The 70,452-nt window shown below is 44.3% G+C and overlaps 4 protein-coding genes and 2 non-coding genes across 11 annotated transcripts in view; 5 read left to right on the top strand and 1 right to left on the bottom strand.

Annotated features, from left to right (window-relative positions):
• spock1 (SPARC (osteonectin), cwcv and kazal like domains proteoglycan 1) overlaps positions 1–3,028 on the top strand; it is a 204,303-nt gene extending 201,275 nt beyond the window's left edge. For all 3 annotated transcript variants that reach the window (XM_031587173.2, XM_031587174.2, XM_031587172.2), the window contains one exon: positions 1–3,028. This exon is cut by the window's left edge and continues 1,246 nt beyond it. The gene's annotated coding sequence lies outside the window, so the exon portion shown is untranslated.
• Positions 3,029–19,368: 16,340 nt separating this feature from the next.
• On the top strand, positions 19,369–28,648 carry LOC105893093 (eukaryotic peptide chain release factor subunit 1-like). 3 transcript variants are annotated; one of them, XM_012819439.3, is made up of 11 exons: positions 19,369–19,530; positions 19,919–20,021; positions 22,363–22,538; positions 22,877–23,016; positions 23,200–23,338; positions 24,841–25,031; positions 25,588–25,717; positions 25,975–26,148; positions 27,496–27,560; positions 27,675–27,822; positions 27,926–28,648. In XM_012819439.3, exons 2-11 carry the CDS (start codon positions 19,936–19,938, stop codon positions 28,006–28,008), a joined length of 1,332 nt encoding a protein of 443 aa, XP_012674893.1. In that variant the 5' UTR covers positions 19,369–19,530; positions 19,919–19,935; the 3' UTR covers positions 28,009–28,648. The 3 variants fall into 3 exon arrangements, with proteins under 3 accessions (XP_012674893.1, XP_012674894.1, XP_012674895.1); XM_012819440.3 differs by lacking the exon at positions 19,369–19,530 and adding an exon at positions 19,671–19,755; XM_012819441.3 differs by lacking the exon at positions 19,369–19,530 and adding an exon at positions 19,710–19,782.
• On the top strand, positions 24,259–24,380 carry LOC116218028. Its single transcript, XR_004162644.1, has one exon. It is a non-coding gene; the product is annotated as a small nucleolar RNA SNORA71 (small nucleolar RNA).
• On the top strand, positions 26,538–26,659 carry LOC116218027. Its single transcript, XR_004162643.1, has one exon. It is a non-coding gene; the product is annotated as a small nucleolar RNA SNORA71 (small nucleolar RNA).
• Positions 28,649–29,535: 887 nt separating the features above from the next.
• fbxw11a (F-box and WD repeat domain containing 11a) lies at positions 29,536–45,807 on the top strand. Of its 2 annotated transcripts, XM_031586825.2 has the most exons (14): positions 29,536–29,672; positions 31,823–31,927; positions 34,376–34,444; positions 34,630–34,849; positions 35,517–35,703; positions 36,168–36,258; positions 37,175–37,312; positions 37,463–37,581; positions 39,541–39,790; positions 40,778–40,896; positions 41,003–41,113; positions 41,264–41,342; positions 41,706–41,870; positions 44,367–45,807. In XM_031586825.2, the coding sequence occupies exons 1-13, from the start codon at positions 29,634–29,636 to the stop codon at positions 41,865–41,867; spliced, it is 1,689 nt and encodes a 562-aa protein (XP_031442685.1). In that variant the 5' UTR covers positions 29,536–29,633; the 3' UTR covers positions 41,868–41,870; positions 44,367–45,807. The 2 variants fall into 2 exon arrangements, with proteins under 2 accessions (XP_031442685.1, XP_012674880.2); XM_012819426.3 differs by lacking the exon at positions 31,823–31,927 and having other exon boundaries at positions 29,537–29,672.
• Positions 45,808–46,463: 656 nt separating this feature from the next.
• On the bottom strand, positions 46,464–59,411 carry fgf18a (fibroblast growth factor 18a). The gene is made up of 5 exons (XM_031557893.2): positions 57,605–59,411; positions 52,835–52,874; positions 52,116–52,296; positions 50,235–50,341; positions 46,464–49,270 (listed from the first exon to the last, which is right to left on the bottom strand). The coding sequence occupies exons 1-5, from the start codon at positions 57,634–57,636 to the stop codon at positions 49,001–49,003; spliced, it is 630 nt and encodes a 209-aa protein (XP_031413753.1). The 5' UTR covers positions 57,637–59,411; the 3' UTR covers positions 46,464–49,000.
• Positions 59,412–70,452: the final 11,041 nt, after the last annotated feature.

Below are 70,452 nucleotides of genomic sequence, written 5' to 3'. Positions count from 1 at the left end.
CAGTTTCTGACAAACTCGGATCAAAAACTCATTCAGTCGCTGATTTTTTTTCCCTTTTGTTGTTGTTGAAGAGTGTTTACTTTGGGGAGAAACTATTTTACCTCTGCCGCTTATAAAGGTTGTTTGCTGTTGTCCTCCTTGACACCTGGTTTGGCACCTCTGCCCTTTTTGCTTGTGGATGTTCTTTTTGCTTTTTGTGTGTTTCGCAGCGTTCTCCTTTTTCCCGTGGATGATCCGACAAAGTATAGCGGACATTTTCAGTGAGAATGGCACAAATCATCTCTGACCATTCGTCTTGACCTTTTAAAAGCTCCACAAAGAGCTTTTAGAAATGAATTGTAAGGTAAAAGGAGCAGGAGTGAATGAGAGAGAAAATGTTCCACTGCTATTGGCCATAGAAGAAGAAAAAGCTATATTGTATTGTGCTCTTTTGTAGACCCCTGTCATTGCCAAGAGAGGGGAAATGTCCTGCTCCAGTTTAAATGTCAGAGAAAAGTTACAGAGGAATGACAGAACTTTCTAGAGTGCATTTAGGGTCTATACCTTCAAGTCATTTTCACAGAGTATGTTTCAAGATAACATCCGCGCAGCTTGTTGGAGAGTCAATCACAGATCACAAACGAATGCCAAACCACGTTAGTGCATCCATAGTGGTAGCTATACGTGCAGCCATTCAACTTTTAAAATGGCTGCCCAAGATGACTTGAGGTATTGATGTCTGTGAGTTTCTCAATGTCTCTCTCTCTCTCTCTCTCTCTCTCTCTCTCTCTTCCTCCACCCTCTGTGTGTGTGTGTCACAGGCTGGTATTTGTGTCATCTCATAAATCGCTTTATGACTATTCATTACCAGGCTCATATCGCCATGGCAGCAGGTAATCGATGCGTTGCATTAGCCCTGTGTGGCGTGAAGCCTGTTAAGCAGCGCTCGCTGATTTAGTGAGGGGCGTTCAGGCACAGGCGACACTAAGTCCGGGCAGCAGACCTGAAATCAAAACTCTGCTTTAATTACCAAGGTTTCGAGGCCTTTGGAGGAAATGTAGACTTTGATGTCAATCTGAGCTGTGAATGGTTGCCGTCGAGTTAACTTAGGTCAACATCTGCAGAGTCATGGACCTATCTGCCGTGGATAAAATTAGTATTTCACGTCCACCAGCTTTATCTCTCAGCCTCGGTTCACTACTCTGCTTTCCACGGGTTTCTTGAGCTTCTCTGACTCTTATCTCCATCTTTATTTTTTTCCAACTCTTCACTTTCTAGGTTTTTGGCCCCATTCTCTTCCCTCATTTTGTCATTTCTCTCTCTTTTTTCCCATGCGTATGTTAGAGTGCATTAGCACTGGGACTACTCGGCCCCAGGTGATTTACGCTTTACTGCTGTGTGTGTGTGTGTGTGTGTGTGTGTGTGTGTGTGTGTGGGTGTGTGTGTGGGTGAGTGTGTATCTGACTGTGGTCATCAGCGTTTTAAGTGTGCGAGTCAAAGAGAAGCCCCCACGGGGTTGTGTCGCATTTCCCGTTCTGTCTCCACGGAGCAGGATGATATGGCTGGTGATCAGGGGAGCACATGGGGTTGATGGGTAATAGGAGGCCATTAGACGCCCGGGGAAGGAGGCTTTCATCTTGCCCAACCTCCCACAGGACCCTGTGAAGTGAAAGGAAGTCCTAAAGAGGGATATTATGTTGGCTTCAGCAATTTTACTCTCTCCCTTTCACTCTCGCTCTCTCTCTCTCTATATTCCTTCTCTCTCATGTATTCCTTATTTTCCCTTTCTTCACCTTTTGTTACTCTTGCTGTCACAGTATTGCTCTCTCCCTCTTCCCTGTCAAAATCCTTCATTTCCCCTGTTATCTCTCCTCTTTGACCTCTGCATGCATAAACACTCTCTCTCTCCCTCTCTGTCTTTCTCTCTCTCTATCTCTCTCTCTCTCTCTCTCTCTCTCACACACACACACACACACACACACACACACACACACACACAGTCAGTCAGAGTCAGAGCCTACTCATCGTACACATTTGAATGTTGTCACGTGTGAAGCCTCTGAAACTTTAACAGCTAGCATAATGAGAACCATCTGTCTTGCGGTTTCTGCTACCCCCATCAGTCGTGTGCTAATGTTAAATCACACTATGGACTTTTTTGTGATTGATCCCCTCTCTCCAAAATGAACTCGCTGGTTATTTATGAATGCTGTGTAGCTGTTACAGCCGACACAATCACACATTCATATGGGTTCTGTTCCCTCTCTCTCTATCTCTCTCTCTTTCTCACACACACACACACACACACACACATCTGATCTTTCTCTCCCTTCACACTAACAGTGTGATAACAGATGTATTGTCGTCGGCCCTATATTGTGCTTGTAGCCTGCACGACATCAATGAAAGCTGAGTATCTTTATCCTGTCCTAATGTGCCCTGACTCATATCATTGCTTCGTTCTTTTATTTATTTGTATTTATGGTGTGGTCATGACCTTAGTTCAGAGGTCATCTATACAGACAAGTACAAATCATATACATACCCTACAGATGCACTACTAATGTTACCACCACTCTCTTGACAGGCACATGTAAACAGTAAATGGCCATATTTGCAAGAGTTTTCTTTGTTTATTCTATATATTTTTTACTTTGTAAAGAATAAGAAAAAAAGTACCTACCTGACCGTGAGATGTAATATAATATGCAGTAGTGTGGCTTTGTCCATTTGCATCGCAGAGACTGAGTGTGTATAAATCTGTAGTCCTGATTGTAGTTATAGACCCCTCCTCCCCCCCCTCCCTCGCTCCTCTTCCCTGCTTTTTCTGTAGTGTAGTGAGGGTTTTTTTTTTTTTTTCAAAAATTGTCTTTCTCTCCTGTCCCCCCCTCTCCCACCTCCTCCGTCCTCTCGAGTCCAAACGGAATGTTGATGTGCTGGGCTGATTACTTTTTGTTCTGATTTTAACTGTAAAGAAAAAACAAATTCCATAACGAGATATGAAAATGATGTTTGTCTGAAATAAAACTCGAGTCTGTCCTGTCCTGTTCTCCTTTGTGTCTTGTGTTTTTTTTCTCCTGTTAAAGATATATATGGAAATTCAGTGCAAGTGTAAGGTAGCCATAGAGCTTTGCAGTGAGTAACCTGACACCTTAAGAGATGCTAGCAACAGATGCTAACACCCATGAGTTTTAGCTTCCTTGATAGCATGCACGCTTAACATGTCTGAGGTTGCGAGTTTGAGTCTGGTGCAGGACTGTTCTTGTCCCCAAAACACAGGTTACATTAGTGCCATGACCCGGATTAGGAGTGGGATTTTGTGGGTGGTGTAACGGTAGGACAGAGCTATGTAGTGAGTTAACCGCACTCCCTCAAACCTTAAGAGACGTGCTAGCGACAGATGCTACCACCCTTTGGTTTTAGCCTCCATGCTAGCGAGCCCGCCTATCATGTCTGAACTTGATATGTTTGACTCTGGAGAGCGTCTGCACTTTCTACACTACACAGGTTACGCATTTATCTATTTGTTCAACAGCTTCAAAAGGGAGCTGGTCACATGGTAAAAGCACAACCAAACCTTGGAGCCTAGCCTGCTCAGCAAAGTGGCACTGGAGAAGGCCGAGGTACACAGCAGACACAGTGACACTGGCTATTCGGTCTAGTCTTTGATGCCAACACAAACTTCTTACTAATTCTAACTCCTTTTACTCCTGGCAAAGTATTGTAATGCCAATATACACTGTCAGTGAAGCTGAACATAATCGTGGATGGCCATTGTCTTGATGGCTGTCAAGAAAGGAGCACTTCACAGTAGTGTTGTACATGGTTTAGGTAATTAAACATGACACGGCTCACTGATGTCATTTGATCTAATAGCAGTCACTCACAGATGATGTGATGGGAACATCTTCATCACTTCCCTCCCTCCATCTTCATCACTCCCCTCCCTACATCTTCATCACTCCCCTCCCTCTATCTTCATCACTCCATCTTTATCACTCCCCTCCCTCCATCTTCATCACTCCCCTCCCTCTATCTTCATCACTCCATCTTCATCACTCCCCTCCCTCCATCTTCATCACTCCATCTTCATCACTCCCCTCCATTTATTACCCAGATTCACTTGTGTAACTTACCTACTAGCAGGTATGTCAGAATCACTTTACCTGAACCCTGCTTCATAAACACTTTACCTGAACCCTGCTTCATAAACACTTTACCTGAACCCTGCTTCATAAGACTAACATAACCATGTCATAATCTCACGGCTGATGTCATATCCTGTCATAAGTAGTTCACAATCAGTGTCCAGTATTGTAACAGTGTCATGTCACCATAAACGGTATTTATGTAACCATAACTGGCCATGCCCGTATGATGCTACAACAGCTTAATAACATGTGACATTAACCTGCTAATGTCTTGAGCTGTCATGACAACCACTGATAATGATAACTTCTTATAAGGCAGGCTCCAGTTAGAGTAAAATTATGCAAAAATCATTTTGGTGGTACATTGACTTGTAATGAGAATGGCGTACGTGCCATTGCCCCAGCACGCCTGGTGTGCCTGGTATTGCACTATATAACTTTGGGGTACAGGGCAGGAGATCTCTCGCAAGAACTACGTAATGTTTATGGCACCACCTCAGACACAACAAAGAAACCGAGGAAGACGCTGTCAGAGGATAGGAAGAGAAAAAGAGAGAGTAACTGAGCAAGAGACCGAACAAGATACCGAGCAAGTCAGATGCCGAGCTGGCCTTCTTTCTGTGGGACTAGTCAGTAATAACTTATTAGCTATCTTGCTATGTCTTGTGTTGCGCTTGCTTGATGGTTGGCGGTTTTAGGAGAGTTGTCGATTCACTACTTTTTATCATAAACACCCCTGCCAATGTTATTTATGAAAGAATTCAACATAGGCTGTAACCTTATTGGTGTCATCCCTGTCTCATGGGAAAAAGTCATCGGCCTGTCCTGTCTCTCTAGCATCCAAATAAATTCATCAAACGTCAAAAAGTTTGATCAGTCTTCATCAATCTCACGCCTGTAAGCCATGGAAGTTTGCAACCTTGAAAACCCTAACTCAGCTAGCTTGTAATAAATAACACTGTCCAATGTTTATTAAGTATGTTGCCAAGAACATTTTATTAGATTACGCATACTCTACATTCAAATGCTTAGAAAACAATGTATATGGGCTGAAAATGCGAGCAGTATTTCATCAAAATTAAAATTTGTCATTCTTTTTTTTTTGTTATTCTTTGGTTATGTTAGCGTTCATCTCCAATGTCACATTAAATAAACCACGCATATTTGTGTAAAATCTTCTGATATTACTCTAAGTTGTCATTGTGATTTGTATTTATTACAGTGGTGTAAAATTGAGCTACACTCATGAAACTTTAAGGGGAGCTCAGTAGCAGAAAATCTAAAATGGGGCTTTAAGTGTCACCAACATGTCTTGGGTCCCAGCCGCCTTCCCTAAATGAACAACACCTGATGGATGACCATAAATATAGCCAGTGTTAACACAACTATATTTGTGTGTGTGTGTGTGTGTGTGTGTGTGTGTGTGTGTGTGTGTGTGTGTGTGTGTGTGTGTGTGTGTGTGTGTGTGTGTGTGTGTGTGTGTTTGAGTGATTCTGGAGCCATGCGGTCAGGTAAGTTACCTCTGTTAACACCCCATCAGAGAGTACGTGAGTGACACTGTTTGAACAGCTGACACCACCTACACACACCCTTTCCACACACTGCCAGCTGTGTGCCATAAAAGATCACCTCATAATGGCACGTATTGATGTTCTCCAGGGGCCACGTGTACGCTAGGTGCCTTTAATTTGCCTCTAACCTTTTCCCCGATGAGAGGTCACCCTGCAAATTTATAGCCCTCGTTGATGTCTCCCATCACTTGCTATTTAGCCTGTTCTCAGCCATCGGTCTACATTAACTCCCTCGAACAGACGCCAGCGACATTATCCTTTTGTCTTCGTTTAATATGCTTTATTCAGCCATCGATTTCATAAGACCTGCTTTATTCTGTATGATTCACGAGGCCCAGGGGGAGAAATCAATTATTTTTTTCTTGTCATTTTCTGTTGCTCTGCTCCTGCAAGGCTGTTTGTCCATCACTCTTCCTCTCTCTCTCTCATTACTTCTCATCCTCCTCTTCTCTACTCCCTACCCCCAGGATATTACCAATGTTCTCTTTTTTTCCCTTTTCTTTCCTTTTTCCTTTTCATTTTCTCAGACCTCCTGGCTCTCACTATATAGCCTCATGTCTTGTGTTTGTCTCAGAAGATCTTTTTTACACTCTATAGCTTACAGTTTGTTTTTCCCACCATGTCAAACGTGATGAAAGAGGGTTGCCATGGGAATTTTTTGCCTTGTCACATGAAATATGCATAAGTCAGCGGCCAGCTTCCAAATGCAGATATTACCAGTTGTGAGTCTGTTTGCAGCAGGTCTCCAAGAGATATTATCCATCTGGACGGTTTGAAATGGCTGACTGCAACATGTCATATTTCCTCCATGACTCTGCCAAGAAGAGAGATGTCCTAGTGTCCTGTGGGGAATCGCGTGGATGGATTTGACATATGCTAACACTTGTGTTTTCCCCAGAGGATGTACACAACAATTAGTGTCCGTCTGGAGTGAAGTGGTATTATTAGTCACTGCAACACAGCAAGGCTTCAAGAGTACAAAAACAGCTGAGGTTTTTTAGGCAAATATCTTTCACAAAAACAAATCGTATTATTTCTTTCGGCTTTATTCAATTGCCAAGCTAAAGACTGTACATGTACTGATGTGTGACCTGGCCCAACTTGGGAGGTTTTCAAGATGCCTGACATTTTCGTATGATCTAATATTGCTTGTTACTAAATACTAAGCAGAAAGGTTTTCCCTGAAATATTCCAAGGCAACCTCTCAGGGATATTTAGGTGCACAGTCAGATGTATTGTGGTATATCTGGCGCATGAACAGCTAACTGTGGGTGTTGATATTGCCCTTGAAATGTACACCATCCAGTACAGCACAGACTCTTTTCAACAATTAAAATTTAAAAAAGACTCTGTGATCTGGCATACGTCCCTGAGCTCTTTTGATCTTCCACGTTTTTCTGACAGAGCGAAACTTTGTACTCCAAGAGGCTTTTCCTGCCGTGTGTGACCTCCATAGCATGAATCATTCAGATGGATAGGGACTTCCACCTCTTTTAAATAGTGGCAATTTAGTCTAATCCCGTGTGTTAATAAACTCTGAATAGGTACATACTCCGGACAGGATGGAGACTCGACCCCTGCCTCCAAGACTCTAATTTATATTTATGACACTGCGGCTCTTAAATTCTTCATTAATCCACTTAATATTTCAGGGCAGGAGCATAAATCTTCGCTGTGACTCACCGAGGGAGAAGGGATGAGAGAGAGACGAGAAGGGGGAGAGATGTGACAGGAATGCCGCCGTGGAGATTAAGCAGAGAACAAACTGAAAGGAAGGAACGGATTGACCGTAGACATTCACCAAACTTCAGCTCCAGCACTTCTCGGGGGTGGGAGTAACACGCACATTTGTCGCCATCCTGTTCACACTCACACACCCTCACACTCACACTCACACACACAGACACACACACACACACCCACACACACCTCTTTACTGGAGCGAGAGTTTGGGGAGATTTATGTTCAGTTAGATTCTCTTTGCTGAGACAAAAAAAGATGGCAAGATTACTGTCTCCCCAAAGAGCTGATAGCAGAAACTGACTGGCTTAACGATGTCACCTACTTCTGTGCTTTAATTCAAGGATACGGCAAAAATAGCTGCCACCCATTCCAGGAAGAGTCTGCTGTACTGGGGATAAGTGCACACGTGTTTGATCTCTTTCCACTGGTCCACTGTCATCTGGCACATAACTGCAACCTGCCTGGACAGCACAGGGTGAATGGTGCAGGGAGCAGACTATGGGAAAAGGGGATGGAGAGATCCAAATGGGAAGGAGTCCCGCACTGTGTGTGTGTGTGTGTGTGTGTGTGTGTGTGTGTGTGTGTGTGTGTGTGTGTGTGTGTGTGTGTGTGTGTGTGTGTGTGTGTATGCTTGCATATGTGACAGTGTGTCCTTTTTAAAAATGGCATTGAGGTAGTCTCTGATGAATAAAAAACGCAGAGGTATATCCTGTAGCAGTATTTAACAAAAGTAATACACACACACACACACACACACACACACACACACACACACACACACACACACACACACACACACACACACACACACACACACACACACACACAGCTTTTCTGATGATGGTCAGTGATGGTGAAGGCAGGGCTGCCCTTGAAAACATGAAAGCCCAGCCCCACCATACCACCAGCTCAGCAGATGGCCACAGATGGAGAATGGAGGAGAGTGGACCTGATGGCATCTGTGTGTGTGTGAGTGTGTGTGTGTGTGTGTGTGTGTGTGTGCGCGTGCGTGCGTGCGTGCGTGCGTGCGTGCGTGCGTGCGTGCGTGCGTGCGTGCGTGCGTGCGTGCGTGCGTGTGTGCGTGTGTGTGTGTGTGTGTGTGTGTGTGTGTGTGTTTATGGTCGTCTGATGGGGTGAGGGTGGGAGTGTATGATGGCTTCTGCAATTACCGCCTTGTGAGCTGCACCCTAGCAGATGTCAGATTCCACACTGCATTTCTCCCACGGCATCCCTCCCCATTCTGCAGACTTCACTGCCATTACACCCAACATGACATCCGGATAACTGAGCAAGAAATAAGCCAGTAACTGCACCACTCTCAGAACCTCAGAACCTTTGAAGAGAAGTTTATTATTGCCCTGGACTCACCTGTCTTTACCTGCCACTCTGGGTAAATAGAGACTCTGACAGGCAGGTCTGACTTGATCAGGACCTTAAGTGTTCTCCGATGGAGAAGCTGATCAGCTTCGGACAGGGGAATAGACACCACTCTTCGAGTCAGATAAGGGCTGTTATCACCACCACAGAATGATGGATTGCCGTGTGTATTGGAGACGATCTTTCAGAAAGACAGGACTGTCACAAAAAAGTGCTGTGTCATTTCTTCTCTTTGCACAGCAAATAGTGCATATTTGAAGGGAAATTGACTCTTTTTCTATCTGTCTGCTGTTTGTTCATCTGTCTGTCTGTCTGTCTGTCTGTCTGTCTGTCTGTCTGCTGTTTTTTCACCTGTCTCTTGCACACTGTTTGTCTATTCATATACCTGTATGTAATGCTTGAATGTGTGTGTGTGTGTGTGTGTGTGTGTGTGTGTGTGTGTGTCTGCGACTGTGTGTGTTTTGCATATTTGTGTGCACACCTGTGTAGTCAGTGCAGTCGCTGAGAGACGGCAGTCATAAGGAAAAACACAGCCGCCCCTCTGTTTGCCCGAAACTGACGATCCAGGAGCTGTTCCAGCCTCCCACCTCAATGCAGGCCCTCACACCTGCCAAGCTGGGCTGGCATGGGCTGAAAGTAGAACACCTCCAAGACAGTCACAGTGTAGCTTCTCCCTTTACCATTCCAGCCACACTATCAGTAGTGCAAACTGCTGCAGCCTTACATTAAACAGATTTCTGTGCTTTATCGTGCCCCCCCTACAGTCACATTATATCTCGCATCTGTCTGGACGGACACCAACAACTGTTCTGCTGAGCCAACTGAGTATCACTTTCTGTTCCGAATTTGTGAATTAGAACTCAATAATACTGATGCACTGACAGTTTTATTACTGCAATGCCAATGCAATAATATACAACAGTTGTCTGACACATCATCTGAACACAATCGGTGTAGCTTTGTTGTGTTGACCAAAGAAGGTTTATAAGTGACTGCTTATACCTCTGGGCTGTTAATTTTGAGCTGAGACAAGACTAAATAGACTGGGTGGGAAAGGATAAACACTATCTCTGTCACTCTTACCTTTTAAATTGGGTCCAAGACCGAAGGTTGGAATGGCCAATTCAATACACTCACTCTTTCAACTGCGTATTATAATGGTGCCACCTAGTGGAGAAATGCTCTGAGGATTTTGCTTTTTTTAAGGTGTCTATTTGTTCTCTCATTTATCAGTTGTCTAAAATGGTGGAGAATGCAATTCCTCTACATAAGAGCTATCTATAGTTCTGAAATATGCAACATAAATAACAGCAAGCCAATTTTAAAAATAAGTCACATGCAATTTCAATCAGTGCACCTTAGTTTGCACCAAATGCATTCAAAATGAGCTCAGTTTTTCTCTATGCTTTTTATCCACGATATGCAAAAAAAGATACAGGCAGTCTCATTACTCTAAGCAAAATGGTGTAAAGATATTTAAATGTTATAAATGTTTATCATCTAACATTTTACTGCTCAATCCCATCTTTTCTCACAACCAATGTCCACAATATTTTAGAAACTATATTTTGAAACTGCTTTACTTTAAACACAAACACACACATGGTCAAAGGATAGACCTTGCCTAAGGCTATGCATGATATCATACGTCATGTATTGAGTGTGATCAAAATAACTCCCTTACGCCCACGGCTGTCTCACTTTTTCTTTGGTCTTTATAGAATTAGTTGTTGTGAATTCTGTAGAATTCAGGCTTTTTTAAATTATTCAGATTGTTCTACTATTGAGATATCAAATCTTTTCAGGTACCTGTAGAATGGGAGTTCATGAGTTCAGAAACCCTGTTGAAATAACATCAGCCTCGTTTGAGAGGTAAGTGATGTTACCATTAGGCTTGGAGTTTTAGAATAAGGACAAGCTGATTGGTTTAGTCAGCACTGTTTGACCTTTGTCTCTCATCAAGCAAGCAAACAAATAGTCTTCAGATTGACCATGGATTTTATGTTTGTCTCATCTGATTTGCTGTTTTTCTACACTTGACTTGACATCTTGGACACAAGATAAAACTACTGATCACTATTGATCATCTCAGCTTTAAAGCACTTGCATGTCCAGTCTAACCTTTAAGGTGTTTGTGTTTTGGCAGTCTCGTTCAACACCTTGGGACAGACTAAGAGCCAATCTTTTAGATGCATTTTCTTTGTACTGAGAATGACACTTGAATGACACCAAGCGGACCTAATTGGATATGGAGGGTTTTCTCAGCATTCTATCATCTTTTTTCCATTAATTCCATCCATATCTTTCTGTCAGTTTCCTTAGTATAATATTTGTGTCAATGAGGGAAGACGAGAACAAGCGTGTCTCCACGGGCGTGTGTAATTAGTTTTCAGTTTTATCATTAGACTTCAACATTTTGTCATTTCAGAACTAATGGAAATTGTTTCATTAAAATTTGGATATTGGTTCTGTTCCTTGACATGAAATTGTCTTGATTTGGAGTGAAGCAGGGTTTAGGCGAGACTGATATCCCTGGCTCAGAGCCATGGGCTGAGAAGCAGAGAGAGGATTTAGACGACACATGTCCCCTCTCAACTTCAGCGCAGCACAACACCCGGTTTTATTTACTGCTGAGAGTTTGATCTGCTCACATTTAAATACATACGCACAATTTTGTCAATTTTGAAATAGCACAACATCGCAAACAATATCACCAAAAGACACCAGTCAGCAAGTTAGCAGTTTTTTTGCTAGTTTTAGACCAAAACTCCATAATGCTTCTGTAAGGGGTGCTAGCCATACATTTATTTTGATACATTCTGCCACCTCCAATGTAATGTCAGAGTATGGTTCACCAGAGATATATAGTACATGCTGTTCATTTTGGTGAGAAGTTCCTTAGAATAACTGCAACATGAGAAAGTGAGACAGGAATGCATTGAAGAATATCTGCAGCTATCTGAAACCTATTTCCAAGTACAATCCACAACAATGAGAACAAGTTTGTGAGTTCATTGCTTCAGAATTTCTAACACACAGAACATGGTTGCTTAAGATTAGTTCTAGTCACATTATTATATGTGTGTGGTTAAGTTCATCCAGACACAAGAGTTGAGGCTAAAAAAAGGTGGTTTCAAGTACTGAAGCACTCTATTGCATATCTGAGGCTGCTTTTGAATGAATTTGTGTCAAACAATGCATTCACAATAGAGCGCACAGTTAAAACGTGCTTTTGAAATGTGCTCGTCATTCCATTTCACGGAGGGTGACAGAGGAATGGGGTCCTTGTAATTTGAAGAAAGGAGAGATTGTTTCTGTGCAGGTTGTGTAAAAAGCATAAAGAAGAGACTGCAGACCATTCACAGGATCAGGACTGTAGAGAGACACTGTACCAGCTGACCAGTCTAGAAATACCCCTAATCTTTAGAACGGGGGAAGGTCGATCTCGCTTTTTGGGGATCCATGATGCCGAAGTACTGTGCATAGAAACTAGTGCCGATCGCAGTGCTCTTAAGACTCCTGTGCTTCTTCTCTATTCCCCCGTCGCCTGCAGCCATCAGTCCCACAGAGATTTCTGACCGAGCGTTGCCAACCAACTCAATTTCCCACTGGCATCGATCTGTCAGTCCTTCCCCACAGAGGGCAGTGCAATGTTTCTGCCAAGAGTGAGATGATGGATGGTCTTTTGACCTTTTAGTGGCTTAGGACTCCCCATGAGACAGAGAGATGCTGTGGTCAGTGTAGTCTGGGTCAAAAATGAGCATCACAGCATCTAGAATAACAGTGCACTGAAATTAATACTACTACTGACGACAACAGCAATAATAATGTTAACAAAACAATGTTAGAAAACAGATAGAACTCAGGATCAATGACAGTCTTTCACATGATCCGCCCATGGTGGCTGAAATGCTAAATGAGTATTTTGTGGATTCTGTGGCTGCTGTTGCCAACAGTTTCCCTTCACACCAGCAGTGTGGTGGCATTTCTCATAATCCAACTGTGCCCATATTTAACCTTGAAAGGGTATCTGAAAAACAAGTAGAGAACATCATTGAATCATTTAAACCCAAAGAGTCAAAGGACATCTTTGAAATGGACTCTGCCATGGTTAAAGACATTTGCTTGTTGTTAAAAAAGCCTACTACCCATATTGCTAACCTGTCATTCTCTCAAGAACATGGGTGTTTTCCAGATCATTGGAAACCTGCAGTTGTAGTTCCTATCTTTAAAAATGGTCCTCACTCAGCAGCCAATTACAGACCTATTAGTATACTTCCCATAATGTCCAAAGTTATTTTTGGAAAAATTAGCAGTAGAGCAACTAATTTATCATCTTAACTCTAATCAGCTTTTACACCCCATGCAGCATGGTTTTAGATCAAATCACTCCACCGAGACTGCAACGGTCTATTTTATTGAAAGGGTCAAGTCCCTTATGGATAGAGGAGGAGTTGTGGATGCAGTATTTCTAGATCTTCGGAAAGCGTTTGACACGGTCAACCACAACATACTTCAGTCTAAGTTTGATCAGTTTAACTTCTCTTCTTCTGCATCCAGCTGGTTCAAATCATACTTATCAACTCGAACTCAGTGTGTTAAAATAAACAATGTATTATCCGACTTCAAAAATCTGTCTACAGGTGTTCCCCAAGGTTCAATCCTGGGTCCACTTCTTTTCAGTCTTTAAATTAACGATTTACCATCCGTATGCCAAGACTGTGAGGTTCTGATGTACGCAGACGACACTGTGATCTTTGGGTGGGGTAAAAATAATGTAGAGGTCGCTGCTAGGCTTACAAAGGTCATGGTTGATGTGTCTGACTGGTTAAACAAATGTTGTCTTCAGCTCAGCAATTCCAAAACCGTTGCTATGTTTTTTTCTAAAACCAGCAAGTCTCACACTGAACCCGATGTGTTTATTTCTGATCAAAGAATCAAGATTGTGAAGGAATACAAATATCTTGGTATCTTGATTGATAATCAACTTACTTTTAAAAAACATGTTCTCTTTACAAACAGGCTCTCAAAATACTTGACAAAAAACCTAAATCACACCACAATCACACCATGCTGTTTAATGTTCAAAATCCGGTTTAACCTGGCCCCCCCACCACTATGCAGCCTAGTCACGTTTAGAACAGCAGCAACCAGTGCTACTCGAGGGGCAGCAAGAGGAGACTGTGATATTCCTTTAAAAAAAAAGTGTATTTGGACAGTCGGTTTTCTCAGTTAGGTCAGCCCGGGAATGGAACCATCTCCCTCAGAACATTAGAAAATCAACCTCATTTAACTGTTTTAAAAGTAATCTCAAAACATGGTTGATAAATAACCAAAAATGTGATCACTAGTGGGTAAGCAGTAGAACTTGTATAGCAGTAGAACTTGTATAATAGGATTGTATTGTTTATTTTATTGTATCTTATTTTATTTTAATTTTTTTTATTTATTGTCAATGTTATGTTTTATATACGTTAATGCCTTTTTTAGGTTGTATAGCCTTTTTCACTCTGGCAGGGGGACTGCCAATGGAAACTAGCCTTTTGGCTATAATTGGGTGCATTTACATTTTAATGTTCATGAATGTACACTGTCCCTCTTGATCAAATAAACAAATTGATTGATTGATTGATTGATTGATAATGATGATGATTATAATGGTATCAATAAGGCAATAACAAGTAAGCAAAAAAAAAATTAGATTCTGGTTAAACAAAACAATAAGCTCTTATAAATGTAATTATAGATATGATTCTATTCATATGAATAACTCTGATCACGCCATTGACTTGTACATAGAAGTACAAGGTGTTTACAATGTGTTTACATCATTTACACACCATTTAACCATTCCTCAGTCCAGATTTGTCTCTGTTCTGGTCGCCACAATCCAAACTAAAAGAAAAGAAGGTGAAAAGTAAAGATAAGAGCCAAAAACCCTGTAAACATAAAATGATTTACGTCTCCTGTGAGGGTCATCACTGACCTTAGAGTTTGTAAATTGTTGTTAGGATCCTCAAGTAAAGCAAAGAGGAGATAAATCCCTAGAGATTGGAGAGTTGCTGTGTTTTTACAGCGTTTTGCAGAGTTGCAGTGTTTTTAGAGCCTTAGCTAGACCGGCACAAACCTCTTTTGTGACTCCACAACCTGTCAAGAAGTTTCCTACCCAAGTTTTTCCAGTTTACAGTGTGGCTGTGGCAGTGCACTGGAGAGTATTTCCACTCTCCAATTCTGGAGATCATTGTTATCCAGAACAAGCTGTCATATTTTGAAGTGAGGTGACTCAAGGACAGACCTCAGGTATGTACAACTGCTCCAATGGGATTGCAGACACCATGCCTGTTGAACAGAGTACACAAGATAACATATGCAAGGCAGCATTTTCCAATACGACCCACTGCCAAGTCTTGTTATTAAAACATTTGTATATTAAATTAATCAATTTTATGGTACAAATATATATTTTTTCTATTTTGGAGTGTTGACTCAGAATTACAATGCAGAGCTGCTGAATACTTCCATTCTGCAAAAACATTTCCACCCAAATCCCGTTCTAGTAGGTGAGAGTGTGGACACTGAATGACACCCTCAAACTGAAAAGGAATAGCATGCAGTTGAAGTATAAACCGGAAGCTTTGTTGGTTTACTGAGTTTACCTTTGAACTACATTATTCCTATCAATGAAATCGTTCACGGATACTCATACACCCACATTAGTTTTTTTCAGTGTACAGTTTTCGCTTTTGAGCCCAGAATATAAAAGCCTTAGTCAAATCCTGTAAATCATTGTAGCTCAGATCCAATTGAACCAGGTGTGAGTTGGCAGTTTGCAGAGCTAACACTATGATCTCACAAGATGGTTCACTGAGATTACAAGCATCAAGTCTGCGTTGACACATGAAAGAATACAATTCCAATTTCCCATGGGTATTATGTAATTGAGAAAGATTTTGTCTGTAGTCCTAGCCTACTTTTGTGGCAAGACTTGACCACAGCTATCAGCCGCTGAATACCCATTTCTGTTGTGTTGTATGTTTCATATCAGACATGTCCTACATCTTATTTTTCTTCTAGAGTGCCTGGGCTGATTCCTGTCCTGGAGAAATGGCTGCCCAGGATCTTCTGACTAGACTCTAACGAGAGACCAAGCAGGAAACGAAGAAACAGGCCTAATTCTAATTCTCCATTCTCTTTCTCCAATGCTTTGCCCACTGCTGCCCCACACAAAGAAAACCAAAGATATTTGTCTAAAGACTTGGATTCTTTTCTGTTGCAGACATGCATGCATTAGTCGTGTGGCTTTGTGATTCATCAGTTGTCAGATAATTGACTTTCTCTCTTGTGCACGATAACAGTGTATAGAGCCACAAAGTACTCCTGAATGCTGAGGTAAACAAGTAGTAGACCTTTACTTCAAAGATCCCAGACTCTTGCCTGAACATCTGCGCAAAGAGTCTATTGTGTGCATCAAAGTCAATGCCACACTGTCAACTTTTCCTCATAGAAAACCAGCTGTCTCTTCTCCAGGTTCTGGAAAGACAATTTTCCTCCTGCTCCGTGATGACTTCATGTGCTTAATAACTCTTTCAGCATGAGTTCTGTCAGGGATCCTTTTGTGCATCGTAAAACCCTCTAATTTCTGTGACCCTTTGTACACATTCAGGTGGCAAATGATTGATGACTGCAGGTCGAGATGTTATCCACAGTGATATTTGTTAGCAGGATTTCCACTGATGTTGGCATGTTTATGTCTGCAAATCTTGGATAGTTGAGGAAATCCAGTGTCGACACTCATCCAGGCCATCAAAGATGAATATGACCTTGACCTCATCGATCTTAATATCTTTTGTTTCAGGTAAGTAGCAGTGAATCAGTTCCGCCAAACTAAATTCTTTGCCTCTCTTTAAAAAAAAAAAGAAAAAAAGAAAACAGCAGAATGAACTCAATGTCTTGATTGACATTCCCTTCTTCCCAGTCGAGAATTAACTTCTTCACAGAGAATTGTTTTTCCGGCACCAGCAATTCATTTTCTGAGAGCCATTTTCAGATTAATCTGTTGTGTGAGAGTGGGTTTGAAGATATTGTATTTGATGGAAATCTCCCCTGTTGTGTTGAGCCTGGACACCCTCTCAAGTTGCCAGACCTTATGTTCAGTGTTGAACTTACCAGTGCCTCCAACTGTGATCTAAAGCTCTGTGTAGATATTGTTCAGAAGAGTGGGAGCGCCCTGATTTTCCACAACTTCAAAGGCAGACTCAAACTGCTCTTTATATCTCTGTTTCAGCTTCTGTTGGGCCTCCCTGATGATTTTGTCTAAAGAGTAAATTTAACTAAACTAATCATAATTCAATGTTTCAAAACTTTACAGCATGAATTCACACACTCATATTTTACACTTATAATGTGATATATTACAGTAGGAACAATTTATTTACAAAATATGTATTAACTATCATTTCCTTCTGGTGGATCAAAATCCTGCTCGACATTATTGCTGCAATGACGATAATGTTTAAAATGTTAGAGAGCTCGACATCAACATGTCAATGCCACTACTTAGACAACTGATAACTGCAAAGAAACAATCCAGATTGAAGATTGTATATTAAATAACTAAAGGCCAAACCAGTATTACATGGAATTACATGAAGAGACATAAAGAATCAAGACAGTCTAAATCCACTGAAGAACTGAGGCAAGTTCTCTGAAATGCGTGTAACAACCTACCTGCCAAGTACCTTTAAAAACTGTACAAGTGTACCTATAGGCACATTGGTGCTGTTTTGAAGACAAATGGAGGTTGCACCAAATATTGATTTGCTTTTGGTTTGCTGCACTTTGTATGTTGTTATTTGATGATAACTATTCATGTCATTATATTTGAAACGCATCCTCACATTACTGCATTTTTTCCCAAGTGCCTTAACCTTTTGCACAGTACTGTATACTGTTACTGGCACCATGCAACTCACAGAGGCTATGTTTACAAACATTTGCTGCTGAAGTTGCCATCGTGACATTTGTAACTCTCTAGGGAGAAAGTACCAGAAACAGGTTTGCTTAGGTGCCTGGGCAGGTTTAATGCCATGTGCAAAAACCGAATGAAACATAACCCTTATTGTTGTAAGCAAACTAAATTCACAGGTCATCACTCCTAATTACTCAGTTGTTATTTTCCCAGTAATGCATGTCCAAACCTGGCCAAACCAATATAAATAATAGTATATTTCATCCCACTAGACACCTGATCTATTTCCTAATTGTTGATCTGAAATTTGGTTTATGTTGGTCTTTCTGAAGTCAACCATGACATGAATTTACGAATGACATGAAAAAAAATGAATTTTGGGTAGTTTCATCTTTGAAAGCAACACAGGCTTACTGAGGCTGATATAATGAGATTTCTTTCCCTTGTGAAGACATTTTTCTTTTTGTTCTCATTGTTTTTATAATTTTCACTCATATCTGTCACAATTGCAATATACAGGCGCTTGTGTTTCAGTCACTGTCCTATTGAAGATACATAATGATTCCGCTATTTACATGTTATAATTAATTCATAATGCATTCATAATTCCTTGCATGTCATCCAAGACAAAATGGCAGTACATATAGAAGACAACAAAAATGTGGAATGGTAGTTATCATGCTATGTTTGTCATCATGACAGAAAGTCACAAAAGTTACATCAGGAACCATTTTCTAACACAAAGTTACTGTTATATGAAGCAATCAGTCAATACAAATGAAATCAGTTCAATTTCATTGTTTTTGTGGAATCTAGTATCATTTGCATTTGCCTGGAGTATTTTACAGTTATGTCTCATTTTTGGATAGCACTGCATGTTGAATGGCACATGTCAAACGTCATCATACAAGCGTAGCCTTGGCTACATGCAATATTAAATTACTTAGCATCAGCCTATGTTGAATTGATTTTGGTTCCATTTCCACTAGAAGACATTCTAGTTTCTGCACTCAAACCTGTTTCAACTGTTGTGAGGCATGACCTTTAACTGTCTCGGATAGTCTAGGCCTACTTTGATTCTGGAGTCACATCTCATTAACCATCTCCCCGCTTTCGATGAAATGCATTCATTCACAGCAGTCTCCTCAAATGCTTATACATGTCAAGTGTCAAAGGCCATAATGAATCATGGTTTTATTAATTAGCCTGCTCTATTGTAGATGCATAGAGATAATTGCCAACCCAAAATATCTAGTGATGAAAGGAACATTTAGGCAAAGTAGGCTTACTAAGGTTTTCTCCAATAGGCCAGGCTACTCTGCTTGTGGCCCCTATTGATTTTCGATCATGAATCAAGTAAGCATCCATAATGTTTCACATCCTACACAGACGCAATAACTAGATTATGTAAAAAAATTTTTTTAAAAAAGACTAACGTTTTAAAGACTGTGGCTCAGTTTCGAAGCACTACAACTCCCATGAGGCGTTATGGTTATTGTCCCCTGACAAGCTTACAGCCTGGCCAATTACAGTAGTCTATCGTAGCGTTTCTATGCGGGTTTCTAGGAAGTAGAAAATCTGAGATCCACCTCCCGCATGTGAACCTCTTTTGCACCACGCGTAGCTCGTGGAAGACGGAACCGGCGAGGAGAGGCAACGTCACATAGCAGACGAACGAAACAAAAATCGCGGCGGTCGTAGCGCAGAAAGACCCCGAGTGGTGCGGCGGAGCCCGAGGCAGGTAAAATAAAATGATTTCTTCGTCTGACAAATGGATTCATCATTTCAATAATACGTTTCGGTAATAGAGGGTACAACGAAAACTATTGTGAGACAACGTATGTGGGTAGGTAACAGGGTGGACTCTAGGGCCTGGGGAGAAAGAGGGCCTAGTTTTGCCCGCGCACTTTACTGACACCGTCAGCCGGTGTAGGGTCTTTCCTTCTCGGGTGGTTGCCTACGCCAGGTGAGACCTGAGCGGAAATACATAACGGTATTGGGGCAACACCGCGGCCTGTTGTTATACACTGTAAAATCGACGTTATAGTCACTATAGGTGTTACTCTTGTTACATAATAAGCGGGGGTGTCTTTGCTGTTTTTACATCCAGTTTTTTGCTCTTTCCTAAGCGATTACAACAGGAAAGATGGCGGACGACCCGAGCGCGGCGGACAGGAACGTGGAAATATGGAAAATCAAGAAGCTGATTAAAAGTTTGGAAGCAGCAAGAGGGTATGTAAACAACATTTGTATATACTTAAGTTGGTTTCGTTGTGTCAACGTGGGCACAAGGTTAAAGCCCAAGTATGTGTAGACCGCTGGAAGCCAGCTGTTGTAGAGAAGGCCGGGGATTTGGGAGGAGCAGGCAACCGGCGAGTGCGGTGCAGCCACGAGACTTCGTGCCATAGATTTCGGTTTAGGATGGTGTTGTTTTTTCTATAGAAATTAGGTATTTGCAGTGTTTACTTTGATCTCTGTTGTGCGATTGTTTTGTTGAATGGAAGATTCTTAAGTATTAGAGGCCGCAATGCAAGCCTTTCTCATGATTCATGGCACGCTGTGGCGTTTTAATTAATAGGTTCCGTCCCGTCAGCGCGAAAAGTACATTTTAAGAGTTGCGAGTTGTAGTTTTAGTCACTTATCACTGGGAAAGCAGGACATGGCTCTGGTGGACGATGAATTGCACCATGTTAGCGTAGCTAACGTTAGCTTATAGACAGAACTGGCTTCAGAACCTGATGACAATATTGTCGCATGTTTCACGCTTCACTATATCAGACCGGCCGAAACCGGTCGTATGGTGGCCTTGGCTCACTCCATAATTGTATACCAGGCACACATTTATAGCAATTGGATGGAGGTTGTTTTTTTAATCAATGTTTCTTTGATTTGTGCCAAGTTATTTCCAGCTCAGTACTTCAGGGCCTATAGACACAGTATATTTCACAGTAGCCCCGTGCCCAGACAAAATTAAACCCTCTCAAACGCCGTAACTGATTCATTGGTAACGTTAATGTATAGTTGAACAGTGTGACTTTCGACCGTCAGTGTGGTACCTTAGGCAAAGATAACTTACAGTACCCATGCATAGCTGTTATGGTGAGTTTCACTCGTAGACCACCGCTTTCGGCAATTCTATGAATAAAACCGGTTTCACAGAACAAAATGATTTTGTTGAGCTATGTTTAGGGCGTCAGTCGGTACACTGAATATAGACTGTGTTCTTTGTACCCATTCGGTAGTCTACCAGTGGTAATGTGTCAACTGATGTCAAACATGGTAACGGTACCTGGGAATATTTTGCCGTTGCTGTTATCTTGACTTTGATGGCACATTATGTGGATAACTTTTCTATCCCGACTAGTTTGTCAGAAAGTTTTGTTTTGTTCTACTTACGTTATACAAGTGAGACACAAGCCCATAGTTTATAATGGTGGTAGTGACTGCAAGTTTGACGAAAGCTCTTTGTCCCCGACATGGTCCAGATTTGGGTATCACGACTATATTATTATAAACATGAAAGCTTGGCCCTCTTAATCAAAACGGTTAAACCAAACCTGGTGATCTTATTGTTTTATAATAGTTCTGTTCCATTGTACATTTTGACCAGGGCTCTAGGTGATGGAATTACTGGCACGCTCGCCACATTACATACAGTCCCTGCTGCCTGACATTGACTGGTTAGGTTTCCCTGCTGCGTAAATGCAACGTCAGCGCGACCAGCATTTCACCTTCTTTTTTGACAGTCGCATGTGTGAAAGAACACACAATGTGTCATTATGGTTAAGTCCTTCATGCAAGAGCGCCTCCTGGTATGGTGCGTGCACAGGTTTTGTAGTAGTGTGTAGTTGTTTTGGTGTGGATAGGTTAACTTACCATGAGGTATCTTTTATATATGTTTTGAAGTAAGCTTGTCCAAAGTCATACTTTAAAATAATAATAAATAAACCAGTGCAGTGTAAATAGGCTCATATAGTACCTTGTAACACTGCCAGCTTCTCAATACAAACATTAGTGCATATGTGTAAATGTGTCATTGGATCAGGCTGAGTTTCTATTTTTATTTTTTTCAGAAGTAATAACTGAAGTTGTAGCTCTTGCATAACTGCTCTCACAACCTAACACTTCAAGTTGGTATTATGATTGTCATGATTTATGATTGTTAATGTCTGTTCATGGTTTAAATATGTATTTGTTCTCAATGTAAGAACTCCATCGTAATGGCACGAGTATCCACTTTTGAGTACTTGAACAGACCGTCATATTATGTTTGTCATGTCGTTTCTAAAATTCCAGTCACCCAACAATCTTACACATCACTTAATTGATATAGGGTCAGTGTGTGTGAAAAGAACAGATTGTTACCCTTGACCACTTCCTGCTTTTCTCTGTTTACTAGTCATTATGGATTCTCAGTACTACATACTAGCATACCTACTGTAAGACCAAGAAAGTATGGTTTTCAGTAGTAAATAGCATGTTTCTTGACAGTCAAACCATTTACCCTAATTACTAGATTAGTAGTTTTAAAGTTGTAGGTGTAAAGTCTTGTGTTTTTCCTCTTATTCTTCAGGAATGGAACCAGTATGATCTCCCTCATCATCCCTCCCAAGGATCAGATTTCCAGAGTGTCCAAGATGTTGGCTGATGAATTCGGCACCGCCTCCAACATCAAGAGCAGAGTCAACAGGCTGTCTGTGCTTGGCGCCATCACCTCCGTACAGCAGAGACTCAAGCTCTACAACAAAGGTGACTGCCCAGCTGGGAAGGTGTCTTGCTGTTGGTTTTGTCCTGGGGTGTCTCATGTTAACTTGGCAGATTGAAATCCAGCAGTGTTTTTGTAATTATTTTGATTTTAATCAGTTTTTTTTAGTTTTTATAAGGAACACACACAAACAAGTGCCAAGCAGACACAATTCACTTGCATAAAGAAAACAGAATAATACTAATAATTATCATTGAAGCAAACAGTAATGACATGTACTTATTTCGAAATCCAGCAATGTGCTAATAGTCAGAAAGTCCTTGACCTGGTCATTTATGGTTGACTCATGCAATTGACAGCCTTCCTCTTCCTTGTTTTGCAGTCCCCCCTAATGGCTTAGTGGTCTACTGTGGCACTATCGTCACCGAGGAGGGCAAGGAGAAGAAAGTCAACATTGACTTTGAGCCTTTTAAACCCATCAACACCTCTCTCTATCTCTGCGACAACAAGTTCCACACCGAGGTGCGAAAGGCTGTGTGTGTGTGTGTGTGTGTGTGTGTGTGTGTGTGTGTGTGTGTGTGTGTGTGTGTGTGTGTCTGCCTGCTGTAGCAGCTGTTGACATTCCTCCTTGAGTTCATCTTCCTGTCCGTTATTAAAAGCAAAGCTTTGTTAATCTTGCCATCTCTCGTGTCTCTCATCCCTCAGGCGCTGACAGCCTTGCTGTCCGATGACAGTAAGTTTGGTTTTATTGTGATTGACGGGAGTGGCGCTTTGTTCGGGACTCTGCAAGGGAACACCAGGGAAGTTCTACACAAATTCACCGTGGATCTCCCCAAGAAGCATGGTAAACTGTTACGTCCATCGTCATCATCACCACTTCCATGGGAACACACACCATTAGTGACCAAGTACCCTAGTCAAAATGTTGTATATTTATACATATACGAAATTTTGTAGAATATATATGTTGAAATAAAATCTGGACAGTAGGTGTCTTGGCCTGAGTGCCTTAGGGCCCTAGTTTGAGAGCGGAAACGGCAGCACATGTGCACCATTGCACAAAAAATGTATGCTTTAGAGCGTGAGGTCAAAGTGTGGTCAAAGGCTCTAAGTAGGCAGAGCCAGGACGAAGTTAATTTGTGAAAGGTTTGGTTAAAGCTGTCCAATAGCATCGCTAGACAATCCCTTTACCCTGAATGCATCAGACGAGATTACAACGCGTTCTGGACAGTTTCAAATGCCCAACCCACATCCCTACGAACAACTTTTTTCACATTGATTCCATGACAAGCTAAGGTTATTTTTGTAGATATCAATATAGCCCATCTCATAAATGCTTCCATTCTGGAGTATTTATTTTGCTCCCTTTCTAATACCAAAATATGTAGACATAATGCGCCATTTTCAATAAAGAGAACATGATATTTTTTGATAGCTAAATCAGGCTCGGGCAGTGATGGTTTATGATTGACGAAATTCAACTGTTCTAAGTTAGAGAAGATATGTTGCCATGCCAATATTCAAAATCCATACCTCAGTGGAATTTTTTTATTTATCGCTAGAGTTTAAGACAACTTGCTCAGAAAGAACAGGCCATTTTTCGTCTGAGGTTCCACCGCCAAACTAGGCCTCTTGAATTAAGTAGCTATACTGAACACTATCACTTGCTATTATCCTTTATGGCTTTCTCACACATTCATTATCACTTTTAAACATTAAAGATCTGTCTTTGTCAGACTCTACATACCTTTTAAGTGTCTGATACCCTGTATCGAAAGTGATTGTGGCATGATTGTTGCCTGGTCATTGATACGCAGGAAGAGTGAGTTGAAAGTCCCGTGTTTGCTGGAGTATCAGTTCCTGCCAAACCCTGTATCTTTCAGACAATTTTACACTTTGTAATTTCGGCCAGGCGTTGGTGTGATGAGTTTCAGTGTTGGTTGGAGCACACACTGTTCAAAGCTAGAATTTAATCCATAAAATTTGTAGACTCAAACGTAAATTGAGATGCAGTGGTCTGTATGCTTGAGGGAAAAGTGTTGCGACAGCTGTAGCTTCATCCAGTGAATGAGCTGTGTTCTGGTCTGCAGATCGGTATGTTTAATCAGGTGTGTTTTTCAGGAATACCACAATGTCTTTATAACCAGGTTGGGCATTTGTTCCGTCCTGGCATGGTTCTTAAAGCAGCAACCAGTAACCCTGAATACCAGGGTCTAAACACTTGTGGTTTGTGTCCTGGTTGACTAATTTGTCTTGCTACTGCAGAAAGGAAAAAAAAAAAATGGTTTTGAAACATTGTTTAAAAGCTGGGGGTTAATAAGGTGTCTGCTTTCTTCCACAACTCAGGCAGAGGAGGACAGTCTGCTTTGCGTTTTGCCCGTCTGAGGATGGAGAAGAGGCACAACTACGTGAGGAAGGTGGCTGAGACAGCGGTCCAGCTCTTCGTCTCCAACGACAAGGTCAACGTGGCCGGCATGGTCCTGGCTGGTTCAGCTGACTTCAAAACTGAACTGAGTCAGTCAGATATGTTCGACCCGGTATGTTTATGGATTTTGCCCATCTGTTTGGCATGGCGCTCACTTATAGCAACTTTTCCGTTAAAATTTTCAAGTTGTGCTATTATTTATTTACATTATAGTATACAATAATTAATACTAACATTAGTTCTGTCAAACTAACTGAACATTTACTTTAAGTGAAGCAAAGTTGAACTCTGTTGAACTCAGTTTCAACTAGTCTGTGAATTCATTGTTGAAGTAACGTGGTTGCGGTCAGACACACATAGTGGTACTCTCACAAGCAGGGCCTAAAAATGTTGGTGTAACTCTTAACAGCTTGAAAAAGCTCCTTTTGCACATGTTTATGGAAGCAAAAGCTAAACCACTGTTCTGCAATGAACAGTGTGTTAAAAAAAACTGTCATTTGTCTGCAACTTGACATGCCCTAGTTCTTTGATGGGTGTTTGTAGTTATTGGCCATTTCTTGTTATTTCAATAGAAATAGTGTCAGTTGCCAATGTTCAGAGGTCCTCATAATAACTGTTATGTGGTTGTCTAATATGTGTGCTGTCTTTGGTGTGTTATCTCTCCACAGAGGTTACAAGCTAAAGTGTTGAAGCTGGTAGATATCTCATACGGAGGAGAGAATGGATTCAATCAAGCTATTGAACTCTCTGCGGAAGTGCTGATGAACGTCAAGTTTATCCAGGAGAAGAAACTCATAGGTGTGTGTGTGTGTGTGTGTGTGTGTGTGTGTGTGTGTGTGTGTGTGTGTGTGTGTGTGTGTGTGTCTCAGGATGGGTGTTCTTTGCCTTTTGCTCTCATGTCACCGTCCTCACGACTTAATTTAAGATTTAGGTTTTTGTCACAGAGAATAACCTTGGTGACTGGGAGCAAAGCCATAACAATTAGCTGCTCCAGTAGTGGGGAGGGGGGTATAGTGGTGTTATTCTTTTCACACTCTTGTTTGTTTCCTCGAAAGGGCGGTATTTTGATGAGATCAGCCAGGACACAGGGAAGTACTGCTATGGCGTGGAGGACACCCTCAAAGCCCTGGAGATGGGAGCTGTGGAGATTCTTATTGTGTTTGAGAACCTAGACACTATGAGATACATCCTGAGAGTCCATGGAGCTGAGCTCCTCGATATGGAGAATGGTACATAGACAATTACATATCACTCTACAAGTATTTCATCCTTACTAGGGGTGTAACTGTTCTGAAACTGCAATACAAACTTCCACGGTCACGATTCCGTCACCTGTCACCCCCCAGATCATTCAACTGTTAAGTTAGAGAAGATATGTTGCCATGCCTATATCCAAAATCCATACCTTATCGCCAGAGTTTAAGACAACTCGCTCGGAAAGAACAAGCAATCTTTCGTCTCAGGTTCCACCGCCAAACTAGGGCTCTTAGTGTTCAGTATAGCTACTTAATTCATCACTTGCTATTATCCTTTTTGGCTTTCTCACACATTCTTTATCACTTTTAAACATTAAAGATCTGTCTTTGTCAGACTAAACATACCTTTTAAGTGTCTGATACCCTGTATCGAAAGTGATTGTGGCATGATTGTTGCCTGGTCATTGATACGCAGGAAGAGTGAGTTGAAAGTCCCGTGTTTGCTGGAGTATCAGTTCCTGCCAAACCCTGTATCTTTCAGACAATTTTACACTTTGAAGTCCAACCCCAACGTGCTGCCACCGCTTCAGAGTGGGACATCTAACGAAAAGGATATTGCATATTTTTTGTTCCACTATTTATGTCCAACGTTACTACTTGCACACTAGGAACAAAAATTCTAGAACATATTTCACCTGGAAAGTTGGCTGTGCCCCAGTCGTTGTCGATCAGCTGTAGCATGCTAGGCGCTTTGTTTCCGGTTAGCTGGATTAGTCAAACTCGGTGGACAAAGATTTGGCGTCAACCTCCCGACATTATTCAACCAAGTCGGATATTTCTGTGGATACAGTTCGAACATTTCATTTTTGATTTAATCACCTGAATGTGTTGATTAGCAGAACAAGACAAAAACAGACCCACTACAATGTGCCTTCATGTGTGCATTTTAGTCAGTTCCTTGTGCCTGCTCTGTATAAACGAGCACAAGCTGCAGTTCATGAATTATCAACAGGTCAGAGTGTTATAATGGAGCATAACTGATATTTGTGTTATTTATTTTTCTTATTTTGTTTTTTTCTTATTGATAATATGCTCGTAATTGCTAGTAAGTGCCTTGACATTTACAGTAAGATTTATGGCCAATGAGGTACTGTTGAAAAATACATGAAAAACAAAATTTCTGCATTTTAATTTTTTACCGTTTCGTTAGTTTTCTCTGCTGTACATACCGAACCGTTACACTCTTAATGCCTACTTATTGATTGTAAAAACCCTTATTGATGGTAAAAACAAGGCTGAAAACATAAAACAGAACATGCGGATCAAGTATTCACAGCTGTTGTTCACAGCCTTTTCTACACTCTCCTTTTTTTTATTCAGATGAGAAGACCATTTATTTGACGCCAGAACAGGAGAAAGACAAGTCTCATTTCACAGACAAAGAGGTAAGTGTGAATACTACATTTTTGTGTTATGTTTGCCCCAGATGTCAATGATAACAGGACCTTTGAAATTACCATCTTTTGCTACTTTGTGTGTGTGTGTGTGTGTGTGTGCAGACAGGACAGGAGCACGAGCTCTTGGAGTGCATGCCTCTGCTGGAATGGTTTGCCAATAACTACAAGACGTTTGGAGCCACGCTGGAGATCGTCACAGACAAGAGCCAGGAGGGATCACAGTTTGTCAAAGGCTTTGGTGGCATTGGGGGTGAGACTGTTGTTAATGATGTTCAAACTCTACAGTTCCTCTGTGTGGTGGTTTTGTTTCTCATCCTCCTTCTCTGTCTCTTCCTCTCTTCTCTCCTCTCTAGGAATCTTGAGGTACAGGGTGGACTTCACAGGCATGGACTACCAAGGAGAGGAGGGCGAATTATTCGATTTGGATGACTACTAGGTAGTCGGGGACTAATGGGGAGATACATGAGAAGAAAGAATGGATGAAGTAATTGAAGAAAGGAATGAAAAAGAATCTCTCCTGTAGTGAGAGAACATGGACCCCTTATCAACTGCAAACACTCACACAGATACATACAAATACATATGCTGAAGAGGAGTGACTGTCTGTCAATCAAAAGGAGAGAACCCTTCATGAGTAACAAAATGACGCCCCAGCCTTAGAATACTCTGATAGGATTGAACTCGCCTTTTTTTAGTTCAATGTATCTAATTTTGTTTTTCCCTTTGTATTTCTTTTCATTTTTTTCTTTTGTTTTTGTAATACAACAGAGCGTGTCCAAGATATTCATGGTCCCATCTGAAGAAAACTTTGGACTCACTCCTCTCATACAGAAATATATATAAATATTATATATTTTTCTTTATATCCCTCCCCCCAACATTCTTCTGTTCCCCACGGGTCTTTTTGCATTGCTATTTCCTATTTCATTCTTTTTTCTTTTTTTTTTAAACAGGCAACTGATGCTGCTGTATTTTATGACCATTTGGCTTTTTTTTTTTTTTTTTAACCTGGGTTTCTGTAGCGAATGGGGGACAAATAAGTATTAAATTTGAACTGCTTTAAAAAAAAAAAAAAAGAAAGATGGTCCTTCATCCACTCCTGTTTTTCAACTGTCCTCTTTTTTCTCTTCTGGATGTCTTGCCAGCAATGCTGCATGACCAAATGAGATGGAAAAGCAAGATTTTCTCTGTCCAACGAGCAGTCTGTGTTGACAATCCTGAGAGCACATTCAGAGAGAAGCCATTATGTGAATATTCATATGTAGCCAGCGAAAAATATGGGGAATCAACTATGTTTCGATGAAATGCATTTTAGTGTGCTGTTCCCTGAATAAGACCCTTTGACTTTTTGCTGTTTTCATTTTGAAGTTGTAAGGGTTCTATAAAATAATTCAGATATGACTTGTATATGGCTGTTTTATGCTAATATGAGCTATGTATTGGGGGTGAGTCATACTGTGTGGCTGGTATATACCATCTGTGCGAACATCAATTCAAATTTGATTGAGCTGTAATTTTTTGCTCTCTGTCTGTTGGGAAGTCGAAACGTCAACATGGGGTAGAGCCTAATCACAATACTGTGATGCAAAGACCTTACGTTTTCCATTTTATACAGTGGTGCATCTACAAGTAATATATACACATGTCCAGATATATAAAACAAATATTTGGCATTTGTTGCCCTCTTAAGAGCAAAAGAGTAGTTTTCAGAATTACCTTTATAGAAGATCTACCTTTATAGATTGTTTTAGTGTTATGAACGTGATGTTTTTGCAAGGTCTTTATGAAGGTAGAAAAAAATGGCAACAGTGTTGTTGGGGAAAGCCGTAGTGGTTGTGTAGTCCAATCACATTGAACCATGCTTTACAAAAACACGCCTTCCATCACCGTATGTCCAATCACACAGTTGTTATTCATGAGAGGGCGTCGGAGTGCCGCCTTTGTCAGGTCATTACAAGCACAAAACACTCCCTGCCGTGGTTTGTGACGTATACTCAGTTGCGGGCAGCGACGCAGGGCTGGGTTTCCATTTTCGCTTCGAGTTTCGGGCGGAACAACAATATGGAGCCGGAGATGGAAGACAAAACGCTGGAGCTAATGGTAAGCAGTCGGCTCAATGTTGAAAACCTTAGCAAACACCTGGCTTGTTTTTCGGTTGGTGTAGAAGTATCACTATTCAGTCTATCATCAAAGGATTTCAGTGAACGACAAAGCAGTCGACATTCTGTAACGTTAAAAGCAAGGGGAAAGGACAGGGAAATCGGCGATATCAAGCTATCGTTAGACAAATAATGTCAACGTCAGTGTTGGGCCCTGAAAAGTATTTTTCGTTTGTTCCAGTTGTTTATTTTTCAAATTCACCAAAAGCTCGTCCTATACATGTTACGGGGAATGTGTCTAGAGTTAGATACATGACTACTGTCAATTATCAGCGAAAATGTCAGAAATTGAGGGAGCGTCCAGTCATTGCAGTGCCGCTGCGCCACTTGGCCCTGCTGTAACATAGCTAGCCACCTCTGTTATTAGCGTCATGTCTAGCGAGACTGATGGGCATGTAGCTGCTTTAGCCATTGGCTTCGTCACGTCATTGCTAATATGACTAACACATCCTATGTTTCCTTGCAAATGTGTCCCGTTTATCAGGCCCTATCTGAGAGAACGGTGACTGACGTGAGATGAAGGAGTTTTTATTGCTGCGTAGAAGGAAGTGTCCACAGCTAACAGGAACCCGTAGGATGGCTAGCTAGCTACCTAGCTAGGTCAAGTGGTGATTTCACTCGCCCTCCCCTTGACGTTATAGGTTATAGCTATCTGTGTAGCAGTGATTGTATGAAACGTGAATCTAAACACACGTTAAAATGATCAAAGTATGTTATGTGGTGTCATTCAACCGTTTAACACTGCGTATGCTAACTCGCGAGTAGTAACGTTATATCTTAGCTCTAGTTAACATAACTTGTTAATGGAAGCTTGACACGTTATTTCTGGGAGTTTTGTAGCCAGTGAATTTAAAACATTTGACCACATTCGATGTTTCACGCTTCGAGGAAAGTTAAACCCCAAGCAAGCCTAGTTGCCAAGTTACTCGTTGGAAATCTGTTATAACTTCACAGTTGGCCAAGTTGTAACGTTAAATTACTCTTTAGCTTTGTTAAAAGTTGTGGCTTGATTTACACTAACGCCAGTTTGTTTCCTGAAAGTGATTTTATTAGAGAATTTTGTTACTTGAGTGACATATTTTTCTACTGTGCTGATAAGACCAAAGTCCTTAGACCACGCTCTGTTTTATAATGGAAAGCATCTTAGCATTGTCCTGTTAAAAGAACATCTGTCCATAGACAGTATCTTTTTCATTTAATCTTCCATGTTATGGATTTTCAGTTCTCACTGTCGCTGTAATTCAACTGACGCTGAACTGGATATATCCTCATGCCATATTAGTTGTAAATGGCAGCTCTTACCTAGACACACCCTCCTTCCTCTGAATTCTGATGTTTAAAAAAAAAAAAAAAGTATCCTAACGAAACCATGAAATGGAAACCTCGTTAATACTTTGTAAAGAAAGTTGCACCCTAATGCTATACAATTGAAACCAACAAATACTGGGATTTTAAACCATGGGTGGGATTCTGTTTGTTTTGTTTGTACTTTTGATCGCCCAAGAGTGTGTGGGTAAAATCCCAAAGTGGAATTACCTCTGATGCAGTATACTGTTGTTCAGTACACTTCATATTTGATCACGCTGATTGTGCCCATCCTCTTCACAACTCTACCCACCCCATATTTTAACAATGCTTCTGTCTTTAATGTATGTGCCTTTGCACTGTTTGTGACTGCGTCCATGTGTGTGCGTGTTTGTTTGTTATACGAGAGTGCGTGCGTGTGTGTGTTTGTGCGCTAACTTTGTGTGTGTGTTTGGCTCTAATACTGGTTTTTCCCTCACTTCCCTCACTTAACTCCTTTCCCCACCTTCTCCTCCTTGGCACCCACATATTTGTCTCACTCCGTGTATCCTCTTTTGTTCACTCACTTCTCCCTCACCCCTTCTTTTGAATCTGGTTCATCCCTTCTCTTCCCATCTCTCTCCCTCCCTTTCTTCTACTCTCTTCTCTTTTCTCTTACAACTGTCTCACATGGCCACTCAACTGCTTCTTGTTCCTGTCCCTTTCCTGCTCTCCTGTCCCACCCCCCAAACTCCCCTCTTTCTCTCTCTCTTTCTCTCTCTCCCTCTCTCTCTCCCTCTCACACAGTGCTCTGTACCTCGCTCTCTCTGGCTGGGCTGCTCCTCGGTGGCAGAGAGTTTGTGTGCACTCAGGTGCCTGCAGAGCCTCCCCTCCTCCCGGGCCCACAACCAGGTTCTGCTCTCCTCCTCTTAAAATCACCCCCCACCCTCCCGTCTCCTATTCATCCCTTCTGTGCCTAGTGCTGTGCCCCCCACCCCTATGCACCACCTCAGTTTCTTCCCCTTTTTGCAGGGTGCTGGCTCTGGCTCCTGGTTATAATGGGTGTTCCGGGGCTAGTGGTTGTCCCTTAGGCATTCTCTCTCTTGCACTCTCTCTCTCCATCTCTCCTTTATGGGTGCCACATCAGATTTATTATTTAACACATAGCTGAAGTCAGCTACAGGAGAGTTGTGTAGCGATGTTTTAGAGAGAGAGAGAGCGAGTGAACGCAGTAACTCTAAAGTCCTTCACTCATTAACTTCCGATGCAGAATCTTCTAGACAAATTTAATGTCAGTAACTCGCAAATTGATAATACAAAAAAAATGGTCCCCCCACCCCCACCCCCCAAGTGGAATTGAATAACAGGAACTGCCACGTTTAGTGTAAAACTACTGGGAAGTCCTGTAGTTTGGCCTCAATCAATCAAGCGGCCTGCTGTATCACTGTGCTGTGGGTGTGGCTCGATGCGTTCTCACTGGCGAAGCGAGTGAGCGGGCGGAGTGTCGGCGTGCTGTACGGCCCACATGCCTGTGAATGAGGAGGCACTGCCTGTTCATCTGGCCACACCAGTTACCTGCCTGCCTGACTGCCTGACTGCCTGCCTGCCTGCCTGCCTTGTCTGCTTGCCTTGCCTGCCAGCTTTCAAATGATGCCGTCTGCCTCTTTCGGTGCTGTAGTGCTTGCTGCCCTGTCTTGTTTGCTTGTTTGTGTGTTTTTTTTTTTTAACCTCACGTTTGCGTCTGTCCTTGTGATTTGTTTGTCTGTCTGTATTTGTTTTGCCTGAGTGTCCCTTCATCCAACACTTGACAGGGCCTTTGTTATTTAACTGTTGATTCTAAATTGTGTGTGTGTGTGTGTGTGTGTGTGTGTGTGTGTGTGTGTGTGTGTGTGTGTGTGTGTGTGTGTGTGTGTGTGTGTGTGACCTACAGTGTTTACCCTAGGCTATGTTCCATGTGGAACTACAGCAACAGGTTTTGTATGAAAGGGCGTGTGTGTGTGCAGTCGAAGGTGGAGAGGGAAGATTGTTTTGGGGACACGGCAGAGATCGTATCTCACAGGACGGAAGAGACTAGGTGGAACATCAAGTCCTGTTCCGGTTAGTGTCAGACACTACGCAGCCCAGGATGCAATCTGATTATAGTCATTCCCAAGAATCCAATTTGTGAATCATGAGCTGTGCCAGATTGGACCAGGCCAGATGCTCAGGATGTTGAGGTCTAGGCGGATGTTTCTCGATCACGCTCTTCAGAGAACTAAGTATTGCAAGTGTATTCTCAGCTTGTGAACCTTGAGATCAAAAGCAGCATTCTTTTAATCTTAGAGTTATAATATAATAGTTGTTCTGGTCTAGGGCCTAGGCTTTATCATGTAGGTAGGCAAGGAGTCTTAGTTTTTTAGTGTTCCAACCAAAGTTGGGTCATGGTCAGTTTTAGCTTTAGAGAGGGTAAACGCATACAATGGAGTGATTCAGAGTCTATGAACATGATCAGGAAATGATGGATGGCTTTGCGAGTGATTTTAGTGCGAGTAAATGTGGTTAAGCCTCTTTAAGTAGGAAGACTGCATGTACCCTTATCAAACACACTCACACACAGATCACCCTCTGCAAATGGTCACGCTGTCATTTCATCTCATGCAGTGTATCCCTGCTGTGTTCTCTGCTTGACGCCTGCATTACAGTCTGTCATGATAAGTGAGGCTCAGACCTCTTCTGCCTCGTTACCAGCCCTCTCAAATGAGCTGGTCCAAGGTCACACTGTTCTCAGATCAGCGCTCTTGCACTCATGCTGTTTTAACAGAAGTCTCAGATCTGTCAAGGCAGACCCACCCACCGAAGTCCATTGGAAATGCACAAACTAAGTAAATGAGTGTTATCCACTGCAAAGTCACCCATTGTTTTACGCAAGACTAGTTTGCATAGGGTAGTTTTCAGGTGCGTTCATGCCACAACTAGTCTTGGGTTTTTTGAGCTCAGACTCTAGACCTCCAGGGCCCCCCTTGGACTGGCTCCAGCTCGCCCCGTCACCTCCTCTGAATGTCGTCCTGGTTCAGTGAGCTGTAGTGATCCTCACCCTGGATCCAATGATGCCCCTTGTGTCTGTGGTTCACTTCTTTCTTTTTTTTTTTTTCGTCCATTGTTGTTTGCCTGTTGTAATGGTCCCCCACCCCCACCCCTTTAAATGTCTCCTGTTAGTTCCCTCATGCACTGATGTGTTCCAGTAGCCTGTAGCGACACCTTTCTTTCTTTCTTTCTTTCTCTGTCTTCTGCAGACACCCTACATGCTTGTCCAGTCTCACTCATCTGTGTGGTGGTGTTTTCTTTGTTTTTATCTTCCCCCCTCCCTGTCTCTCTGCACAGAATATGACTGTTATGGAGCCTCAGAATCACTCAGATGAGCTTTCGCCAAAGAAGACCACAGTGTTCAAGGTGAGTGTTTCATCTGTGTTTGTGTGTGTTTGCGTGTGCAAGCATACATGCCTATGAACTGTGTGATATATGTACCATGTATTGTGACTTTGAGCTTTTGTGGATGTCACCAAGGTTTTTGGACATTCATCTTTAAAACAGTGCAGCTGTGTAACACCCTGTTCTCTATGCCTTCCCTTCGAAAGCTCGGTAACGGAGTCGTGTCGGGCTCCCGGAAGCGGCCGTCGCAGGGCAACTTTGAGAAGGAGAAGGACGTGTGCATCCAGCTGTTTGACCAGTGGTCGGAGGGGGACCAGGTGGAGTTTGTGGAGCACCTCATCTCGCGCATGTGCCACTACCAGCACGGACACATCAACTCCTACCTCAAGCCCATGCTCCAGAGGGACTTCATCACAGCGCTGCCAGGTACACATACACATACACTCAATACACAACAGCTCCACCTCAATGCCATACTGCAAAGAAACTTCATTGTACTGTGTACACACACTCACACACACACTCACTTACTAGCCATATCAAACCATGCCAGAGCACCTCACCTGTGTGTTACAGTGGACTGTACTGCTTGGGGGTCACAGTCAAATCGTCCTCACCCCCTCAGTAGACCCCGCAGCACTGAGGATGAACCTCACTGACACTCATAGGTCAGCCCCAACTGTGGGGACACATTCCCAGTCATCCCACTGAATAAAGGCAGACACACAAGCATGCCCTGCAAAATGAGTGCCGTGAATGGACCTCTTTCCTTTGATGAGCTGAGTTCCATTCAGAAGTATTATCACCACGTCAATGGTTTTAATCGATACAGTCCAGATTAACCTACAAGTTAGGATGGCTTACAACACTACTTCCTCGTGAGCCATACAGAAGGATTTAAGTGTTGCATTAAAAAACCTGACTTCCCAACTTGATTTTACAACTTTGACTGCCATTCCATTTTAACATTCAAGTCAGAAATTTGTTCCCTCTCTTGGGAGGGGAAAAAAACACACCAAATGTGTGTATATAAGTTACCAAATGTATATAAAACATCAGTCTTACTTACCACTCATCTGTCCCCTCTCCACAGCCCGAGGTCTGGACCACATAGCGGAGAACATCCTGTCGTTCCTGGACGCGCGCTCGCTGTGCTCGGCCGAGCTGGTGTGTAAGGAGTGGCAACGGGTCATCTCCGAGGGCATGCTGTGGAAGAAGCTGATCGAGCGCATGGTCCGCACAGACCCGCTCTGGAAGGGCCTCTCTGAAAGACACCAGTGGTGAGAGGACCACTGTCCACCAATGCATTAGCGTGCACTAGCTGCCCAGCCGCAATAGAACCTGACTCTGTAGGCCACGGAGTCAGACAGGAGAGGTTGAATGGGTTGTGATGAGACGGGGCTTTTCAAGCAGAGCAGGAACAGGTCACCACCGCTGTCAGGTCACACAGGGCTGTGTGGGTGGGAGAGATGCAATGTGAGCATTTTGTTTGTCGGGGCAAAAAAAAGATAACCTTAGAGGATATGTAATTGATGAATGGCAAAAAGAGGTTTTGAATCACAGACGGTACATGTTTGCTTTATAAGCATTGTGTCGCACCACTCATAAGCATTGTGAGATCTTGTGTAGTCATTATTGTCGGGGCTGAATCTTTGGGGCTTATTAAGGCACCCAGAAAAGTTTTTATTATTCCGAAGAGAGCCTGAAGTAATATGATTGGTTGTGTTCTGCTATCCGTCACCAGGGAGAAGTACCTCTTCAAGAACCGCACACCAGAAGTCCCGCCCAACTCCTACTACCACTCACTTTATCCCAAAATCATCCAGGACATAGAGGTGAGAATCTCTACACATGTTATTTATTTGATTATTTAAAAAAATACGAATTAATTCCATGCTTTGTGATGAATTCATATAGATTTATCGCGTATATCAATTTGCAGTGATAAGCTTTTAAAAATCTGTCAGATTTGCCATTGACGTGAAGTGACAAAGTAAACAAGCCTTGGCAGTGTTTATAAGCAGATGTTTATCACACATTAATGGCAAACAACAGATACTTCAATTAACTATATTTAATGAAGACCACATTTTCTTTATTTCTGATTAGCCCATCTCATAGCTTGTCTAAAACTAGTGAGCTAACTAACTTGAGTAACTTCAGACTACACCAAAAATGTAAGCAAATGTTGCTTGCTTGCGAACTTATGTCACCAAAAAACACGTAGCCCATAGCTTTGCGTGGCCTCGGTTAAATACCAGTTTGCTCTTACGGTTAGGGTTAGAAATATGGTCTCCTTGAAAGAAAATAATTACTTTTGGGGATTTCCAGAGGTTTTTGCAAAAGCTTTTCTGAAGTTCAGGAATTCTCCATCTCATACTTGAAAACTAGGTGATGTATATAAACAATTCCAAGATTAGGCTGTAGAGTGTAGACCTAACTACCAATATAGCCCGAAACATTGATGCTAGCTCTACATCAAAAGCACGCAGTGGGAGAAATACGAGCAATGCACATTACCACAATGCAGCCTGGCTACTAAGTCCATCCAATATGGCCGTCGCTGAGCAGTGCACAGTGACAAATGGGGTCAAGGGGCATCATGTAGTACGATTAATATGCGTTATTTCTTTTTTTCTATAATTACTTATTGAAATGAAGGTGTTATTTTGGCAACCCTTATCTATCCTTTTCTCCTTCTCTCTCTCTCTCTCAACGTCGATTCAATGATGTATCTGACTCTGTCCTCAGACCATAGAGGCTAACTGGCGGTGTGGAAGGCACAACCTGCAGAGGATCCAGTGTCGCTCGGAGAACAGTAAGGGGGTGTACTGCCTTCAATATGACGATGAAAAAATCATCAGCGGCCTTCGGGACAACTCCATAAAGGTGTGTGAGAGAGTTGCTCAGCCAGAAGATCCCAGATATTGTTGATGATTTCGAATTTGACGGTTATTGTTTATTGAGGTAATAATGCATGACCCCCCTCTCTCTCTCTGTCTGTCTCTGTTTCCATCTCTCTCTATCGCTCCTCCACAGATCTGGGATAAGCAATCTCTTGAGTGTCTGAAGATTCTGACGGGCCACACGGGTTCCGTCCTGTGTCTGCAGTACGATGAACGGGTCATTGTCACAGGCTCATCTGACTCCACTGTCAGGTTAGTTGTAGCGCGCACATGTTCTCACACTCACATGAAAATAGGACCCTGTCCTTTTCCTTGACCTTTGTGTGAGTGTTATTATTTAGACATTAAACCTTTAGATGTTCAGGGCAAAATTTACAAAGGGTATTTAGCCTGCGTTTTTCTGGTTATCATCTAAGCCTTAAACGATCGTTAACCATAGCTTGTACGTGCACAGCTAAACCGTGGCGATCAGAGCAATTTAATCGGATGATCACCCGTTTAGATGTCCACATCTAACTTAATGCGATGATCACCACCCGCTTAGATGTCCACGTCTGACATCTAACTTTCAAAAGGAATCACCTGCTGCCTGCCTTCAATCTACTGGATGAGACAGCCCTGTACATTACTACCTCTCAACACGCATGTTGTGTGAGGACAGTTTGAAGCATGGCCTGGTGTTGAGACGCCGCTAACATGTCTGAAAAGAAACCGAGTGAAAATGTGATAATTTCATACTTTTTCGACGGTTCAGAAGCTAGTGAAATTCTCGCATTATGAAATTTATATCACTAAACTCTTCAGACAGCCTGCTCCTACTGGTGAATGAGTATTCACGATTCACGGCCAAATGCCCAGACAACTGCGTTACACACCCATTAGACAGCATTCTAACTGCGTTCGACAGCCCCGGACGTCTAAACTTCGTCATCGTCTCATTGTCATTTAATCACAGGTGACCAACATTAAAACGTTTCTTGGAGAATCGCCCTTTGTAATTTGGTGATTCATTTTGAATACCTAAACATTGTTGGAGAAAAACACCCTTTGTAAATTTGGCCCTTAGTGTCGAAATGTTTATTTGGGACAACCCGTGAGCGCACACACACACTCACGCACGCACACACACACACACACACACACACACAAATGTTCTGTCTCTCATTCACTTGTTTTGTTTGTTTGTGAAAGTCCTCCCTTGCTGTCTGTAGACTGTAAGTGTATTTGTGCGCTCTGGCTGACATCATGAATTTAGCATTTTCTGACTAATCCTAATATTTGTCCTGGAAAACACCCTTAAGAATCCAACATGAGATGACCCTGACCTCAGAAAACATTAACAACCCTCTCGGCCAATCTGTGTGTGTGTGAGGGAGAAGGAGAGAGGGAGAATGTGTGTGTGTGAGGGAGAGGGAGAGTGTGTGTGTGAGGGAGAGTGAACGCATAAGACCTTGTAACATCAATCAAGTGCAGCAGAGAACGGCAGTGACACCGAAGCCCTTTAAAACTCCACATTGCGCTCTGTCCTGACTGGGAAATCTCCACGGAAAGGCTGAGTTCACTTCCTGAGCCAGAGCTATGACAGGCAGGCAGATGTGTATGGCCCGGGTGTCATGTTTTCCAGTGTGCGTGCGAGTGTGTGTGTGTGTGTGTGTTTGTTGGTTGATCGTGTGTGTGTGTGTTTGTTGATCGTGTGTGTGTGGTGTATACATTTGCTAATGTAATGTGTGTGTGTGTCTCTCAATGCACATGTCTGTGTCATCCCTGCTGTCCCGGTGCCAATACAAATCTGTGTTTTGAATTTTTCCCTGTCGGTTAATAGGTTTAGAAATTAATTTTATCCACCCATCAGCAGGGCTTAGCTGACACTAGGTGGCAGCACAGACAAGCTTCTGTGTACAGCCCGTAATGGAAAGACCATTAGCATCATGTTCTGACTTAAGTAGCCGCTTTGAAGCCCTCTCTCAGGGGGTTATTAAGCTAACTCGCTTGGACGTGAAGGAAGTGCATTAACATTTAGCTCACTCTGACTCGCTCTTACTTTCCTTCTTTCTTTTTCGCTACCCCTCTTTTCACACTCAACCTTTTTTTTCATCTGTCACCTTTTCATGTTCTTACTTGGTGTCGCTGTATGTCCCCTTTATGTTTTCTTTGTTTGGTTCTTTCTACTGACTGATTATCTTTCTCTCTTTTTCTCCTCTCGTCCTGCAGGGTGTGGGACGTGAACTCGGGCGAGGTGCTCAACACGCTCATCCACCACAACGAGGCGGTGCTGCACCTGCGCTTCTGCAACGGCCTGATGGTGACGTGCTCCAAGGACCGCTCCATCGCCGTGTGGGACATGGCCTCGCCCACCGACATCAGCCTTCGCCGTGTGCTAGTGGGCCACCGCGCCGCCGTCAACGTGGTCGACTTTGACGACAAGTACATCGTCTCCGCCTCGGGCGACCGCACCATCAAGGTGAGCTAAAGTGGCCGGAGGAAGAAGGGTTTATGGGAAATGTAGGCACACGTCTGAAGGGGTGGCTGAAAGTGTCCAATTTTGTGGAGGGGTCTATGTTTGCTGTAAGAATTTTGGTAGTTTTCAGTGGCAAAGCCATGCGTTGAATTCCCAGGAAACACTGTTGGAATCGACTCATTCATTCTGTTGTGAGTTATTTTGGACACAATAACCAAACAAAATGCGTTTGACTGGTTTGCTTTCATTGGACAGTGCGAGGAATTTTAAAAAGTGAGAAATGGCCATATGTTTGACATAACTGGCACTTTTTCGCTACTGTTATTTCTCACGGCTCAAACTCTTTAGAGACGTGTGTTTTAAAAGTATTATTCAAATTAAATAAAAGGAGGGGGGGGAGGGAGCATAACATTATCCATGTTATTTTTATGAACTTAATGCCAAGAGGGGCATGGGTAACATGCAACAGGAAGATCTTCCAAGATGAAATTCATCCGGAAAATAATTTTTTACAAAAAAAAAAAAAAAAAAAGAAAACAAGTCCAAACAATCCCGACCAGAACACGCCGTCTTGATGTCTTCCATGCGGAGAGCATGAGAACCTTTCGCGTTTGATCGGGCCACATCGGGTCGGCATGAATAAACCATCACAAGAACAATACGCTCCCTGTGTGCGTCTCCCGGCTGGGTTTGTCTTGTAATATCACTCAGCGGATGGCCAGGCCAAGGCAAGGAGGGCTGCCTGTGTTGGTTGGCAGGGCCGCGGGCCCAACTCCCCCCATCCCCCTGTTTGGCTTTTGGGTCGAGGGACCCGCTGGAGGCCTGATCCGTCTCACGTTACGAGTAGCCGTTCTGGTCTCCTTGATATTGGACTTTTCAAAAAATTATTGTCATGTTAGGGTTTTGATTTAATTAGGAGTGTTATGAATGTGTGTGCAGGCAATTAATGTGTGTGTGTGTGTGTGTGTGTGTGTGTGTGTGTGTGTGTAGGTGTGGAGCACCAGCACGTGTGAGTTTGTGCGCACATTGAACGGCCACAAACGAGGCATCGCCTGTCTGCAGTACCGGGACCGGCTCGTGGTCAGTGGCTCCTCCGACAACACCATCAGGTTCGTGGATGTGTGTGTATGTCTGTGCTATGGCTTTTGGTGGGTACAATGATGTTGAATCATGTAGTGTGTGTCTCTCTCTCTCTCTCTCTCTCTCATTGTCCAGGCTGTGGGATATAGAGTGTGGGGCGTGTTTGCGGGTTCTGGAGGGCCATGAGGAGCTGGTTCGCTGCATTCGCTTCGACAACAAGCGCATCGTCAGCGGAGCATACGATGGGTCAGCAACACACTCCTTCTGTTTGTCTTGGCATACACATACACACAATGTCCCTCTCTCTTTTTCTCTCTCTCACACACACACACACACATAACTCAAGATTTGCTTACAGTTGCATGATGTTCTGTCTTGTCCATTTTCTCTCTGCAGTAAAATTAAAGTGTGGGACTTACAAGCTGCCCTGGATCCCCGGGCCCCAGCCAGTACCCTCTGCCTGCGCACACTAGTGGTAAGTGTGTGTGTGTGTGTGTGTGTGTTCAGACAAATACTGTAACTTTACTGCATACCTAATGCAAAAGAAATTTCATCTAGTAAGCAGGGTGAAAGCATGCATTTTTAAAGTGCCAGTATGCCTTGGCAGAGTATGCTTGTGCAGGGATCATGTTGCGTAACAGTTTCAGTGAAACTGATTGCTGCCTTCAAGCTATCCAGGTGATTTAAAGCACAGGCCAACTCCCTGAGTCCCATGTAGCCCAGAGGTAAACATTGTGAACTCTGTGGCTTCCTCCTGTAGCGGTAGAACTATTCTATTGTTGTGGTGTGAACAACAAGGTTCCATTTTCTAATTCCTGTTGTCATGGTGACCTGGCAGGAACATTCGGGGCGCGTGTTCCGCCTCCAGTTTGACGAGTTCCAGATAATCAGCAGCTCCCATGACGACACCATCCTCATCTGGGACTTCCTCAACGTGTCGGCCAATGGACAGCCAGAGGGCCGGTCGCCCTCACGCACCTATACATATATCTCCAGATAGCAGGTACATCCTCATACTGATGCGCTTGCTAGTGCACCCTCAGACACGCGCACACACACACACACACACACACACACACACACACACACACACACACACACACTTCTAGCTCCATTGTGTGGATAGGTATTAGAGTGAGGGCATGTATTCAGACACGCACATACCAGACGGAGCACATATATGCCCACTCATAAGTCCACTCCCTCACAAGCAGTTATGTGTGTTTGTCCCTTCATAAGAGTTAGGAATGATTTACAACTGATGAGTATCCCATTGAAAAAAATCTTTTGTTATTTATTTATTTTTTGCCAATGAAATGACTCCCTTTCATTTAGCACATTTGTTATTCTCTGGTGACCAGTGTTTCAGCTCTGCACAGTTGCAGTGAGTTCACAAGTGTCTTAAGGAATGACTACTCTATCAGGCCTCTGCTATGCACCTCTACTGATTCAGAGAATAAGATCCTCCATTGATTGGAACGCAGCACTGGTCACTGTAGTCACATAGTATCGCCACACTCAACCTGGGGTCAAAAGACAACCACATCCCTCCATCGGCCTTGCATGCTGCCTTTATGCATACTACACATGGCCAACAACATACAGGGTGCTGCGAATCATTACAAATACATGTCTTATAAAATCATTCCGAGGCTCGCCCGCATACTCGATGTATGCGGGGAACGTTCTGAAATTATACACCACCTAATGCAATAGCTCCAGGCTACTGTGCTAAATACCGTTCAAAATGTCACTGATAAATCACCTCATGGTTTAAACTCTGGCTGGAGAACTGGAAAAAATACACACACCTATATACATGTAGGTGTGAATCTTTTGGCTTGAATGCTGTGGTGGTCGAAAAGACATGGAAAATTCATGTTATCCCGGCCCATTTTATAGATGTGGTTGTGCTTTGAGCTTACAACACTGCTTGTAAGGGTCTTCATTAGGGATGCACCGATACCGATATCGGTGCCGATACTTCGTTAAAATACTCGTACTCGTACTCGTTTGTGATTTGCCGATACCAAGCACCGATACCACTCATCAGTATTTCACTGCATCAAACTGGCCAGTCTATGCTGACACAAAATGTGATTTATTGTCCTACCACTCTCTGCCAGACTAGTAAGTAGCTTATTTGCCGTCTTGTGTTGCATTTGCTTAATGTTTGACTGTGTTAGGAAAGTTTGTCATAGTGTCAAAGTATTTCAGTATACAGGTTTCGCTAAATTTTGCTGCTAGCATCTCGTTAGCGATTAGCAATTTCGTTGTGCTGCCTTAACGGCGATTTGGGCTCATTTTAAGATAAATGACGACGACAGGAGTAGGGCACAGTGTAAGATCTGCACTGCTACGGTGTCGAGGGGCGGAAAGGAAAGTACTTTGTTTAACACAAGCAATTTGATTAAACATCTGAAGACACACCATAGTGCTAAGTACACAGAGTTCACTGATGCTAGTGGCGCAAGACCAAAGCAACCAATCTTAACTGACGTCTTGCAAAAGAAAAAAACGCGCACGCACACACACAGAGAGAGAGGTAGAGAGAAAGACTGTGCCACATAGGTTAAGTGATTGTTTGTGTACTTGAGCAGGAGATTCTTCTGATCCTTTTGTAACTGAAATGTGCTCTTGTGCTAATCCAGTAATAGTTCTGTTCACTTTTTGTTAAGCAGACTGTGTTGTTAACTATGCAGCAAATTGAATTGCCTTTATCTGGTTATATTTGCATTTTGTCTAATGTGATGATATTGTCTGTTTGAAGGCTTTTTTTGTGTGTTAAAACCAGAAAGCTCTGTTTATTTTTGGCTTGGGATAGCCTTCTGTTAATTTTGTACTATAGGCTTGACATAATCTGGAGAGGAAAAAATAAAATCTGCCTCCAAATTAATTGCACTTTCATGGAGACCAAATCTAAGAAGTATCGGTACTCGGTATCGGCAAGTACACAAATAAAAATACCCGTACTCGTATCGGTTTGTAAAAAAGTGGTATCGGTGCATCCCTAGTCTTCATTCAATATGAGCTTTGCTGTCAGCTGCACTATTTGCTACAGTGTTGTATTGCATTTTTTTTCTGTAGAACAGGGATTCATAGGGGATCTGTACTGCACACATGACAGGAGAGATGTTCTGGGTAGGACTGCTGTAATGGAGGTCTTAAATTGACCACCGTTTACAACCCCGTATAGAACTTGGGAGGTCAAAAGATGGTCCTGGAGCACCCAGTTAAAAATGTCAATGGTGAGATACCACAGACCAACCAAGGTCATCCCCAGCAGCCCATAAAAATAGCTGTGGTTTCGCTGCCTGACTCATAACCCACATGTGTGTTCAGCACTGCTGTGTAGGGAAGTGGCGTCAGCTCACCCCAAGCAGAGAAAAGAGAACCTCTCCCCGCACGGAGTAAGAGATACGGAAAAGGCATAGATGTCACTCCACACACACACACAATCTGCATGGTGTGTGATTTGGTCTGTCTTCTCTTCCTCCAGGTGCCTCTCCTCTGTGGCAGTGTGTCCTGGGAAAGCTGAGAGCTGATTGGCTGTGGCGGGCCCAGAGAGGAGCCCAGGGACCCTCCTCCTCCTCCTCCTCCTCATTTTCATCCTCACTGCTGTGCATTCATCCCCGCAGCGACTCCTCAATCTGAAACAGCACTTTACGACGCTGACCTGTACGCGCCCCCCCCCCCCCATCACTGTTGGTGCACAGCCCTCGATCCAGTTCTATTTAAGCCAGCTCTATTTAAACAAAAGTCCTGAAAAGCACATACTTGCACTCTTCCCCCCTCCCCTCCCTCTCCTAACCACTAGCCCTGACCAGTTCTCGGGGTGGGGTTCTTCATGTCCAGCCTGTTTGATCTTTAACACAGACATGCTACTGTAGATACGCTAATAAGCTTAGCGGTAACGCAAACAGCATCCAAGTCTACTACTACTTAATACTTACAGGACACTAGCCATATTGCAGAGGCACTCGTTCTTTGCATTCTCTCTCTCTCGGTCTCTCTCTCTTTCTATCCCGCCACACTCCCCCATCCCTTTTTCTTTTTCTGATGGACGGGACCGATGGACGCTCACAGACGGACACACGACATGATTGCACATCAGAGACAGAGACTCTGTGCAAGCCTCAGGGCATGAAGACCTGGTTGGTTGGTTGGTTGGTTGGTTGGTTGGTTGGTTGATTGATTGATTGATTGATGGACGGATTCATAAATGGGATGACAATTTTGAGGAACGAGTGAGGAAGTAGGGAAATGGAGGAAAGGAAGTCTCCGTCAGCCTTCCCTGTTCCCTGTTCCCTGTGGTGCCTTTTCTTCAGGGCACAGGACACACTTAGTGCTAGCCAGACTTGTTGATTGACAAGCCCGCAGCACCGAACTGCAGTGACTGACGTCTGGTGGGGGTTGGCCCCTCACTGTGTCTCGTCACTTGTATGTATGTATGTATGTTTGTGTATGTGTTGTTGTTTTGTTTTATTTTGTTGTTTGTTTTGGTTTGTCATCAAGGAGATTGCTGTGCATGTGAGGCCAAAGGGAGAAGCTGTTTTCTGCCAAGCCTCCTTTTTTTTTTTTTTTACTCCCCGTTTCTTTCATACTGTTTTCTCCCCATATTTCACCCCTTTTTTTTAAATTGGACAAGTTATTTCTTTCTTGCTGAGATTGTGCTAGATGTTGTAACTCTTTTCATTCAGTGTCAAATTGTTTCCTCATTCTCTCACTTTCTCTCTCCCTTGCTCGCTCGCTCGCTCTCTCTCCTCTCTCTCTGTTTTGCCTGTACTTGCCTGCTTTTTTCTTTTGTTCTAAGGGTCCTGTGTCTTGAAACTGAGTTTATCTGTAAACAAAACTGTCTTGTCAAAAACTGTGTTGTATATTAAAAAGATTTTTTAAAAGATGGAAAAAAAACCTTATTGTGAATAAAACACTTTACTGTGGAAGAGTGTTGATATAATCTGTGTGTGCGTGTGTGTGCGAGCGCGCGTGTCTGTGACATTAGTGTGTAAGCTATCTTGTGTTCGATATTCTCCATGGGGATTTTGATTATTGAGGGGATGAAGTATATGAATGTAAACATATTTGTGAAGCTGAGTGAAATCGTGTGTGTGTGTGTGCGCGCATTGGGGATCAGTGTGAAATTTTATGAAACACAACCAGCATAACTGCTCAAATATGATTAGTCACAATAACGGGTCATTCTTGATTAAATGTCCCAAAAGCTTCAGTAGACCGCCCACCTAGCCTACCTTTTGAAGCTAAATTTCTGTCAGCAGTATACAATGTAAGTATGTTTGTATGTATGGCCGAACCTTGCTGTCTGCAGTGCTTCTGTTTTTGTCCACCAGATGGTGCTAGAACCTCAGTTTTATCCGTGAGGCATGTTAAAAGAGCAGTTGAGTCAAACCAAGGCCTTGCATGCCTGAACAGAGCTGGACTGTTTACTCTCAAGGGCATCTAGAATTTGAAGATATTAAGTCCAAAGCCATATGTTTTGGGATGTCTGTATCAATTCCCATAATGACTGAAATAAAGACCTGAAGCGGGTGATAGCCTGGCTGCCTTGACTCTTTTGTGAATGAGTGGCCTGTGTTGGACTGGCACTGCTTGTGAAGTTGGCACAGTCCGCGCATTTTAAGATTTGCAGGCTGTGCTGTGCTGTGTTAGTGCAGTTTTGTGTCACCCTGAGACAGCACTGGAATTCCTCGCTGGACTTGCACTCCGAAGGCTGAGTTTGTGTTCAGCTGTTTTTCGGAGCATGTCAGCACCAGGGCCAAAATTGTTTTTGGTGAGCAGGCTGTAGATATAAGATGGTATGACTAAATCAGTGATTGTCTGTATGTATATGGTTCACGCACACATCCAATCAGAGGCATTTATCTGTTGAGATATTTGTGTGTGTTTGTCTGTTCCTAGTGTGTGTGTGTCTGCTCTTAGAGACACACACCACACGTCTGCCTGAGTGCATGTGTCTGCTGGGTGTGTGTGCTTCCTGTGGGTCTGTGGGATTTTTCCCATAATTCCTGCAAGTCTCAGGTCACTACTCGGTTCTCACGCACATTTTTCGAATTCCTTCCTCCACACCATTACCATACACCTTCCACCCTGGGTTTGGCTCCAGAATCTTTCCACCATTCCGCCAGCGCCGTTCCAGAACCCCCTTGCTCAGGATCCCTGCCTTCGGAATCGAGAAAAATCCTACAGCTTTTTCCCACTGAGTCAGCTGTTTGTGCCTGCAGATCCCATTGGCTCATCCTCAAGTGACAGATCTACAGTTACCACCACAGGACGGGGGAGACAATTAAGTGGCGTGCCATAGCACTCCTCCTAGCGAGACAAGTGTCTGAGACTGAAGAGGAAAATGGATGGGGGATTTTTCGTCTACCCTGCTGGTAACAAAGACTTATTCAGTGCATGCAAAACCTGCTGGGTGAACTAAACCTATTGAACCGTGAGGGAGTGGATTTTTAGGGATTTTCTAATAAATGTTGTAAAATAAGGGTAGGGTAGCAGAAAGATGAGGGTGGTAGTCGTGTCTGTGGAGATGATGAAGGAAGAAGGGGAAAAAAGAGCGACATTTTCTGATGCACAGTTTTTCTGGAAGATTTACTGGCTTGTAGAAAGGCTGCCATACACTGAGATGAAATAAATAAGTGAAATAATTTCATAATAATAACAACAATTATAGAAGCAATCATAATAATATTGCTTATTTAGCCTTTACTCTTTATATATATATATATATATAATCTTTATATAGTTTTTTAATGGGTTCCCTTTAATATTTGTGTATGAGACTTTGGTTAATCCATAATGTCCGTGTAGCAGCATTCCATACTGTCTCAAAATTGGGAATATTGTTCCCTGTGTCGTTTCTATAGCGATGCAAATGCAAAGAGAATGTGCCTCCACCCCCTTTGCCCTGTGTTTGAGTGCTTGCTATTGGTTGCAGGGTTGAAAAAGGGGGTGTGGCTATCTTGTCCATCATTGGTCTCCAGTTGTCTTTGGTCATTGGATAATTTTTTGGTGCAGCTGATATTTTGCGTGCTTACCGTTTTTTTATTCATTTGTACATTCCAGTTCTCGCAGGGTTTCTGTCCTTCAAGGGAGAGAATGAGTGGTGAGGTGACCACCAGTAGTCCTCCTCAAAGTCTCCTTGTCGTAGTGTCCAAATGTGGTCTCTGGGGCACCTCCTCTGGTGCACCTCCTCGTGGACACTCATTCACTAAACCCGCTCACTTACACACGAGCGTTGCATGTGAGCTCGCTTCTCAAAGCACAGGGCGGAATAGAACAAGACAAAGACAGCAAGTCAAAACATCTGCCACTCGTTCTGTCCTTCCCTTTGAGATCCTCCTCTTACTCCACCACACACACACACACACACACACACACACACACAGACACACACAGACACACACACATTAACATGTCTTTGGGTGCCAGGGGAACACATTTACCCCCCCAAGTTGGGATGTAGTCCTTTTTTTGGGTTGCCTTGTCCTGAAGTTCCAGGACAATGTCTACCTGGGCCTTGGGCTGATCTGAGTTTGCTGTATCTGATCCGGTCAAGAGTCCAGTCCAAAAGCTGGTCTGCTCTGCGATAGTTCCATGAAGAAACTTGGTCCCAAACACAGGACAGGATGGTCGGCGGTGGCCCAACTCCACCCACCTCTTCTGGGTCACCATCTGTCGGCTAGTCTCTAGGCTTCTCCATATGTGTAGGGAGCCTGTCGTTGTGTGGTCTGTCTGGTTCAATATCCAAGAACAGACCAAAAAAAAGGGCAGGTGTGTCAGTGTCGACCTTACTGGAAGGATTGATGAGATGATGTCTGGCAGTCCTGCAGTCAGACAGCTGCTAGTCAAAGTCAGTCCTTTGTCAGAGTCAGACATGTCCTTTTTTTTTTAGCACAGTTTAGCATTAAACAGGATTAGCCCATGCTAGGCTAGTTGTTTTAAACAGCTTTGGCCGAGTTAGCATGTCTCCCTTAAACGATCCAGTCATTTTACACGGCTGCAAAGGAGAGGGACTGTCAGTCTGGTTAGCAAGTCCCGGGGTAACATTTAGCTTGGTCCCAAAAAACAGGACTTTAGTGGCCTTTTACAGGAGATGGGGAGAGAGCGTTAGCAAGGTTAACGTGGTCGAGCGGCTCGAACTCGCTTGCTCCGCTTGCTGACCGTGGTGAAGCGGAAAGGCGTCACATCTGGCTGCTCCCCGGGCGGGAAACGCTTCATGAAGTGCACGTCCTGCTGGTTGGGTAGCGTGTGAGGGCCACGCCGAGGGCGCCCCCTCTTGGTGAAACCCACGTACCACCCGTTGTATTTCGCCGACATCAGCGCTGTGTAGTTGTTCTCCAGGACCTTCTCCACGAAGACGCAATCTGAGCTGCGGTTACTGGCCTTCTGGGAGAACACAGACAAACAAAGATGGATGGACAGAAACAAGACACAAAGTGACAGACAGAACAACAAAACAAAACAAAACAAAACAAAACAAAGAGATTGTTTTACACACAGCATGTGATAGATAAGGAATGAGGAGGCCTATCTTTGCTTTGGAACAAAGATTTGAAGAGGAATTTTTAGCCATGTATCATTCATGTCTTTATTTTTCACTTGTTTTCAACAAAAGAAAAGCTATTCAGTTTATAGAAATTCAAGATCCAATTTGGAGAAACTCCTAGGAATTCTCTTGGGGAGAAAGGCTTTCTTACTAAATGTCATTATATGATTTGGTCTCAGAATTGCTAATGGTTGCCTTGTGAATTGTTTTATGGTAAGAATGTGGTCTGTAACTCATTTATTTTAATAAAATAACATCCTATTTTTACTTCCATGTTTTCCCCTCTGCTGGCCAAACATCCATATACTTTACGCCAGCAATGGGGAACTCAGACTCACAAGTTTCTTCAGAATGGCTCCAGAATCTGTTTCTTTAAAATCTGAATGGTTTTGTTTGGCTGAGGAGGATCATGATATATGGTTGAAACCCACCCCCAAGGCCCTTAAATTCAATTTTCCTGTACTTGCTTGTGTTGTTCAAATAAGGCAATACATTGACAGACATAACACATACATAACTCTTATTCTTGGTTGCAGATTCATCTTGAAGGAAGCAATTATGCACAACATATGACTTCCCTAATGGTAATTTAAAGGTGATTTTATTTGGTGGTGTTTAACTCGAACTTCCTTTATGATTTGATAGCCATCGTGAGAATATGCATCAGAGAGAGAATATTTCTCTCTCTCTCTCTCTCTCTCTCTCTCTATATATATATATATATATACATATATACCCGTCAGTTTAACCTATCAGCTACAACTGACCTTAACTGAAAATGAGTGTTGAGCCGACATGACTCACCTTGCCCACCAGCTTGCCCCTGCGGTTCATGCACAGGTAGTAGTTGGTCTCTTTCCCCCGGATTCGCACCTGGCTGCCAAAGGTGTCAGCCTCCACTACGAGCTGGGCTTGTGAAGGGACAGGCAGACGAACGAGAGAGTTATTAAAACGTATGAACAAGGGAAGGAGAGGCTTTCTTAAAGCCTATTTAAATCAAGGCTAACAATACCTCTAGATAGACACACACACACAGACTATGTATTGTGTAAGACAATTGATTAGTGTGGCCTCTGCCACTAAAGTCTTTGTTTGAAACGATTACACAGAACAGATAACTACCCTGTTTGCCCATGTCAATCCATTTCTGCTGATGGGCAAGAGTGTGAGCTCGCCGATCGAAAGAAGGAAATTGTGTTTTCTCTCTCTCTTTTTTTTACCTCTCTCTGACTAGCATTACATGTTGTCCTCCCTTATCCCTCTAGATCAACATCTACACAGCTAGTAATTCATGCCGTATCTCCTTTCCCTGCTTACCCACCCTCTGCTGAGTGAAAGGCCTCTTGGAAGGAAAGGGGCCATGCTTGTTTAAAAATAAACCCTTGAAATGGTTCCTACGTGACCTTTGTCAACAGAAGGGTCAGTTAAAATCAATATTTTCACTCTCTTCTCCCCCCCCCCACACACTTCCCTAATCTCTCCATCCATGTTCCCCTACTTGCTGTGTAAATACGTTTCTTTTAATCCCCCTCTGAGCTGTGTGTTCTTATTCTGTATTTTTCTCCTGTTTTCCTTTGATAACATAACCCCACAGCGAGCTATGGGTAGATATAACTGAGCACACTAGATATCGCTTCAATACTGTTGGACAGAGTGTGGCTGCTATCGTATATTAATGTAATCAACCAACAATACTGAACTAAAAATGCTTTGTTCTCAGAACAAAAAATGCTTTCTGGTTTCAAATTTCATGACGTGTTTTTTACAATACATTAGACACCATTCAGAGAGAGAGGAGAAGAAGGAGGAGGACTATATATATATATATATATATATATATATATATATATATATATATATATGTGTGTGTGTGTGTGTGTGTGTTTGTGTGTGTGAGTGGGTAGGTCTATATGTGTGTGTGCAACTCTGTGTGTGTGTGGGTGGGTAGGTGGGTATATTCTATATATGTGTGTGTGTGTGTGTGTGTGTGTGTGTGTGTGTGTGTGTGTGTGTGTGTGTGTGTGTGTGTGTGTGATAGAGAGAGAGAGAGGGGGCGAGGGAAACAGCCGGCTATTCTGCTATTCTGAACCCACAGGAGAAGACAACAGGGTGAATGAGAAATCAATAGCTGGATCAATGGGAAGATGAGTTTCTAACACTATGTCTAACACCAAGCCTGACTGCTCGCTCCCACTCTGCCTTTTGTCTCGGGCTGTCTGCTTGTGAATCATTGTGTCAGCAGTCACTGAGGTCTTTGTTTCCTCCAGGCAAGTTCAGCTGCCCCCTTTTCTGTATGCATGTAGATGTCTGACTGCACTACATTTATCACGGATTCTGTAGGAGTATTACATATAGGGATGGATGCATTTGTGTGAGAATGGATGTATAAATTGTCAACCATGTCATGTTGCCAACAATCACGTCATGCCTATATCACCATATACAAATTGCCAAACTTAAAATGACCTTGTATGCTTTCTGCTCATATTTGTGATATCCATTTCATGCATGTGTGTTCATATATTAGCCTATGTCTTCCCTCAGGGTGTGCATATTTTCCCATTGTCTGTCTGTCTGTCTGTCTGTCTGTGTGTGTGTGTCCCAGAACATCATGTGTGTGTGTGTGTGTGTGTGTGTGTGTGTGTGTGTGTGTGTGTGTGTGTGTGTGTTTGTGTGTGTCCTTACCATATTTGTCTCCATCCTCTCCGCGGGCACTGATCCGGCGGCCCAGCACTTGGACGTGTTTTCCGCTGGTCCTGCTGTAGAGCTGGTAGACTCGGTGATGCCGGCGACTCATAGCGTCTCGCACCCGAGTCTGGTTCTCCACATGCACGCTGAAATTTACCCCATCGACCCCGAACACCTGCTGGGCCCAGGCAGGCGAGAGGGAGGTGTCAGTTTCACTGTTGAAGTGTATTATCTCTTGCTCTCTCCCTCTGTCTGTCTGACTCTCTCTCTCTCTCTCTCTCTCTCTCTCTCTCCCTCTCTCTCTCTCTCTCTGTCTCTCTCTCTCTCCCTCTCTGTTCTCTCTCCCTCTCTCCCTCTGTCTGTCTCTTTCTCTCTCTCTCTGTCTCTCTCTCTCTCCCTCTCTGTTCTCTCTCCCTCTCTCCCTCTCTCCCTCTGTCTGTCTGTCTGACTCTCTCTCTCTCTCTCCCTCTCTCCCTCTCTGTTCTCTCTGTTCTCTCTCCCTGTGTGGGTTTCTGCAGGACTCTTGGCTCTCTTCACGGCTGACCCTGGGCTATCTGTCTCTCTATCTTTTTTCCCCCCTCTCTGTATCCCTCTTTTTCACTTTTTCCCATTTTCCCACTGACTTGCCTTCTCATGCTCTCATCACTACACACTATACACTATACACCACTTCCTCGTCCGTCTCTGTTTTTCCTCTTGCGCACGCTGAAACTCACCTGCAAAGGATTGCACATCACCAGCAACATCTGGATACATCTGGGGGAGGAAGGAAGACAGAAGAGAGAGAGGAAAAAATAAATACTGATGCACTGAAGCGTTGCACTGCTTGCACTCTGCTTCGGACATCCTTCTTCTTGAATTATCCCGCGCACGGATATGTTTGCACATCCACATGGATAATTCAGTGGTGGTTAAGTGGAATTAACAGAATGAAAGATGTTCTGGGCAGTGTTGTGAAATGAAGGGTTGGAGGGGGGCTGTATATGGAGCCTGTTAGAGTTTCATTCAGAATAGGAATGTAATGGGTAAAAAATCAGCACAGGAATGCAATGGGTAAATACAAGAATAGGAATTCAAAAAGTAAATAACAAATGAATATTAAAAAAAAGAAACGCTGAAGTCTTATGGTGTATGAAAATGATTTCCTAGGGTCTTTCCTCTTTGTTGATTATGCTCCTGTAGGGATTTCTGCAACATCAGGTCTTAGACCTTAGATCAGCCCCTTCCTTTTGTGGTGCTCTTTTTGCCAGCAGTTCAGGACTAACCCTCATGTCCTTTTTGGCTCACGGTTATCCCCCCACCCCAACATCTGAAGTATTCCAAGCTGTGGGAATTCTACTGCAGGAACCCTGACCAAGTAGCGATGCCACCACCTGCACAGTTCTCACATGTGTGTCTGTACACGGCATCCAGGAGAGAGGGGACCGAGCGAAACCTGACATAAATCTGTCTGCACTAATACAACCCTTCGGAAAACATAACAAAGGAAGTGACAGTTATGTCATAAGGGAAGCTTAAAACTTAGACATGGCAGTCGCAAAGGACTTCTGTGTTTCCATTCCAATTGTACTTGAAATTGGATTCCATCTGGCTCCCAATGCGCCACTGAGCTGTTCCCATTCTCATTCTTCTGGAAAGGAGGGCTGCGGGCAGTTCTTCCATGAGAATAGCATAATGTCCAAAGAAAGAGAGAAAGAAAGAGGGAAAGAAAGGAAGAGAAAAAAAAAACCTTTCCTCCTCTGAAATACTTTTCTAGCCCATCTCGGCAATGCTAAGCACATTTCCCTCCAGACTTCTCCTTAAACGGTCACGCTGCTCAACCCAAGCCTGACCGCAAGGCCTGATGCTGCAAGACTGTCCAGTTTGATGAAGTCAAGGTGTGTACGCATGGGCGTGTGTCTGTGTGTGTGGGTGTGTTATGTGTGTGTGTGTGTGTGTGTGTGTCTGTCTGTCTGTTAGCCGCACCTCGAGGCAACCTCTGTGTCAACCCACAAAGATGTTGGTGTGGTCAGTGAGTTCAGTGTGTATGTTTTGGCAGCTTGCTGTGGTGTGTGTGTGTGTGTGTGTGTGTGTGTGTGTGTGTGTGTGTGTGTGTGTGTGTGTGTGTGTGTGTGTGTGTGTGTGTGTGTGAAAGAGAGAGAGTACGAGAGAGGGAGTGTGTACATGTATATATGTCTATGTGTGTGTGTGTATATGCCTGTGTGTGTGTGAGAGAGACAGAGAGAGAGAGAGAGAGAGAGAGAGAGAGAGAGAATGACAGAGTGTGTGAGTGCATGTATATGTCTATGTGTGTGTGTGTGTGTGTGTGCACACATGTGTGTGTGTATATGTCTGTGTGTGTGTGTATATGTACACTCCTCAGAGTCCAACAGAACGCAGTATTAAATAAAATAAAACTTCCCAGTCTGTACCCCAGCACGCCAACTACTGCCCTACACATGGGTGTGCCCCTCTCCACTGATCTGCACAAACCTGCCAAATTGCTGGGGTGAGAAAGGGAAAAAAAACCTGAAGTCTGATCATGTAATCCTTACACCCAGCTTTTGGCATCAGAACACAGAGCTTTACTGGTAACGTAAGATGCCTATCTACCTCCATTTCTCTCTCACTCTCTCTCTCTCTCACCCTTCTCTCCCTTCTTCTCCTCTCAGTTGAAGTGAGTGACAGGGGGTTTGATCGCTCCCAGGCCTCGTGGTGTTCTGCATGCCGGGGCGACCACTCACACACGCTTGATGGCCCGAGAGGCGGCTGGCTCATCGCGAGGGCAGGGTGTGTCCCCACCGATGCCAGGCCCTCTCTCTCTCCAAGCCACTCCTTTTCTAAAAGGGGTGACCTCGTGACCCTTTGTTGGAGGGGGCCAGGAGGGAGGAATTGAGACGTTCCTCCAAACAAGCAGTCAAAACAACAGGGGCAGCCCCATTTGAGTCACGCAATGGCGAGGATGAGGAGGAGGAGGAGGGGGAGGAGGAGGAAGAGGAGGAGCAGTCATTCCCCACATGCTCCCAGCCACAGCGCCCCAGGCCAAACGCAACACTGTAGCCAGATGATGGTGCAGTGCACAGGCTGGGTCTGGTGGTGAGCTTATTGTTTCCTCTCAGCTGAAGTGCTCCTCGCCTGCCTTTTTTCTTTTCCTTCTGCATCTGGCTAAATTTGGTAATTGTCTGTAGTCTGTTGAATTTCTGGGTGAACTCTCTCTCTTTACGAAAAAAAAAAAGAAAAAAATCTTCAGTTCCACTGGCACTACCACTCAGGCCTAATGGATTTTAAGACAGGAGACAGACAAGGATAGAAGGGTGGTGAAAACACACACAGACACACACACGCACACACACACACACACACACACACACAGAATGTGGAAACAGTCAAAACTGCTTTTCTCACTCCCTGTCTCTGTACTTCTCCGCTCATTCCCTGTCTTGGGAAGGGGGTGACTCCCCCACATCGTCCCAGTCTCCAGCAAAGATATGGGGGAGAGACAGAGAGCGAGAGAGAGGGAGAGAGGAGAGAGGGAGCGAGAAAGAGAGAGAGAGAGCAGAAAGATGGAGAGGGAGGGGAGGGGAGGTATCGGCAGCTGACAGCTGGTCCAAAGCAGACACAGATGCACGCAACTCAACTTCAAACCACTGCATGATAAAGAAAGACTGAGAGAGGGAGTGAGGGAGTGAGAGAGAGAGGCTCTGTCCTTCATCAGTCGCCGTACCTCAGCCCTGGAAGAAGGAGGCGGCACGGCTCTATTAGCGGTTGTGAACTCGGCCATGAGGACTCACCCACGCTCCACACCACACCACGTGCAGCCAGCAAATAAAATCCTCTCCCATGCAAATGACCTGAATGGGGTTTGAATTCACAGCCAAAGTGAACGCTTTCATTGGCCTTGTGCACATGCGTTTGTTCTGGGTACACAGGCTCGCTGCCTCTGGATCATCAAACAGTAGCAGTACACCCATGGGCAAAACACCTACTGGGCTCACCACCTGCAACTCTGTGTACACTGTCTCAACGTCCATGCCTGTGGGTATGTGCCCTGTGTGCCCGACACATCTGTAAGTATGGTTTGGAAATCTGCGCTTGCTGGCTGCGAAAGCAGTGGCTGCGCCCCAAGAACGCCGCCTCCGTACAGTATCGGCGCATTCCGCCTGTGCGACTGTGCATGCCGCCGCCACCGCCGTCACCCTCCGTATCAGCGCTCACTCTGGCAGCAGCGACGCATCTGCTGCTCGCTGGCCCCGTACCTATGCACACAGCCCCGCACAGGTGAGAGTGCGTCTGGGCGCTTTGAGGACTCTCAGCTGTTCAAACACCACGCTTAGCGCGGAGGGGGGAAAAAAACATGATTCGGGCTGAGGCTTTGGATTCTCCCTATCCCTCCCAAACCACAGTGGGCCTGAAGCCTGCCAGAGTGAGAGGGAGAGAGAGAGAGAGAGAGAGAGAGAGGGAGGAAGAGAGGGAGAGAGAGAGAGAGAGAGAGAGGGAGAGAGTGAAGAGGAGATGGGGGAGGGAGGTAAAGAGAGAAATAGAGGAGGGGAAGGAGAGAAGGGAGAGAATGCAAGTAGCCGGGAGCTCTTACTTCTCACTGTTCTGTGGTCTGGAGCCAAAACAAGCAGTAGCCTGACATCATCAACCTGTGACTACCTCTTCCTGCAGCAGTGCGTAGAGCAGCAGTTTGGGCACTGGAATCTAATGTTGCTGGCTGAGGGTAAATATCTACCAGTGCTGACTTGATACACCTCTGGGCCTACAACCCAAGCCTGTGTGTGCGTGAGTGTGTGTGAGTGTGTTTGTGTGTGTTATCTAAACTGGAATACTACAGCAACTCTACTGCCATTTGGACCGTGGTGGCACTATACAGGCCTAATAAACATGGAGTAGTGGTTAAAGTATTAAAAGAGCTGAATCCCTTTGCTTAAAAGGAGAGCCAAGTACCACAGACAGATGATAAAGTACCAGTTTCACGGCCATTAATTCCGACATCCTTGAGAATTATTAGATAATTGAGATAATGCTCCTTCACCCAGCCAGTGAGCCAGTGCAAGAGACTGTGGTCTGGGCAGAATATGGATTATCTCTCTCACAGCTCTATCCACAGGTTGGGAAAGGAATGATAACTATCTCAAGATGACTGCCATGTGTGCAAACCAGGGTTGACAAAAAGGAAAAGAAAAATAAAGACAGACATTTTTTGAACTAGACACACCTTAGGGAGTCAACTGCGAGCATATTTCTGGTTTGTTTGCGTTGGATAGTTCGCCAGATAGCCTAACCTGACATTACTCTTGAGACACTGGCACCTGTCTCTATGGTGATCCTGCAATGGAGATGTCACAATGCACGATGGCTAACAGTAAACGTCACAATAACAATTCCATTAGCAAATAAACGCAGCTGCTCTATAAAACTCCTCCGTGTATAGATCCACTCCTTGCAAACAGTGGGAAGACATATGGTGGAGTTAATTTAATACACTAGTAGTTATATAAACTTACAAGACAGTCAGCGTGGAGAGAAGGGACCGCATCGCTTCCCCCACCGCGACGAAACGTCGCTCCAAGTCTGTCTCCTCGGCTGTTCCGAGCTGCTCTCCGCGTACCGGTAACACTCCGGTGATGATGGTAGGTTTATGTCTGTCTTTGTAATCCGATGAATGGTCGCGGGGTCAGCGGACACTCCCGTTGGCATCGGCGGTGAGCATCGCGTCCCCCAGCGGCTGAGGGTACGGGGGGAGGACGGGGGAACCCGCGGTGTGAGTGCCACTGTGACCGTTCGCGGCTGTCACGGTGGTCGTGGTGGTGCGCGGTTAGCAGCAAACAGGGGCGGGGCAATATGAGGACCGGAGGGGGGCGGGGGTCAGGTCATTCAACAGCAGTATTCTTGGAGCTGCAGGGACAGGTGAAACGAAGTTCAGCCACTGTCAAGATCCAAAAATCCGATTTGAGTCGGCCGGCCCTGAGGTACAGAATAGTCAAGGATAAAATAGGTTTCTATCAAAATAATCCTGGTGGACTTCGTTGTATGTCAACCTGTTCACTGTCTGTTGCAGTTAACTTCGCTCGATCATACAGTTAAAACCTATTTTCCAGGCGTCGTGGAACATCTAGGATAGCCTTCTTAGTTACAAGTTGATCTTTTGATCCGCAAATACGTCCTTTTACGAATAAATTCCCTTGGATGGAAAAGAACGGGCATGAGCGATGGACTGAGGGATGGGTCGGTAAGGGGAGAAGGGAGGAGTAGTGCGAACGGAGGCGGGAGCTTCAGCTCTAGTCCGTACGAGGCAAGGTCATGCGCCGCGGGAGGCAGGATACCTGGGCGGGGTGACGAGGGCGATATGGACGCGGCGGCTCGGCAGACTCCGGATGCTGCACGGTAGGCTCGGTCATGGCTGCACCTCCTAACGGGGTTAAAGGGTCTGTGGCCCGTGGGACACTGACCGACAGTGTCCGCTTGAGTGGAGGAGAGCCCGAAGCGGTCCAGCTCAGAAGATGGGGGGAAGAGTTGAATGAAAAGCAGAGGGTGAGAGGGACAGACAGAGGGGGGGTGGGGGAGAGCAGCAGAGAATGGGAACAGCTGTGACTGAGGGGCGAACCCAGCCACCCGCGACAGCGCAGAAATGACAGCCGCGCTCTGCACCTGATTTCCCGGATTTCCCCAGGCGTCTCAGCCGCTGGCTGCTTGGTTCATCCAAAGTCCCGACACAATACCAGCCAAAACAGGGGAAGATGACATCACCTCAAAAATGTTTGAAGGGGGAAATGCAATCCGAGCTTTTTAAAATTATTCTTAAATGGTGAAAGTTAGTAGTTCACTCAAAACAAGACCAGATGCTAGATAGATTAAAGACAACACACGTTACAGATACGTGAAAAGTACCTCCTCTAGTCCAGGTCTCTCTGTATGTAATTTCGAAGTTCTCCTTCTTGAAGAGGGTCCACTTTATCAGGTTGACAGATCGAACCTTCGCCGTCTCCGTTCTGTGTTTCTTTCTCTCACATGAGAAAAAGAGAGCAGGCTACAGGGAAAGCAAACAGATAAAAGCCAACTGAGCCTCGTCCGATGAAAATATGAGAATGTACTCTTTGAAAAATGCCCAGGGTTCCTTCCGCAACCGTTTTTCCTCTTCGCGCTGATGAGAATCTACACGGGAGAGGCGAGTCAGCGAGAGCAGAAATCTCACTCCAAGAAAAAACAGAACAAGATTTTAACAGCGGCAGATCAATCCACCCTCCCTCCCCAACCTCCTCTATCCCTGTCCCTCACTTTCCCCAACTCTCTCTCTCCCGCTCCCATACACACACCACACACGTATTGGATACAAATTAGATTTGCCCACTTCACGGCCAAAAATAAAATACCCTAATGTCACAGTGTGTTGTGGCCATTTGAGCGCAGTAGTTAGCAAGGTGTGTGTGTGTTTGAGTGAGTGAGAGAGAGGGGGTATGTGTGTGTGTGTGTTCTAATAGTGAAAGTCACCTGGGATAATGGGAGAAACGACAGACACGACGGCTTCCCGACTTTGTTAGTACGTTCGGGGGTGGGGGGTAGGGGAAGGGCTACCATTCCAATCCTTAACTTTACCACACACCGTTACACCGAGACAAGCGGTGAAAAGGGGGTTACGGACTTCACTTCATCGGTGCGCGAGGTAAATGCTTTTGAAAGTGATGTATTTTGACTCTGCGTTTCATAACTCCAAACTCAAGAGGGGAGAGTGGAGGGAACGGGAGACAGTTCGCTTAAAAGCGGGAGGGAGGTATGTAAGCATAGGGACGGATCCAAAACGAACATTTCTCAGGGAATTCGGCAGCAACGCCCGCTCTACGCTCCCAACCCTCCCACCCCCCTTACCGCGACAGAACCGCAGACGGTCAGCCAAGCCAACACTCGCTATCCCTCTCCAGTGTACCCCCCACCCCCGCCCCGTGCTTTCTCCCTCTCTCTCTCATACTCACAATTTTTTTTAAGCAGCTTATTTTACTGTGTTTGAGAATGCTTTAATAGGTATGTGTGTGTTTGTGACGGAGAATAGTGTGTGTGTGTGTGTGTATCCACTGAGGGGAGGAAGGGAGGGACGGAGGGGGGGTCGCAGTGGTATCAAGGAACGACAGTAGTTAGTCAGAGATCTGGCCTCTTCGCTTTGCTTTCCATTCAGTTGTTCCTCCACCCAGAATGACATTGCCCTGCCTTGAGTAGAGTCTTGTTGTTACAGGCTGATCTGAGATCTGCCAGTGGGCCCTGGGGTCAGTCTCCACATGGTGACTCAAACTGTTCTGAGACTGACCTTTCCCACCCGATAAAAAACAATACTCGCCGGCACATAGAGAGATGGTGTTTGTTTAAGAATGACAGGGGAAAGGAATAGGGAAGGAAGAGGCTGAGCGTACCCACATAAATCATCATAGCAAATAGCCACTGCAGTGCTGTTAGGCACAGGGCACTGAAAATAACATGTGGTCAAGTGTGAGCAGGTAGACTTACCAAAGGCAGGCTAGCTTGTCAAGCCGCAGACACCTATTTGCCATTAAGCCATACATGGAGTCAGTTTATGCCCCTACAGTTCCCCTTTTTGGTTATGTGTTTTATTTGGGCATTCATTCGTTATTGGACGTGAATGACTTATGACTGTTCTATATATGTAATTCACATCACCAGCATCATCTCAGGCCACTGAAAAGTGTTGTTTCTGTGTTCACATTGGGGAAACATAGAGCATATGTATTTTTGAGTGGGTGGGTGTTGAAGTCACTGAATGAATGTCTGAAAGCTGATTGCCTGAAGCAACCTTGCTATACTGTGGTCTAATTTTAAACAGAGCTTTCCCCTCATGTGTTCTTGATCCATTTTTTGTATTGGGTCTGTTGTTTCTTCCCATCTCTTCCTCTTCCCATTCCCCTTTTATCCCCCCCTCTATAATTCTTCCCCTTGTCTTTTTTATCTCCTTCTCTCTGCAATGTTTTCTGGCCAGCGTATTGATTGCCCATGTCTTTGCTTTTGCAGCTCCTGGCTATTGATTCTTGACAAAAGACATCTGAAATACACACACACACACACACACACACACACACACACACACACACACACACACACACACACACACACACACACACACACACACACACACACACACACACACACACACACACACACACATACACACTGATCACAAATTTGTCTCCCATTCTCGTTCTCTTTCTTTGTACATATTATCTCTAATCTGTCCCTCTCTAGTCTATTCTTTCTCCCTATCCTCTCTCTCACTCTCTCGCTCTTCTGTCTTTCTCTCAGCTGCCTTCCCTTCCATTGTATCGGCAGAGGTGTGGATTGTTGAGTCTGACTCTTGCTGTCTTTGGCTTCAGCAAGGCGGTCTGTGCGCTCAGGGAAAAAAGAAGCGGCCAGCCCTGCAGGCTCTTCCAAAGCCGGTTCAATACCGCTATTCTGTCCCGCAATTAACATCGATCAGCCCTGGTCAATACTGGGCTCAGGCAACAAAGGCCCCATGGCGCTTTTGTGTGAACCGGTCCACCCCTTCATCTCAGGGCCTGCCAAATCCCCAGGCGTGCTGTCATTACGTCAGGGCATTCGCAGCTTAACTGAAGGTCAGCATGGTTAAAGCGCCGGACTTAAGACCTGCAGCTGGAAAGGAGGGAGGGAGGGGCGCTTGTGGTTAGGGCAAAAGGATTTGGGCCTGCTCTCTTGTGGGGTATTGGTCTGGGCAAAGAGGACTGTAGCTCAAGAGGGTGCCGTGGTTTACGGGTGATGGATTTAGGACTGCGGTAAGGATTATTGGTTTGGGCAAAAGGGGGGGGCTGTGGACCTAGGTGCCGTGGTTAGGGGGCAACGGATTTAGAAGTGCTGTGAACTACGTTCTGAACCGACCCATACCAAAGGCATAGTGATTCTGGCAGTGGTGCTTTGAGGCAATTGTGGTGGTGCATCATGTCTGGGGCCTGCATTGGATCACATAGGCTGGGCATTCTGAAGCAGGGGCTAGAGAGGTTGTCTGTGGACTGCAGATGGTTGGCCTGCCCACCACACTCTCTGCTCTGCACCAGGAAGGAGCTGTGGTTTTCATTAGAACCCCACTTGATAAAACGACTGTTGAACCAGATAGTCACATCTCATCATAAAGTCGTTATCTGCAATAAAATCCCTTTTATCAATAAAATCTGCTAAATCTAAACCGTTCCCCAAAGTGTAAGTGTGTGAGACACATTATTAAGTGTCTTTGATGACTGATCCCGGCGAAGCGTTGAACATTTGAGCGGTGGTATGTGTTCCGCGCCACGCTTTGAAATGAGAGCCTGCTAGCCACTTGTATAGTTTTGGCAGATGAGAACGCGGACAGCTGCAACCTGCAAGATCAGGAATTAATTAGCGATAGACGTGTGTATATGTGTTAAAAGTGTGTGACTGTTCGTTTGTGTATGATAAGATGAAGGAGCGACGGGGGGGAGGGAGAGAAAGAATAAGAAATAAAATATTGTTTTTATTAGAGGCGATGTTGGTGGCGGATTGCCGGGACCTTTGCGAAGATTAATCTGCCGAAACTGAGTTCTCGTTCCATGTTTAGAATCCGTCACAGCTGTCCTGGAGCCGCAGTGGGACTGCTGGGATCAGGGATAACTTAAAGTTTCTCACTTCGCTTTTTCTTCCCTTTGACTTTGTTCAAAAATGCGAGGCTAAGTGACAACTCCAACATTGGCGAGCAGCCTAAGCCACTTCATGACGTGTTGAGTAGGATTTTCCATGTATGGCCTAATCTATGCGCTTATATAGGACCAAGCGTCGGTGCGTTCCAAAAGTCTTGTGTAGGAGGCAGTAGTCTCTCAAACTGTTCAGCCGTCCACGTATTTGTCCTTCCCATCAAATGGAAGCTACTAAAACATCAGCACATCAAAAGCACAATGTTGAATTACCTTCCACATTTCACTCACATCAATCACGGTGCTTCACACGTTTTTTCTTAGACGGAGAACTACACAAGACTCCTCTATTGTCATCCTTGTGATACAGACACTCGTCATTTTCCACTCTGGAATATCTGAACGTGTGTACAGGCACACTTAGGAGGGCTTCATGCATTAAATCCTTCAATATGGGTGTATGGTCTCAGCCCATGCGAAACCATTAACATGATCTATAATTGCCTGTGGTATTTGTCTTGCACCATGAGGCATGCTATGGGTTTAACACCAGCCTCAGTGTGGAGGCCTTTTTAGTAAATCATCCCAAGTGGTGAATGGGTGAGCTGGTGCAAATGTATGGTATGTTATGTGGCATCTGCATGGCTTCTGTGTTCAGAGTTTTGTATATATAGTGGATGAGGTCAGTGCACACGTTTTGCGCTCCATGCACGATGCACGTCTGCTGATGTGAAAAACAGATGTGGTTTGCATTGGATCCCAATCCTAGTTGATTTTTTCCCCCCTCTCTTCTTCTTTTTGTTTCATGTACTCATTTAATAGCTCCCCTCGTCTCCTCTCCGTGTCTCTCTACCTCTACCTCTCCTTCTCTCCTCTCCTCTCCTCTCCTCCATTCTCTCCTTCCTCCATCCATGTTGTTCTGCCCCCTTCGCATGGGCTCCCTAAACTCTCTCTGTACCACCGGGCCGAAGAGGAACTGTAATGTTTATGAAAGTCTTTAATGTGCTATAATTACCTTGGCAACACCTCCAATCATTACTCACACCAATAAAGCACCTTACAATCGGACATGTTAGAGAGAAACAGAGGGAGTGAAAAAGGTGAGAGGAAGACATAAAAATCATTCTCAAACTTTCCAAACTCTCCTACACCAAGCAGGTTCCTTCATTTTTCTTTTGTGAGTGTTGTCTCTCACTCCGTACTCGTCTTAGTTTAATATGACTTCGTCCCTCGCTGCCTCCATTCCTCACTCCTTCGCCCCCTCCTCCTCCTCCCTCTCTCTTTCTCCCACTCTCGCTCTCCCCTCTGCCAGCTGCCCAGGTGGTAGTCAATTACAGCACATTGGTTTTTGGAAAAACAAAAGCATTCTTTCGCCTGGTCCAGTGAGACTATTTCGGGAAGGCCTGTCTGTACAGTCGATGAATGAAATAGGGAGGAGAGAGGTGGGGGTGAAGAGAGAGAGAGAGAGAGAGAGAGAGAGAGAATTTATTTACAATAGACAGTAAAAAAAAAAAAATAATAATAAAATTTAAGAGGTAGGGATTTATTGAAATAAGAGTCCCAAAATGATAACAAGTACCACTGGAGCTTGATTCACCTCTTTCCAAACAAAGTCACCGCAAGCCAAAAGAAGCTTCCGGACTCCCCTCTTGTACCACAAGAGCCTTGGCATAAACCTGTATCCGTCCTGCTCGCCATGAAACCAAATCTGTTCTTAGCCTCTCTTTGCACGTAGCGGCTAACGCTAGGGCAGCCACTCCGCAAAAACTCCCAATCGGAGGCTTGCTCCCAATCCTCACCCCACTTACACCCTGTGCTGTTAATGCAGTTCCTTCCTCGGCCCTGATTCTGTTCCCCACTCTACAAAGGAGCGGGCTCACTCCTCCATAAAAAGCCCACCTCGTTCCCCCGCTTAGGCTAAAGCCAAGCCTTCCCGCTCTCCCTACCTCTTGCTTGCAAAGCCCCGGTTTGTAAGACAAATATTATAACAAATTAAGGACCATAACAATGGGGAGGGCGTGGGCCTGACGTCAGCCTGCGTTTCATTAGCATGGCTCGCTAACGCATACCATCTGGAGGAACGGAGGCCACGGGGTAGCCCCCTGCTGCCCAGTGTGACTGTGGCCTAGCCTGGCCCAGTTCAGCACAGCTCAGCCTACACCCCCCCCCCCCCCCCCTCTTCCCATCTCTCCATACTCTAGGCCCCATGTGCTGACCCCCCTAGCATTATGTCATCTTTAATTTAGCCTTGTCACACATCACCTGACACCTATGCTAGCGCGCTGTAACCTTTTGTCCTGCTGAGGTAGAAAGAGAATTCTGTAGTGTCTCTCTCTCCCTCTCTCTCTCTTTCCTTGTTTTTTTCTTTCTTACTTTCTCTCACTTTCTCTGTTGCCTCTGTCTTGTGTGTGTGTTTTCTTCTCTGCTTTTCTCTCTGCGTCCCTCGCTCTAAATCAGCTCTCTCCACCTGCCATCCTTTGCTTGCCCTTTGCTATTTTTGAGAGAGAGGAAAACTTGAAGACAGGATGGAAAAAGATGGAGGGCTCTTTTTTTTCGGATGACACCTCCTCCATCACGCTATCCCCCCCTTACTCTGTGTCACTCCACCATTTTCTTTCCACAGACAGGCTTGAAATGTAGTCTGACAGAATTATGGAACGGGACAGAAATATAGAATGTGACAGGAATATGGAGCCCGGCAGAATTCCGGAATGTTGCAGAATTTTAGAAAGTGACAAAAATATGGAATGTGACAGAGTCCTGGAATAGGGGCGCACTCCAGGAATGTAACAGAGTCATAGCCCTGTAGCAGAATATGGAATGTGACAGAATCTGGAATGCCAAAGAAGAGATAACAAAGAAAAAAGAAAAACCAATAAAAAGATGGAGGCCTCGGCAGCTACATCAAGGCAGAGAAAGGAGAGATATCTTCCTGGGCTGATGGAGTCCGCTGAAGGTTTTGATAAGTGAGGTGCTGATAGCTGATGATAAGTGTGCGTGGCTCTGTGTGTGCAGATAGCTGTACACATGTTTCTGTGGAGTGTGTATGTGTGCAGCGTTGTTGCTGGGAGGCTTCCCTCATCGCTCTTCGACTCTAGGTTTTTTGGTGTTGGCCGGCGCTCTTGGCAGCTCTCGGAGCTTTCACTGAAGGCCCATAGCTGTGGAATGAGCCGAACTCCAGTCAGAGGTAACACAGTGGTGTTCCCATTTAATAGTTGGAGTTTTTTACTGCTTAAAACAGCCCCACAGCCCCACTGTTTTCCAATAGCAACAATCAGACTTAAAGAGGTAGCACTAACATGCACTACCACACTGTCATATCACACTTTTTAGTTTAATTAGTAGGCACCATGAAGCAAACTAAGAAACATATTAGACAATGATCAGTAGCATGTTAAGAGGAACTAACATATACTATACTGTGATATCACATTTTAGCAGACTAAAGCAGACTAAAACACATTAGACAATGACCAGTAGCATGTTAAGAGGCACTAACATTTACTATACTGTGATATCACATTTTGTTTTTTAAATAGCAAGCACAATAAAGCAGTCTGAAACACATTAGTCAATGATCGGTAGCAGGTTAAGGAACACTGTGAAATGAATGAAGCATTGAGTAGAGCCTCTTTATGCATGAGAGGTAAGTCAGCACCATAAATAAGTGTGATTTGTTGTCACACACACAGAGCTATTTAGTTCCATTAGCTGTGCATGTTTAGCGGTTTGCTTGTTAGGGAACCATGTGGCGTGTTAAGTGGTTTGGTGTGTGGCACTGATGAGCGTGCTCAGTAAGTCACAGCATATGGCTTTGCGACACATGTGGGTGTTTGTTTGTTTGTTTCTTTGCTTGTTTGTTTGTTTGGTGGTTTGAACGTGCTAACGTGTGTGTGTATGTTTATGTGTGTGTGTGTGGAGGGGGCATGTGTGTTAAGAGGATTTGCTGTGGTCAGTGGCAGTTTGTGTCGAGACCGTCGGTGTGTTTAGTGGTATGGTGTGTTTGTTGGCACGGTTAGGGGTTGTCGGTTGTTTCAGGGCTGCTTGTAGTTTATGAGCATAATTTTCCTGCTCGGATGACTGGATGGGTGTGAAAATCCATTCACACCCAATGCACGGGCACACACACACACACACACACACACACACACACACACACACACACACACACACACACACACAGGGACATACACACCGAGTTGCTGTTGGTTTTGAGTGTAGTCCATGGTTTGCATTGGGCTGTAGTAGTGTTCTCAGTAGCTCCAGTCTTTGCTGGCTGGGTTGGGCAGGAACACAGCAGACATCACTGTTTATGAGGGTAACTGCTCTCTGATGAAAGCAATGCTGTTTTTCTCACTGTGCCACTGTCTGGTCCAATCGAAACACAGCCCGGTGGCAGAGGCTGATGAACTCTTTGAATCCAGTCTGTTTGTTCAGGGGTAAGACATGAGATGAACAGGTCTGATGTGTTCTGGATTGCATGCTCATATTCAAAGCTGAAAGCCTTATGTGAGAAATGTACACATGCCTTGTGTTCTCTTTATACACATCATGCACACACACACACACACACACACACACACACACACACACACACACACACACACACACACACACACACACACACACACTTCAGTCCCTTCTGACTTGCAGCTGAAAGCTCAGCTGCAATGGTGATGTCATCCCTTGCTGCCACTTTGCTGATTGTGACTCTTTATTGAAAGCAGAGCACTTTGATTTTGCTTCAAGAGCTGGTTTAAACACACTCTCTCACACACACACCCACACTCACACACACACACACACACACAAAACATGTGCAGCACATACACCTAATCAATTCATCCACACATTTCACAAACTACTTAGATATGGTGTCACTTAACATTTTTTACAAATGCACATACACAGACACAGACACACACACACACACACACACACACACACACACACACACACACACACACACACACACACATACACACACACACACACACACACACACACACACGCATGCACACACATAATCATCCCTTACTCTGTTAAAAGAGCTGAACCAGGAAGATTGCCACCATGGGATCACAGTAGTCATACTGCATTAGCCTTCAGAGGTTGACTTAGTGCTCCAAGAAGGAGAAAACAGCAGAGATAGAGAGAGTGAGAGAGAGGGAGAGAGAGAAAGAAAAAAAGAGAAGACAGAGGGAAAGAGATAGAAAGAATAAGAAGAAAAAGAAGAAAAAGACAAGAGCACTTTTACCAGACGGAGTGCATGTTTCTCTTTACAGCGTGCGATATGCGAGACAGAGTTACACAACTGTAAAATATCTCCTCTGCTTTCTCAAGGCCATCCCCGAAGTCATTGCTCACCTGCTGATAGAGACGGTGCCAAATCTCCGTAGCGAACCCACTCAACTAATGGACACAGTGCTGCCTAGTGCTCGGACTGCAGGCCCATGAAGTCACATCAATAAATGACAAAAACTGAAATAAAAGAGAGAGACCTCAGTGCATTGCCCCCCCCCCCCCCCATTCTTCTGACGTTGACTTGAAAGCAGTCGCTGTAAATATGCTGTAAATGTGAGGTGGATTTTTGGAACCATCACCTCTGGTCCAGGCTCAGGCCACTGGAACTGCCTGCTGGCTCAGGGTGTGAGTTCAGGGACTATATGGCACTCATCACCCCAACCACACACACGCACACATGGACACACATTCATGCAAACACATACACACACACACACACACACACACACACACACACACACACACACACACACACACACACACACACACACACACATTTTCCAGTCCCACACTCCACCTTTCCACATCTCTGTCCCTCTATCCTCCCCTGTAGTCGTTCTCCCTGTGTCAGCCCTCTCTCTGTCCTCCCCCAAACCCCCCTCCTCAGCTCTCTCTCTCTCCCTCTCTCTCTCTTGCTCTCTCTCTCTCTTGCTCTCTCTCCCCCCCATCAGGCTTGTATACTCTTCTCTCTTGGCATGTCCCCTGTCTTTCCAGGCTTTGAAGACAGTTCAGCCTGCTAATAAAAGACAGGTCCCCACCACAACAAAAGGCTGAGTGCCGAGTTTGAATAAACAATTTATTTCGTTTTCTCCCCCTCTCTGTTTCACCCCCCCACACACACACACACACACACACACACACACAGCCCACCACCCCCCTCACTGTTTTTCACTCTTGGCTTGAGAAGAAATATGTGCACTTGCTATGTTTTTTCCATGTGATCACAATGCTCTGGAATAGATTAGCAGACAAGGAGGGAGAGAAGGGGAGGAAGGCGGGGAGAGAGAGAGAGAGAGTGAGGGAACAAGGGATGAAAAAAGCAAGAGAGGGAATTAGGGAGGGATGTGTAAAGAGAACCGGGAGAACGAGGGAGCAGGTAACTGTGGCAACCTTGGCCCCAAGAGGGAGAGGTGAGAGGTGCAAGTGAGAGCAAGGGAAAGGGTGGAGGGAAGTCAGGTGTGTGTGTGTGTGTGTGTCTGTGTGTCTGTCTGTGTGTGTGTGTGTGTGTGTGTGTGTGTGTGTGTGTGTGTGTGTGTGTGTGTGTGTGTGTGTGTGTGTGTGTGTGTGTGTGTGTGTGTGTGTGTGTGTGTGTGTTTGTGGTGTGTGTGTATCTGTGTATGTGTGTGTGTGTGTGTGTGTGTGTGTGTGTTTGAACCATGTGTTGTCTGCCAGTGTGAGAACAAAACGCCCTATCCCCACCAAGGTTGTCAGAACTAGAACAGAGGCTCTGCATGGCCTGAGGTCTGGACTGCTTTCTGGTGTGGCAATTGGGCCCCAAGTTAAAACACACTCAATATGAAACATACGTATCCATGACGACAGGACTCCTGTGACACTGCTTTGGCAGTGCTAGTGCTAGACGGTGCTGTCGAGAGCACAGTCAAGCTACTTCCCACACAATGGGGGGAACGGGCCCTACGTGACAAAAAGACACTCTGCAGCACTGAGGGGGGGGGGGGGGGGGGACAGAAAGGGAAAGAGAGAGTGAAAGAAAGAGAGAAAGAAAGTAAAGGAGGTAAAGAAGGAGAGAGAGGGGAAGACAATTGCAAGGCAAAATGGGAGAAACATGTGTAGAACCTGCCAACCTGTTGCCCCCCCCCCCCCCCCTCGCTCTCTCTATCTGTCTTTCTCTCTCTCTACCAATTAATTTCTCTTTCTGTCTATCTCTCTTTAACCACTCCCTCCTTGTGTCTCCCATATGCCCTGCCTACTCTCTCCTCTTCTCTCTCTCTCTCGCTGCCTTAATTTCCATCTTTTCCTCACCCGTCGTCTGAGCTGGCAGGAGTGGGTTACCACAGCCATGGAGCTCAAAGCAAATAAATGACTGTTTTTTGGGGCTCTTTCTCCTGTAGAAGAATAACAGACAGAAGTGAAGTGTGTGTGTCTACATGTGTGTGTGTGTGTGTGTGTGTGTGTGTGCATGCACATATGTGTGTGTGTGTATGTGTGTGTGCATGTGTAAAGTGTGTGTGAGTGTGTGTTTGAAGCTGTAAACCACAGTCTTATTGGAGCTATTAGGCGGCTGGCTTAGGAGTAGAGTGGAGCAGGACCAGATGGGCAACTACACACACACACACACACACACACACACACACACACACACACACACACACACACACACACACACACACACACACACACACTGATACACACACACAATCACACATACA

The sequence above is a fragment of the Clupea harengus genome, chromosome 20 (assembly GCF_900700415.2).
Source record: "Clupea harengus chromosome 20, Ch_v2.0.2, whole genome shotgun sequence".
Taxonomy (NCBI): domain Eukaryota; kingdom Metazoa; phylum Chordata; class Actinopteri; order Clupeiformes; family Clupeidae; genus Clupea; species Clupea harengus.
This window is presented reverse-complemented; position numbering and strand designations above follow the sequence as displayed.

Bases quoted from the DNA above. Each gene is read 5' to 3' on its own strand.
- LOC105893093 (XM_012819439.3), top strand. From the start codon at position 19,936: ATGGCGGACGACCCGAGCGCGGCGGACAGGAACGTGGAAATATGGAAA. The intron at 25,718-25,974 runs GTGTGTGTGTGT...TTTCCTCGAAAG, and splicing joins CCAGGAGAAGAAACTCATAG to GGCGGTATTTTGATGAGATC. The intron at 26,149-27,495 runs GTACATAGACAA...TTTTTTATTCAG, and splicing joins GCTCCTCGATATGGAGAATG to ATGAGAAGACCATTTATTTG.
- fbxw11a (XM_031586825.2), top strand. From the start codon at position 29,634: ATGGAGCCGGAGATGGAAGACAAAACGCTGGAGCTAATG. The intron at 34,850-35,516 runs GTACACATACAC...CCCTCTCCACAG, and splicing joins CTTCATCACAGCGCTGCCAG to CCCGAGGTCTGGACCACATA. The intron at 37,582-39,540 runs GTTAGTTGTAGC...CTCGTCCTGCAG, and splicing joins TCATCTGACTCCACTGTCAG to GGTGTGGGACGTGAACTCGG.
- fgf18a (XM_031557893.2), bottom strand. From the start codon at position 57,636: ATGCGGTCCCTTCTCTCCACGCTGACTGTCTT. The intron at 52,875-57,604 runs GTAAGTTTATAT...TTCCTCCCCCAG, and splicing joins CTCTCCACGCTGACTGTCTT to ATGTATCCAGATGTTGCTGG. The intron at 50,342-52,115 runs GTAAGGACACAC...TCCCTTCACAAG, and splicing joins AGAGGATGGAGACAAATATG to CCCAGCTCGTAGTGGAGGCT.